The following is a 72,089-nucleotide window of genomic DNA, read 5'->3' on the forward strand; positions in this document are numbered from 1 at the left end:
AAGAGAGAAGAGCTTTGTCTACAAAGAAGTAATCGATACGAGAGTAGCATTGGTGGAAAAAAAAGATAATTCCTTTGCAGACGGATGAAGAAAGCGCCACGGGTCTATACAACCCAGCTGACTCATAATGGATAACAGTGTCTTTGACATGGCCGAGGGTATTAATGTTTTAAGGTGAGAGCGGTCTGCCTTAGGGTCAATCACAAGATTCAGATCTCCCCCCAAGATAAGATTATGATTGTCCAAATTAGGAATTTTAGAGAAGAGGGATGTCATGAAATTTGGATTGTCCCAGTTATGGGCGTAGACACTCTACTTGTCTCTAGACAACTACTGGAGTCTGATATAGGTTCCCACTCACTATAACATATCGGCCTTCTGGGTCGGAGATAGTCTTTGCCGGGGAGAACTGAATTCGCTTGTTGACCAAAATTGAGGTGACCCTGGATTTGCTGTTAAAGGCCGAATGGAAAATTTGTCCAATCCACGGTTTGCTCATTCTGTTAAGACTAATTTAGACACAAGTGGGTCTCCTGCAGGAAAGCAATGTCTGTGTTAAGGCTCTTAAGGTGTGACAGCACTCTGGCTCGTTTCACTAGCCCTCCGAGTCCACGCACATTCCAACTCACCATCCTAATAGGAGCCCCGACTGATCCTCTTTGAAATACATTAGGGTTACTCATAGATCACATCTAAAAAATTTAAATTGAGGTAGAGGTGAGGTGAGCGCATTGAATAAATACAAACTGTGTCCGCATTGTATACAAAGGAGATAAAACAAAAAACAAAGAGCAACAACAGAAAACAAAAAGGGGGTGGAGTGGAGAGATAAAGAGAGAGAGGGAGAGAGAAAGAGAGAAAGAGAGTGAGACAGACACATCCAATCAAAACAAAACACAACATTAGTTGACAACAATGCAAAACATAAACTAACCATCCCACCTGGTGTGGGATGTGTGCATGTTGTCACTAGGGTGACCAGGTCAGACAGTGCGGGACACGTAGTAAGGGGGGGGGGGGGGGGGGGGGGGGGCAAAAAAAAAAAAAAATGTTATTGCTAATTAAAATTAAATAAATGTATTTATTATTTAAATGCCTATATATCATATTCGACGCAGACGGTAGGCTATATATAGCTAATTTTGTTATTAATCTTATTAAACTCACCTCCGGTTTTGGGGATATTACTGCCTCCGGATTCTATTGCCCCCTTCCCTCTGGACAGTGTCCCGGCGATACTCCCCGTGTATTCTGTTATTATAACAAACAGACCCTCTGATTCAGTTCTCAATAATAGTCGGGCCAGACTTGCTGAAGAGGCGCTCCTCTGAACAACTATGTGACGTCTCCCTCTCCTCCATGGGTGATGGTGAAGCGGTGGGGATGGGGATCATCTGAAACGGTGTTCTGCGAAATGCGCATGACCCACAATCGTTCACACTACAATATCCTGCCACCTTGCTGACGAACGTCTTGTTGAGTCTTGTTGTTGATATATCTTAAACAATATCTTAAACATATGTTTTTCATTGCACCTTTTGAACTGTATATGCATGTCCTAATAAACTAACCTACACTGTAGCACTCAACACTTTGATGAACATTGTTGCTCAGCTGATAGAGTTGTGCCCTTCCTGATGGCTTGTCGTACAGAACTTGTAAGTCGCTTTGGATAAAAGCGTCAGCTAAATGACTAAATGTAAAATGTAAATGTAAATATTTGCATGTAATTGGCTTTGCAGCCGAATGTATTTGTAGATGATAAAATGTCGGTACACCTGTTGGAATTCGGAGTGAACTATAGGGTGACGTCAACCAGCTGTCCAAACATATTATATATACAGTATAGGCGATTCGCGCTACGGCAGCAGTTCTCAGCAGAGTAGTAGAATTTCGCAGAACACCGGCTCGGACAGGTGACAGGCAGCGCGACTCGAGTGAGCTGCTCAGCAGCCTCGGCTGGAGATGCATCCTGCTGCAGGACCACAGCACCGACACACTAAGGACCTTACACTTTGCGGACCCACACTCTCCAGACCCTCGCTCCCATTGGCTGATTTGGGTCACGTGACCCAAATCAGCCAATGGGAGCGAGGGTCTGGAGAGTGTGGGTCCGCAAAGTGTCGCGGTCCTGAATGTGTCGGTGCTGTGGTCCTGCACATGGATACTATTGCTCGGCTGCGCAATGCATTGGTTTGTGACGTCGCCCGATTTTTTTATTTTAAATATAAGAGGGTATTGGAACGAGGCATTAAATTAACAACATTTAAAAAAAAATTTAAATAATAATCTTTGAAAGATAAAAAATAAAAAAATTTAAATAAAAAATTTAAAATAATAATTTTTTTTTTTTATCTTTGAATTGCAGGACATTGTTTTGTTGTTGCGGGACGCGGGACAAACGGCCCAATATCAGGACTGTCCCGCGACTCGCGGGACAGGTGGTCACCCTAGTGTCTCCCGACTTTCGTGGTCTCTGTCGAGCAGAGAAATGTTTACAACTTTTTAAACTAAACCCAATTAAACTGAAGCTATGACATCAGACATGGCCACAAGTAAATGTATCATAATTAGCAGATGGGCTTTAAATGAAATACTAAATGAGTGCATACGTATTGCATGTGTATACCCAGTAAATGGGCTTTAAGAGAAATAATAATGAATGCCTGCATTAATGCTGCACATACACGCATGTAAATAGGCTTTGAAAAAGAACACATATTCGAGAAGAGCAGCACCCTCTCCGTCTCCATTCTTCCATGCCATACTTGAACTCAACATTCTTACCTGGATTCATAACACACACACACACACACACACACACACAAGCCTGTCCACGAATGCATGTGCACTCACACACATTCATGTAGCCATGTGCATGCATATGCAAGCCTACCAAATAATTTACATTTCCAAATTAAATGCTAAGTTTACTTTTATCTTAAAAGAGGACTATGGACCACTGAGCAACAGTCCAGTTATGTTTCTCCTTAGCCCAGGTGAGACGCTTCTGACGTAGTCTCTGGTTCAGGTGTGGCTTGACACGAGGAATGTGACAGTTGTAGCCCATGTCCTGGACACGTCTGTGCGCGGTGGCTCTTGATGCTCTGACTCCAGCCTCAGTCCACTCCTTGTGAAGCTCCCCCAAATTCTTCAATGGGTTTAGCTTGACAAGCCTCTCAAGGCTGCGGTTGTCCCTGTTGCTTGTGCACCTTTTCCTACCACACTTTTTCCTTCCACTCAACTTTCTATGGATATGCTTGGATGGACAGCACTCTGAACAGCCAGCTTCTGTAGCAATGACCTTGTGTGGCTTACCCTCTTTGTGGAGGGTGTCAACGTCTTCTGGACAACTGTCAAGTCAGCAGTCTTCCCCATGATTGTGTAGCCCACTAAACCAGACTGAGAGACAATTGAAAGGCTCAGGAAACCTTTGCAGGTGTTTTCAGTTCATTATCTGATTAGAATGTGACACCATGAGTTTTCAATATTGAACAAATTTTTCACAATATACAAATTTTCTGAGATACTGAATTTGGGGTTTTCATGAGCTGTAAGCCATACTCATCAAAATCCATACAAATAAAAGCTTGAAATAGTTCACTTTGTGTGTAATGAATCTATAATCTTTAGTTTAGCTTTTTGAATTGAATTACTGAAATAAAATAACTTGTCCTCCATGATATTCTAATTTATTTAGCTGGACCTGTATATTGTGGCAGACAGGCTGGAGCGGTGTTGGAAGGCCGTTATCTCCAAGTTACTGATGAACATGCCCATATTAGGAAATCCGGTGAGACACACTATTGAGCAGAGCGCATCAGCCCAACACAGCGGCACACCTGTGCCAGATTGGCAAGGAACAGGTAAGCCTAATCAAAGGGTAATTTCTCACTCTAGAAGATGGAAGGCTAGACAGGAATGCATTGGAGTAACTACTGTGAAACCTGAGAGAGGAGTAAGGAGAGAGAGAAAGTGGAGAAGAGAGAGAGAAAGGAAGCGATTGGTGTGTGTTTAACAAGTGCTGTGTATGACCATTTTTGGAAGGAGATCCCCGCTGTGTGCCCGACAGTGTTAATTTAGTCAACGAAAATGATGACGAAAAATATGGTCGTCAACAAAGATTTTTCCCCTGACGAAGATGAGACGTCACGTTAAAGGAGATCATGTGACACTAACGTGACGAAATTATTCATGCAATGTCGTTGACTAAAAACAACGACACAAAATGTAGTTTGCAAAATAAAATCTTGCTAAACATTTATTCAACATCAACTTCAAAGTCAACAATATTTACTTGCTACTTGCTAGCTAACAGGAACTCGGTAAAATTCTCTCAATAACGGTCAAACTAAATTAATGTGTGCAAAACTGTCAAGAGGTTTTGGATGTATGGGAGATTATGTGCAAAATAAATCGGCATGTTTTGGTGAAGTTCCCCTTAAAGTACTAAAAGAGTCCCATCTACCTTGTCAGAGTTTGTCAATGCTGAGATCTTAGCCACATGAGCAGCCAGTGTAGGCGGAGTCAAACCACCAAACTGGGAGGGCAGAGAGGAAGAGAAAACCAGACCTGCAGAGAGGAGAGATAGGAAAGAGAGAGAGGGAGAGAGATAAGAGGAGAGACACCGAGATAGAGAGAAATCGAGAGAGAGAGAGAGAGAGAGAGAGAGAGAGAGAGAGAGAGAGAGAGAGAGAGAGAGAGAGAGAAGACAGAGATTAGATAAGAAGCTACGGTTATGAAATCACACATTCCATCTAATGTGGGTGCAAAAACAACACTACAAATGAAACATTTAGCCTTTTCCCCAGGTACTTAGCTCTTAGATTAACCCTTGCAGGTGTTCCTTGATATTAATGATTTCACAGAATTCTATCTCAGAATTATAGAACTCCATTCAATGGCCAGTAGCCAGGATTGTGTTAAATCATCATTAGAACGCTTAGCTCCAATATGACATTGCACACCTGGAAGAGGTTAAACAGCTTGGATTAATTCATATAGACAGGCAAAATTATCCAGAACAACTTCCACCCTGGGGAAAATCCACCCTATAACAGAATTTACATGTAATGTGTTATTCTATGGTTGTATGATCTACAATGATTCAATCATTTTAATACTGAAAGCAAAACCAGTCAAACGTGACATTTCACAATACAGTATCACTGCCACATTTATGACCACATTTGTATTGTATTTTATGACCACCATTGAATGGGATGCAGAGTGATTAAAACATCATACATTAGCCTTTGTGTGGTGCATTTAAACAAAGACACACCCACACGTAAAAGGTTTCAGATTTTAGCCATATTTAAATATGATTATGGATAATGGTTGTGTCTAGTCTATCCTTCTACATCTGTTTTGAATTATCTTTCAGAGGAGTATACGTCTGTTGGATGGGGCTGACGGGAATGACACAGCAGATAGGCTGTTTCCACCAGATCTGTGTCTGTGTCTGTGACAGACAGAGACAGAGAGGATGGACTCTTGGCACCGACAGATACTGCTGTTTCTGCAAACAAATTATTACATTAGGTTCTCTTTTTAAAACAAAGCAACTGACAATAATACCTTACATCTTTTATCTCAGTTTTGTGATGGATCACAAAATAAAAAATTATACACTTTTAGCAAAGTGTAGGGAACAGCTTAGAGTATAAATGTAAGATGCTTTTTGCGAATTGACTGATGAAAGAGTGAGAATGAATTATGATTATACAATGGCATGCAAATTTCTCGATTCTGATTGGCTGAAACAGTCAAGTTAAACGTGGTTATTTCTTATAATCCCCGCTCGTGGTCCCAGAACCCGCCCACAACCGAATTACAATCACTCCGCCGTTCGTGGTTTTAGAAATGAAAGCAAGATGGCGGACAATAATCTTTACGAATAGATATGTTGAAAGCGTCATAATGACTAAATCAAAAACGATTCTGTCACGGCGAATGTGTTAGTTTCTTACACAATGTTGGATTATGTAATTGGTGAGTCATGAGTCATTGTGGAACAAAATAAATATCGCGCGAAGTCTGTCGTTAGATGGCATTCGTCAAAAGGACATGCATTTCAGTGTTAATAAAATGTTCAATCAAACCAATAACACAAGCTCACGCGGAGGTGCGCTGTTGTAAGTGAGCGTTGGTTATTGAATTAATTGATTGCAAATTTTATTAATGTCCGCCTTGTTTCGAACTGGTTAAGAACTTCATTCTTAGATGCTTCTATAGAAAGTAGGTTAAAAAAAAGAAAGACGTTTTCTTTTCCCTATAGGAGGCAACTTTTTTTTTAACCTACTTTCTATAGAAGCAGCTGGGAGGTGTGCTGTTTTAAGTGAGAGTGGGTTATTGAATTGATTGATTGATTGATTGCACATTTTATTAATGTCTGCCTTGTTTCAAACTGGTTAGGCTTAGGCCCTCTTTCGAAGTCGCCCTCTTTCGAAGTTGGTTATGCTTAGAGTTTGGAATCAGGGCTGGTGGTCTATCGCCCTGCTCTAAAAATAAACTCTAAACTCTAAGTTAGTGAGAGACAGTTGCATTTCCGAGCTGCTTCCACACGGAGGCAACTTCTCTTTTTTTTTTTTTTTGGAAGTACTTTTTCTGCGGATGGTTGTCAATAAATCTTCAATTAACACTTTGGGTGCCGGCCAAAAATCCGGAAAATGACTGTGGGTTGCCAGGATTCCTGGGCGATTCTAGCATATCTCATGATCTTAGCGGAGCTATTTCTATATTTTATATTATAACTATGGGGAAATGGTTGGGCTCATTTGAAGACGACAAGTTGATGTACACAATGCAAAAAACCGTTTGTTTCTGCATGTCTTCGTTCGTTCACAATTACAAGTTAAAAAACGTCAACAAAAGATAAAAATACAGGTAAATTCTTTAGAACAGGAGTTACAGGCACTTTTATGAACGGTGTGCCGGCGGGGTGATAATAGGTACTGAACGTGTTATAAAGCAATTTAGACTGGGATGGATGGATGGATGGTTTGATTGATTGATTGTTTGACAGATTGTTTTATTGGTTTGATTGATAGAATGTTTTATTGTTTTGTTGATCGTTTGATTCATAGATTGATTTGTTTGATTGATTGATTAATTTGTTGGTCGTTTGATTGATAGAATGTTTGATTGTTTTGTTGGTCGTTTGATTCATAGATTGATTTGTTTGATTGATTGATTGATTTGTTGGTTGTTTGATTGATAGAATGTTTGATTGTTTTGTTGGTCGTTTGCTTGATAGAATGTTTGATTGTTTTGTTGATCGTTTGATTCATAGATTGATTTGTTTGATTGATTGATTACTTTGTTGGTCGTTTGATTGATAGAATGTTTGATTGTTTTGTTGGTCGTTTGATTCATAGATTGATTTGTTTGATTGATTGATTAATTTGTTGGTCGTTTGATTGATAGAATGTTTGATTGTTTTGTTGGTCGTTTGATTCATAGATTGTTTGATTGATTGATTGATTGGTTTGATTGATTGATTGTTTTGTTGGTCGTTTGCTTGATAGAATGTTTGATTGTTTTGTTGATCGTTTGATTCATAGATTGATTTGTTTGATTGATTGATTAATTTGTTGGTCGTTTGATTGATAGAATGTTTGATTGTTTTGTTGGTCGTTTGATTCATAGATTGATTTGTTTGATTGATTGATTGATTTGTTGGTCGTTTGATTGATAGAATGTTTGATTGTTTTGTTGGTCGTTTGATTCATAGATTGTTTGATTGATTGATTGATTGGTTTGATTGATTGATTGTTTTGTTGGTCATTTGCTTGATAGAATGTTTGATTGTTTTGTTGATCGTTTGATTCATAGATTGATTTGTTTGATTGATTGATTGATTTGTTGGTCGTTTGATTGATAGAATGTTTGATTGTTTTGTTGGTCGTTTGATTCATAGATTGTTTGATTGATTGATTGATTGGTTTGATTGATTGATTGTTTTGTTGGTCGTTTGCTTGATAGAATGTTTGATTGTTTTGTTGATCGTTTGATTCATAGATTGATTTGTTTGATTGATTGATTAATTTGTTGGTCGTTTGATTGATAGAATGTTTGATTGTTTTGTTGGTCATTTGATTCATAGATTGATTTGTTTGATTGATTTGTTGGTCGTTTGATTGATAGAATGTTTGATTGTTTTATTGATTGTTTGATTCATAGATTGTTTGATTGATTGATTGATTGACAGTCCGACTGACTGACAAACTTGAAATGCAGTAATACTATTATATCGATCAGGTGGGAATATATTGTATTGATCAGGTTAGTAGATATTGTACCGATCAGGTATTATAGATCATGTGCATGCAATAAACTAAACAAAAAAACATTTTGACTGTTTCTCATTCATGTACTGTGCATAATCTGCTCCTGTGTTGTAGACACTGTGTTGCTCTGTACCTAAAAGTACTAAAAATCAAAAAGAAATACCAAACACTAACAAACATTCAGCACATATCCGGGGCTAGGAGAAAAACATCCGGGGCTCAAGCCCCGGAAGCCCAGGGCTAACAACGCCACTGAGGAACACACCAACATTATGGGAAATGTGCTTATCGTCTTCTCCAGAGTCAGACAAGAAGATGGATATCAATTTCCTCTCTGTGTTCCTAGCTTACTACAAATTAATGGAAGCAGATACGGACCAGCTCTGAAAACACCTCTCTCTGAGTTTTAAGCTAGTAGTCCAGATCCACTTCCATTCCTTTGTGCTAAGCAGCCAGATAGCTTTCTACTGAATGCACAGAATGGAAATTGGTGTCTGACTCTGGAGAAGACGTAAGCACATTTCCCATAATGTTGACATGCCGCTTTAAAGTAAATCCATCAAAGCTCTAATGGAGGGCTTTGTGGGTTCATCATTTATGGGTTCATATACGCCTCCATTCTTAAAGGAACAGTTCATTTGGTCACAAACTGGGAGTCACTTCAATCCATCTAAAAAGCACAAGTGTTTTTTGAGATATTGGAGGTAGAAATGGTTGGCTTTTATTTGTAATGCTAGTGGAAGGGCATGCTAGCATGTCTCCAAACATAGTTTCGTACAGTCAACAATGTTGTTAAAATGGTTTGGAAGGCGCTTGTGATTTTCCATAGACTTAATAATAATGAATGGGGGTGAAATAGTTCCCAATAGTTCCTTTCCCCAGGAAAGAGGGAAAATATGTTGCATGCTGTCGCTGGTTCAAATCCTCAGATCAGCAGGGAAATGTGACACTCTCCCCTCGTTCAACAACTACTGTTGAACTGCCCTTGAGCAAGGCACCTAACCTCCAACTGCTCCAGTGGAACTGCTCAGTCGCCTGTGGTTGTACTGAACAGCTCCTAGTGGTCAACAGTGTCAGACTGTGGTTGTACTGGACAGCTCCTAGTGGTCAACAGTGTCAGACTGTGGTTGTACTGGACAGCTCCTAGTGGTCAACAGTGTCAGACTGTGGTTATACTGGGCAGCTCCTAGTGGTCAACAATGTCAGACTGTGGTTGTACTGGGCAGCGCCTAGTGGTCAACAGTGTCAGACTGTGGTTGTACTGGGCAGCTCCTAGTGGTCAACAGTGTCAGACTGTGGTTATACTGGGCAGCTCCCAGGTGTGAATGTGTGTAACTGTGATGAATGTGTGTAAGTGTGAAGCAGGGTGATGAAAGAGCATCCCAGAGCTCAGCCAATCTACTCTGGGAAACAAAGAGTTAACAAACAGACATGTTCAGACGCAAACGGTTTCATTTGGGCCTCTCGACAGGTAATTCCCGGTGGAAATCACCATGACACATTTTGTTAAGTTTCACAGTTAAGTTGAGGGCTCGCAGAGTCAAGCCTCCGTTTAGATGGAGGGATGAGACAAAACAATGTTCATGCTGCTTACTGGCTCAGAGAGAGACAAGATGAGCCCATCTTCTTAGACCACACCTCCGGACAGTATAACACACACGCCGCCCCTCTGAGACACACCGGGGGTGAACTTCGGACAGAGAGAGCGTCTTTCTTCCTCTCTCGTATGTACCACATATTTCCTGTGTGTAGTAACAAGAGAAGTAGCAAAGTGTAGTGAGAGCGTGCGTGCGTGGAGTTACACAGCCGGCATCAGCGTCTCAGAGCAGGGCTGTTGAATTTGACGCGTCTCAGTGAGGAGGGTGGTCGGAGTCGGGAGGGAGCGAGGACTAGCCGGGTGAGTGGAGGATCACAACCGCCCCTCGGGGGAAATATTTTGGCTTTGTCGGTGCCTGTCTCTGGAGTAGCCTTTTCCACACACCGTCTGTGGTACCCCTGCTACTAATACCACAGCTGCAGGTAGAACTGTGTCACTGCTGTTGCTACTGCTACTAATACCACAGCTGCAGGTAGAACTTTGTCACTGCTGTTGCTACTGCTACTAATACCACAGCTGCAGGTAGAACTGTGTCACTGCTGTTACTACTGCTACTAATACCACAGCTGCAGGTAGAACTGTGTCACTGCTGTTACTACTGTTACTAATACCACAGCTGCAGGTAGAACTGTGTCACTGCTGTTACTACTGCTACTAATACCACAGCTGCAGGTAGAACTGTGTCGCTGCTGTTACTACTGTTACTAATACCACAGCTGCAGGTAGAACTGTGTCACTGCTGTTACTACTGCTACTAATACCACAGCTGCAGGTAGAACTGTGTCACTGCTGTTACTACTGCTACTAATACCACAGCTGCAGGTAGAACTGTGTCACTGCTGTTGCTACTGTTACTAATACCACAGCTGCAGGTAGAACTGTGTCACTGCTGTTGCTACTGTTACTAATACCACAGCTGCAGGTAGAACTGTGTCACTGCTGTTGCTACTGTTACTAATACCATGCTGCAGGTAGAACTGTGTCACTGCTGTTACTACTGCTACTAATACCACAGCTGCAGGTAGAACTGTGTCACTGCTGTTGCTACTGTTACTAATACCACAGCTGCAGGTAGAACTGTGTCACTGCTGTTGCTACTGTTACTAATACCACAGCAGGTTGTACCAATATTGAAAAAAAAATTGGAGTAATGTTAGACAGTAAATTCTGTTGGAAATCTCATATAAGATATGTTATGATATGTCCTGATTGTGATTATGTGGTATGTATGTGATTTATGATTATGTGTGCCTGCCATATGTGTGTCTGCCTAATGCTATACGGTGCTTATACATGTATGGGCTTTGATTTGTCCCTGTTTTTATAGATGCATGAATGCCTAGTGAGTGAATGTACAGAATATGTTTTAAACTGTTTTTATATTAGCTTTAATGTCCTTCTATTTTTCTGTTTCTTTTCTGGCTTAAACATCTAGCCCAGGGACTACAACTGAAAACTAGCAACCCTGCTAATGTTGGCATATTTAAAAATTTTTTTTTTTATTCATTTATAAATGTATAACTGTTTATTGATATGCACTGTCCCTGATCAAATAAACTGAGTAAACTAAACTAAACTCCTGGGTAACATAAAAAAAAGTATTTATAGAGAGGGAAAAGGGATATCATTTGAGAGGTAAATGCAACTTTGATAAGCGTTGTGCTCGCACCAATCTCAGGAGCAGGTGCATATCAACCTATGGAATAACTGTGTGGAATGGGCTAGAACAGGGGTAGGCAACCCTAGGTATGCGTGCCTGCATAGGCACGCAGGGGCATTTTCATAGGCACAGGGGGCAGCATTAAAAAAAAATAAAAAAATTATATATATATATTTCTTTGCTTTGAAATAATAGTGAAATATTTTGCACTGTTGTCGCATTTATCTTGTTGAAATCCTCCCACAGGTTCTTTTTACTACCACATATTTAATTGAGACCCTTTATTTGTTTATTATTTCAATCTAGCTGGAAATACATTGCTACATCATTCAGTAACATTTGCAGAGCCTTATAACAAAAACATTATTACGGTCACCATTGTGACCAGTGGGATTAATCAACAAATTGTATTATTTATTTTTCTATTTAATTGAACATTGCACATTTTTGAAGCAATTTTTTTTACTCAAAATGTGAGTATTACCAAGTCAACTTGTGTTGAATGAATGAAAAGTTTATTTCTTGGACATGTTATTCTTCTTATTTCTTCAAACAACTCAGTGTCTTGATCCGTAAGACCAAACAATCATAACAACAAATAAAAAAAACACTTAAGGTAAAAACATTTTAAAAAATAACAAAGAAAAAACAGGAATTATAAACAAAAGAGCATTGTGTTTGGTTAGCAGACATGTCCAAAAAAAGGAGTAGAGGGAAGCTTAGCTTATTGATCCCTACCCCCTTACATTTGTATTTGTTCTTCCATTAATATTACTAGAATTTACATAATTTAGTATATTACAATATAGTATATTATTTTTACTTATATTAAAAGTTTACAATAAAAACATGATTCACTTGACTGCAGTGAATATAGTACATCACTACATACACAATATAACATAATTTTGTTTATCCTCACTACTCATTTCTGTATTTTTCTAATGTGTATTTTTTTAGCTGCTTTTTAAATTGTGCCACATGTTTACTCAGTTTGATGTATTCGGGTAAATTATTCCACAACTTCACTCCACACACCGATATGCACATGCTTTTCAGCGTGGTGTGTACCATTGGTTGTTTGAGATTCCCTCTCCCTCTTAAATTATATTCACCTTCCCTGTCTCTGAACCATTTTTGAATGTTGCCTGGGATTGTTAAAACAATGACAATAAACATAGTTTTATTAGGTTGAAATAATGTGGTTGTGTACTTATTTTTCTGTTAACTTATTATGGATTGAAAACTGAAAACCTTAATGCATAGTAACTGAACTCAATATTTTTAAGTTCTGGTAACTTATTATTATTTATTTTTTTACAGTGTAGTCTTGCGATCAATCAAAACTTATTTACACGATATACCTCACATTCACCCTCCATTCATATCCTGGTGTTCTCCTGGTGTTCTCCATTAGGCCTGTAGGTGGAGCTATGACAGCACACGTACAGTACACACACCGATGGTGTGTGATGTGTCCAAAAATGAATGGGCAAATGTGAGTGAAATGGTCGCACTGTATGCAGCTGTTTGTCTGCATTGCATTCCCCCCCCCCCCCCCCCAACTCAGATTTAAGGTTGATACAACCATCATAATAATATTGTTAATAATAACAATAACAATAATGATGAAATAATGTACAAATTATCATTAAAAATACCTGATTATGAAAAAAAAAATTACAATGCATGGAATATTGTTGAGGCACACTAGTTACAACTATATTTCAAACAGGCACTCCATGTCTGGGCTAGAAGATCAAATGAAGGAAAGTAGAAATATTACTCTATTTAAAAAAAATTATAAAAAAAATGATATTTGCAAATTACCCAAAAGAGGAAAGGGGAGGTGACTATTGTCAATCTTCTGGATTCTAAGCCGTTTTCTTTTCTTTTTCTTTCTTCTATTTCATGTTGTTTTCAATGTTAAGAATGAAGAATTATTGGCAATGTGGATATCCTCCATTATATAATTTAAGTATTAATTAATGTTCCCACTTGGAAGTGGCGGATAGGGGTAGGGCATGATAAGCATAGGCTTCTTCCTACTCCTTTTCTAACAGTGATATTTGGATGTCCGATATTATATATATCAAATGTAATATCGGAAACGGAAATGATCGGTATCGTCTTTTTTTTTTTTTTTTTTTAATTACATTTATTTAACCTTTATTTACCCATTTATTTTCCACGACAAGAGATATGTAATGTTAATTACCTGAAATTATTCCGCTTTTTTGGGGGGGAAACCCTGCATCGGTTGATATCGGAAATTAAGAGTTGGACAATATCGGTATATCGGATATCAGTCAAAAAGCCAATATCGAACATCCCTATATATTTTTTCATTGTTTGTCTTTTTTATTCTTTTTATAAAAAATGTCAATCATGTTCGGAATAAAGATTCATTAATTCATTCATTCAGGTTGTACCAACAACTAGTCCATCGCCATGGCCTCAACCATGGCATCAACCAACATAACCAACATAACCGACGACTGCGAGACAGGCAACCCCGCCATCTACAAGTGGCTGTCATGGGTGTTGATGGGACAGTTCACCCTGGCCCTTCCTCTCAACCTCTCCGTCCTCTACATCTTCCTCTTCAGGTTTGGGGACATGACACTGTGTGTCCATATGTGCACACACACACATTATGGCAAAAATCATAATCACAATTATTTTAGTCAGTATTGAGATCACAATTATTTAACACGATTGCTGAAACATCATGAATTGAACTTTAAAACCTTGTGTCAAACAGTGGATTTCCTTCAACTTTAAATATAATTAAACCGAAAAAACTGTGCATCCAACCAAACTAACACATCCAACTGTGTATTATTGGAATGATTGAGAGAAGTTGCCTCATGTGGAAGCAGCTTGAAGTGCATCCAACCAACTAACACATCCAACTGTGTATTATTGGAATGATTGATTGAAAATTTTATTACCAGATGCAGAATGGGTACAATACAGTACGGCTCAATACACACAATTGTTAAGGGAATGCAGACCTACTTTCCATAGAACTTCATTCTTAGATGCTTCTATATAAAGTAGGTCAAACAAATTAAAACGTTTTCTTTGCCCTATAGGAAAAAAACGCTTTCTTCGCCCTATTTTCTTATTTATTTCTTTTAGCCTAAAATTAACCAGTTGGAAACCAGGGGTACAGTAATAAAATTAGCAATCAACCAATCAATCAATTCAATAGACCATGCTCACTTAAAACAGCGCTGCTTCTCTCTCAGTCTGACTCCCCCGCTGTTGCAGACAGGAGTGTGTGTGTGTGTGTGTGTGTGTGTGTGTGTGCGTGTGTGTGTGTGTGTGTGTCACAGTGTGTGTGCGTGCGTGTGTGTGTGTATGTGTGTGTGTGTGTGTGTGTGTGTGTGTGTGTATGTGTGTGTGTGTGTTTGTGGGTACGCCAGCGTCGGACAGTGTGAGAGAGAACGCTGCAGTCAGTAGAAAGTAGGAAGGAAGAAATTTAAATCAATCAATTAATCAATCAATCAATCCGCGATTTTTCTTTTGTTCTAGATTGACTCAAGACCCATCAATTACATCATCCAACATTGTTTAAAGGACTAACACATTCCCCTTGACAGAATCGCTTCATATTTAGTCGTTATGGTGCTTTCAACATAACCATTTGTTGTCCGCAATCTTGTTTTCTCCCGGAGTGAGCCGGGGAGTGATATGTGATTCGGTTGTGGGCGGGTCCTGAGCCCAGGACCGTGGATTGTTGCCAATAAAGACGTGTAAATGGCCAATCAGAATCGAGAAATTTGCATGCCGTTGTATAACATGGGATATTAACTTAACTCATTCATCACACACTCATCTCCTTCACAATATGACGCTGAATGTTGTTCCTGCACTGTACTGGATTTATGTAGGTAAAAAACACAAGTAATCTGTATATTTTCATTGCAGACTAAACATGAACGATAAATTTTTTGTGTAGACACCAATGAAATTATGAAAAGATGCAACTTATTATTAAGAATCCAAATGTTTGTTAAAACCCAGTCTGAATCTCCCTCTCTCCACAGTGAAATAAATAAACTGATCGCAAAAAAACACTCTTTTCAGATTCAAATTCTGGAAAACCAACAGCGTGTTCCTCTTTAACATCGTGGTGGCTGACTTCCTGCTGGTGATCTGCCTTCCGGCCAGGGCTTACTACTTCTACCATGGCCTGCGACGCAGCAGCAACGATATAATTTGCAAAGCCATGCTCTTCATGCTCTTCCTCAACCGGGGGGCCAGCATCGCCTTCCTCACCACCCTCTGTGTCGACCGCTACTTCAACGTGGTCCACCTCGGTAAGAAGAACTTCGTCAAGGCCCTGAAGAAGTCTCCTCTAATCTCCATCCTGATCTGGCTGCTGCTGCTGCCGCTCACCATCCCCACCATGGTCACCACCTTCGAGTGCTGCAACAGCTTTGGCCGCGAGGACGGCAACGTGACAGACATCTTCAGAGAGGTACTGCTGGGTTTGGTTTTTGGTAACATGGCTCAGTTTGGTGTAGTTGGACAAACAATACCTCGGATCAAGGGCGAAATTTTTTTTTCAATGGTGGAGGGGACACATTTGGGGGCGTGGTCACGGTGGCGTCGTTTCAGTAAAAGCCAAGGTATGGCAAGGAGGGAGGGTGGCTGTTGCGGCCGGTGCTATGCATTGTTGTAAGGTCGCGGGGGTGGTGGGTGAAGGGGGGCCCTCTCCCCCCCCCCCCCCCCTTCATAGATTTATTTTTTATCAGTTGTGCAATAGTCCATTTTGGTGAGTTGTTTCTACACAATTCACTTATGACAAGTCATAACACCGCGCGAGTCTCGGAACGTGCATACTACGTTGTGTGTGTGAGAGAGAGAGAGAGAGAGAGAGAGAGAGAGAGATCGCGCTATTTATCATCTACAAAGCAGGCATGGCCAGCACCCTCATTTCACTGTCTGTATGCGCCCCCAGACATCATATTTGAAGACCCTGATCAGATTGACCATTTACATTGGCTGCGACGATACATTGGCCTGAGCTATTGTTATGCAAAGACAGGTAGCCAGGTGCGTACTTGGCGGCTTGGTTGTTTATGCTGAGACAAAGAGCAGCCACCTCTGTCTGGCAGCGCGCGTCACAAATGACACGCAAATTACATGATTTTGTCACAAGCCAATGCTCATCCCTCGCCAAGTACTCACCTGGCTACTCCAAGTACTCACCTGGTCTTTGCATAACAATATAGCTCAGAGTCGTCAGAGACCTGAGCTCAGAGAGGGAACAAGCAGCCGTTTTCCGTATGGTCCTAGTGCCGCGTCGCGTCTCCGTTTATTATCGTGTAACATTGTTTTGGACGGTAAAAAAGTGCGGGGGACAATAACTGCCTTCTGAAAACATGCAGGGGACATGTCCCCCGTGTCCCCCCCCATAATTACGCCCCTGCCTCGGATGAAGAACCGGTTTTCAGAGGAACAATGGTCCTCATTCTGCTGTGGTAAATGTCTTGGTAGAAATGTCGTACCAACAGATTTACAAAAATCCTCCTCCGGATTCCTGAACGCATGAAACGGTCTACGTATTCCCACGAATATACGTTGTTCATTCTTAAACTCAAATGCGCATTCTCGTTGATTGCATTTGCATACAAACACGTCCCGCAAGGTTCGGCATTGCCATTCACCATGTTCACCATGCTGATCCATTCAACAGGTAGTGCGGAACCGATTTGTGACTGATCACAATTCGATTAGATTAAAATTAGTGCCGTCAGGCAATTAAAAAAAGTTATCTAATTAATTACAGGATTTGTAATTAATTAATGTAATTAATCGCATTTTAATCGCATAACCATTTTATGCCTGATATTCTATATTCTATAATCATATTTCAAATTGCATGTGTCCGGATGGCAGAATTCACTACTGTATCTACAAAACCTTCTGTTTAATCATCTTCCATCTATTAATTTGCTTAGATTTTTTCAGGTCTGGTCAATTTGAGCAGTGGTATTCACAGTCAAAGATAAAAAAAAATGTAATTGATATTCTCATTTGGTTCATTACAATTTACTCAGGCCTAGTAACAGACACAGTATTTCTGACACTGAATACATTCCCTGAGATCCATAGATGTCCCTAGAATCAGATACCAAGAACATGCAAATGGACCATATAAAAAAAAGTCTGTAAATGTGTATTCTACGTTCTTATTGAATGAATGAGATAATCTAATTCATTAATCTAATTAACGCGATAAACTGACAGCCCTAGAGTCATTCCACCAATCCAGTCCGATTTGGACTTTGGGATTTTTTTTCTTTTTACCAAGAGGTATTACTTTTCTGAACACCCCTCAAGATGAATGACATATTTAACTTCCAGACAAATATATTTTCCCATCTCAGGCATTTGGTCATTATTGTATGATATGGACACCATTATTCTTCAACCCCGTTATGGACACTCTGGAAGCTCTCTGAATAAGATTAAAACATGTATTTGTGCTAAAGTCAACATTTCTATAATAATTAGATGTCCTTCACACCATTTCTATAATTGCTCGTCTAAAAATTACGTAAAATCCTACACTTTTGCTATTCTGAACCCTGAAATTTGCCTTTTTTTGACAGCGGCTGCAAGCTTTTTCATCAGAAATGTGATTTGACCTTGATATTCTTATGTTTGCTCTAAACGTTTCAGACAAAATTATTCAAAAGTTGAATTTGTTTTTCATAAAATAATTAATAAACATGTAGCTGTAACAGGGTTGAGTCTAGGGTAACATGTGAGCACACACACACAGCAACATGCACATTACAATTAATATGTATGTGGCATAAGTATGTTGAAAAAGCTCAATAATTAATTTAACTATTATTGTACAGTATAACTTCAAAATCAGTGTTAAAATCACAACCCCGTTACAATATCACAACCCTGTTACATTCAACCACGTAACGGGGTTGAGTGTAACAGGGTTGTGGTTTTTTGCACAAAATGGTTGCTACTCCACATGTGGTGAATACCAGGAGAGCACATGGCATGCATGATATTAAGAAAGCATCTACATTTTTTTAATAACAAAGATCATATTCACAAGTAATAGTTTGCTATATTTTTTTCAAGTAACGGTGTTGAGTAATTATGCTTGACTACCATAATATTACATGATAAATGACTGAAAACATAGTACAATGAGGTAGCTACTTGCCTGTTCCTGATGTTGTGTTTTCCAAAAGACTTCAAAGTTGTCACTTCCTGTTTCACATGCTTCTATGGATTGAACCATTATTTTTGTGGGGGGGAGAATGCTCAGTGTAACGGGGTTGAGGGTTACTGAGGGACAGACTGAATAATGTTATTTTAATGAATAATTATTCATTTATTTTGAAATAATTCATTACCAGCATTAACAGCACAGATGGATGTGTATGTTCATGGAAAAAAGTATGGACTTTTTACAAATTTTCTTGGTCATATCCCAAATACATTTTCATGAAATGCCACGAGGGACATGTCAAAATACATGGTGTCAACTGAAATAACAACATAATGCATAATAAAAAAATTACATTCATGCAATGTTTTTACACTTTATTAAAGAGGACATTGCAACTGAAATAAATAACATTTCAAAGCACATTTTGGTAACTGATTAGATAAAAGACAAGATTAAAAACATCAGAGGGACTCAAATCAGGGGAGTCATTCCACCAATCCGGTCTGATTTGAGTCCCTCTGATGTTTTTAAGTGTCTCTATGGCATATTAATACAGTATAGTCCACTACTATACAGTAGCTATATCCACGGGCGATCGGTTTAGTTCTTATTAATTTAGTTTGTAGTGTGTGTGTGTGTGTGTAATAATAATAATAATAGCTTCATTTTATATAGCGCCTTTCAAAAGACCCAAGGTCGCTTTACATAGGGGGGGAAATAACAAAAGTAACAAACATAGTGGACAGACACAACATAAAGTAATGCTCACAATGCTTCATTGAGTCAGGACTATAAATGCAAAAACATAATTATTAATAATACAAATATTGTATTAATTATCATTCTAATTATTTAATTCCATGGATGTCTGTAGTATCGGCAATCCCCAATGACTTGTCCCAGAGAAAGCTGTTGAAACCACGGGTGCACACCGGTCTGTCCGACTTACGACTGCCTTTTCGAGTACTTAAATCCTACTAAGAATGTACAATACGAAGCCGTTCGAGAATGCCGAATAAGTACGTAGATCGGGTTACGAAGGAATCCCTTTTACGTACTGTATGTCCGTTCGAGAATGAGGACCAATGTTTTCAAACTATATTATCTAAAGATGGTAAGTTAGTGTTGTGTTCATTCATAGTTAGACAGTAGAGGGTGTGTACTTTATTGTCGAAAGATGGTAGTTAGAGTGTTGTGTTCACTCATAGTTAAAGATAGTAGAGGTTGTGTACTTTATTATCCAAATATGGTAAATTAAGTGTTTTTTCTATATATAGATTTTCTATATATAGATTTTCCCACAATTCCTAGAGAACAATCCCTTAGCTCCTCATAGAGTCTAGCAGACTAGCCACCTCTCTGGGACAGCGCGATGTAGGGGTGGGCAAAACTCACAAAATTGCTATTCGATAGTCACTGGGAACTATTCGACTACTATTCAAAGATCCTTTCACACAAATCTAAGTGATGAACTGCACTACTTGTGGTTGTTTTTAAGAGACGTTTTATACTCGTGCTACAAGTGTTTGGCCTGTGCTACAAAGCTATCAACCTCTGTGCTACAGTATGTGCAAAAACAGTTAACGTACAGCCCTGGTGGTGGTGGAGGTAGTAGTAGCCAGTGGTGCAGTGGCAAATTGACAGTAGGTCAAACGCTCCACGCGCGTGCGCGTGCGTGCGCGAGCATGCACAGTTTTTTTTGGCTGCTCTCGTCCTGCAGCTGGATACTATTGCCTCACAGCGCGGCCGTCAGCGTGCGGCCCAGAGAGCGCCGCTGGCTCTGCGGCTCTGCAGCTGCATGCTTCTCCGGGAGTCCGGTTGGATAATGCCATGTAAAAAGCGATTGCGCGTACTTCAGCCTCAGTGACCGAGGTATAACGCCGTTATACCGAGTTATACCAGCACTGCACCACTGGTAGTAGCAGTAGCAGTAGCAGTAGCAGTATCAGTAGTAGTAGCATCATCAATAGCAGTAGTAGTAGTATCAGTAGCAGTAGTAGTAGCATCAGTAGCAGTAGCAGTATCAATAGCAGTAGTAGCAGTAGCAGTATCAGTAGCAATAGTAGTATCAGTAGCAGTCAGGGTTAGAAATTAACAGGGGCTTGGGACAAAATGGACCAAATGCCCTCGAAAATCAGTTAAGGGGGGCAAAAAAAGCCCCCGACAGTTAACTAATTATATATATATGGAGACATTAACATTACGTTATCAAACATAGTCAGTGGTGCAGTCGTAATATGGGAACTGGTAACACGCCACGCCACGTGCACGCGCGCGGGTACGTGCATGCGCTCAGAACTGATTTATACACACACACACGCACACACACACACACACGCGCGCATATACGCAAGTGCAATCTTTCTATCATACAAGCTCTTCTTGCTCTCTATTTGTGTGAATGTGCGCGTGGAAAGCTGGCGCACAGCACAGACGCTTGATTCAATATCATAAGCAGGTAGACCCCATCACGAATTCCGAGCCACATTAGTATTCACCTCCACTGCCTGTGTCACACAGAATGAAGGGGGAGATGCATTCAGATAGCCAACACCCAGACACTTAGTCTACCTGCGCTTTTTGTTATGTAAAACAGTGGCCGGGTACTTAGTCACAACGAATGGATACAGCGCATTTTTGTGTGCGCGTACACGCGAGTACACATCCGTGCGCGATCGCGCGTACTTCTGCCTCAGTGATCTGGTAACACGGCGTGTAACCGGGTGTGACCACGACTGCACCACTGAACATAGTATACAAACTAACTGCGCTCCAATATATGCCAATAATGTTCAGTTTTGTGGTATATAATCCTGAGAAATAAGAAAAAATTCATACACAAGTCATTTGCTTGCAGGAAGCTAGAATCCGTTGGGTAGTGTAGTTTTTTGAAATTCCAACGCTCATTGAGAGCTCTGGATGTCCTCTTCTCATAATGACTACAATCGTCATCATTCAGCAACGGCCGCTAATAAAAAATGGCGGATCTCCGCGAAAAAAACAACACATTTCAAAAACTAAAATCTCACTAATAACACTTTAACCTATTGGTAAACACGGGTTCCGCACGGGTGTTAGAGGTTAACCGTTTGAGGTCATTAACTCAATCAGTGCCAAACCCGAGGATAGTCGGGTTATCTCGCCATGCGCTGAGATACCCCAACTGGGGATGTACGAATCAGGTGAAAAACTCACAAGCGAAAACAGGAAGAGAAAAACCGCAGAATGAATTGAAGTCTATGAGAAAACTGAGCTTTTCTTTTGTACACAGTTTACCAAAATCACTCCTAATCACTCATTTCTGAACGGATCATTATGAAGTTTGGACATAAGGCTTCAGGCTATGGATTTTAACAAGTTTTTCTACTACTCAAGTTCAGACCTATGTTACTCTATTTCATTAGCACTAGAAGTGATCTTTCTTTATTGTATCATACACTTCAAAATGTTATCTTTCAAAGGAGACCAGGCATATGCATGTGCTATAAGGATAAAGTATAGTATTTTGGTTTGCAAAAAAGGTATGCAGTCCTCAAAAACAAAAACGGCCAGTTTTCTGCCCGCATGTTAGGAGGTTAACTCATTCAGCGCCAGCCATTAGACGGGTCCCGTTGTAGCAATGCCACGCTTTAAAAGATAGGAGTGCGGCACCTTGTTTGTAGAGCTATAACTATATTCTATATTATAGCTATGGATACAATACTATGGCCCATTTGACATCAACTATCTATCATTCAATATGTGAAAAAATCGGGAATCGAACCCGGGTCGGCCGTGTCGCGGCTGAGCGCGCTATGTGGTTCGCCACTGGGGCGCCCCTGAATGGTCAAGTTTGATGTAATGCGAGGTACGGATGCAGAAGTGCCCGTTCACTTCAATGTTAATTTAAACTGTAGCTATAAAAACACCACTTCAAGAACCAAAATTGTCAAAACAACAGGCAGAATAACACTGTTGGAATTACAAGCTCACGATCACCTGACCTTTGAAATACATGGAAGTGAATTAGTCATCATGCTTATTGAAGTGTGTTCATACTAGCAATCGGAAACAAAGATGGCAGCAAGGTGAATAAGACAGATCAATGTTCCCTGAAAAAACATTCTCTTAAAAAAGGACAGGCATAAATTCAGTGATTCAATTGTTGCAGACAGACAACGTGTGTGTGTGTGTGTGTGTGTCTTGTCTCAGAGCAGTTGTCTGTCTGCAACAATTGATTTTTTTTTTTTTTAATATGGCGAATGTGCCCTGAAATACGTCATGGAACATTAACAGGAGACATGAAAAGAGAGCACAGCAAGCGAGAGGATTAAAAGAGGGGTGACTGAAATTAGGCAAATAGTTTGTTGTTTGCCTGTCTACATCTGAAAGCCAGCGCAGCAGTGGAAAGCATGTTCTCCGTTTGAATTGACAACCTGTTGAGTTCAACAGAGTCTAGTAGGCTGCTAACGTTAGTCATCAGTCACACTGTGGAGCCCTGAGAGTGATGAGTTCTGACCAGAGCAGCCGTCTTGTTTCACAGTGTTGTTGCAACTGAGAGATTCGCTGAATAAATAATGATTTTTGTGCATAGAACACTTTTATACTAGGTTTCACGCGTGCATTTCCTGGTTGATAAGATGATGACAGTGGCCTAGTACAGGAATGTGCAATAGACCACACAATGCAACGGCAACTCACACCGGTGCTGGAGAGCGGTGTAGTATTGCCCTCCGGTGTGCAAGATGTGTAACTTTATAGTGAATGTAATATGTCAATGGACAATGATGGAAATTAATTCAAATAAAATACTACTCATTGCCCGGTTAGAAAAATATTCGAGAATGCAGGTCCTTCGCCTGCTGTCAGCCTATGTGTGACGTTTCATCCAAATCGGCCCTGTAGTTTGCAAGATTACCTGCGGACAGATACTCACAGACAGACAGACTCACGTGACCAAACACATAATCTCTCCCCAGGGATACCGCCTACATTTCAACTAGTAAATCCATGCTGGAAACAAACTAAAACTAAATTGAATTGAAAACAAAAATTTATTTTTTTATCTTTTTTTTTATATACAAAACCCTGTTGCAGGCCTGTACTCTGTCTGTATGTCTGTCTGTCTGTCTGTCTGTCTGTCTGGATGTGTATCCATCTGTGCAGCCTCTAAACCAAACATGTCATCTCTTGTACATTACTTCATCTACATTAACATGTCATCTTGTGTACATTACTTCCTCATACATTAACATATTGTCTCTTGTACATTACTTCATCCACATTAACACATTCGGGGACATTCAATTTCAGCATCTAGCTATAGCACGGCCAGGTTTTCATTACATAGTTTCACTGTGCGTCACGTTGTTTGTAGAGCTAAATCTATATTTTATATTATAGCTATGGATACAATACCATGGTCATTTGACAGTAACTATCTTCCGTTCAAGATGCAAAAAAGAAATTTTTTTTTCATTAATACGTTCACGTGTTATTCCGTGGTGAATATGAGTATAATTTCGGAATGATCCGGGCTAATTCCTGGCTATAGGGAGAAACGTGAATTATACTAAATCCATTGGCGTTTCGTCCCTGTACACGCTACTATTTCCATAGCAAATGCATATGATAGATATTATGTTTCATCATGAATGCATGAAAGGGGGGGGGGGGGGGCGTTTCTGATTAATTGATTGCCAATAACGGCATTCGTTATTACCACAACACATGCCGATCAGGGGGATGGGTATGAAAAACATGCACGATCAAGCTGAAATTGACGTCAGATTGTCCTTAACTGTGGTCGGTGGTATTCCAAAAATATTATTCCATTTATTTGATCGCCATCTGGTACATCCTATGCCCTATCTGGTCCACGACATAACCCACCACAACATATGGATCGGGGGTCCCGAAGACGATTCAATGCGATCGAGTGAAGCCCTAGGTTTCCCATTACTAGAAAAGTCCGTCCGGAGACCTTTGAGTGTAGCACCCGGTCTGGAACAGGGTTTACTGCACTCTCGATACTGCCTACTAGCAGGATCTGGCCGGTACTGCACCTTCGGAGTCCCAGTATGCCTTTTAACGGCAACATACAGGTCCCTGACATTGAATAGGATATTAAAATCGGAAAAAAGGGAAAACGATCAAATAACGTATATGTTTTTGGCCGTTAACCGGTGGCGCCCAATAACGTATATATACGTGAATGGCCCCGAAAGTGTTAACATATTGTCTCTTGTATGGTACTTCATCTTACATTTCTGGCATTTGGCAAGATGCTCTCATCGCTCAAGTGATGGTTAAATCAATTAATAGATCAACAGTGCAAGCAGCCAAAGAACAAGGTGTGCAAGTGGCAAAACAACGATACTGATCAGAATGTGTCAAACATCCTTTACATAACATGAGGTTACTAACACACCACCACAAGGTACAACACAGCACTTCCTCGTAATGTGAAATTTAACCACATTCAAGCAGAAGTTATAAAACTTTGACCACATTAGCACGCATTCTGCAAACAGAAGGAATAGAGACCACACACACACACAGTCTCTCATTTATAGCGGTAAACTGGTAATAATTAACCCTTTCACTGCCGCACTACAGAAGGTTAACCCTTTACTATCACACTACCGACGGTTAACTGTAAAGTGTTAACCTTCTGTAGTGTGGTAGTGAAAGGGTTAACCTGCTGTTGTGTGGCAGTGAAAGGGTTTAACCTTCTGTGTATTGTCGCAGTGAAAGGGTTAACTGCTTGGTAGTGCGGCAGTGAAAGGGTTAACAGATGAACGCAGCTCTGATAAACCACATTCCCATTAGAGTACTGCTTTTAAAAGGAGAAGTCAGTAACTGGTCAATGACGGGTCAGGCTTTCCCTTCTAACAGACTTTTCCTTTAAGAACTTGTCAAAAATCGTACCTCTATCTAAAGCCATACAAGTAAACTAGCGATCACTACTGTCCCTGTCGTCTGCTGTCATCACCACCATTCCGGGTAGGAACAGATTTCACCCCGGAACAAAATTGGCACCGGCAGCAGGTAGGTTAGAGGTCAGGGGTCAGATGTCAAACATTTTGAGTGACCCTGGTTCATCCAACAACAGGGACATATTTGACGGGGATCAAACCTGTGACCTTCTGAACAGATCGGTCTTTCCTGGTTGAGCTTCATCTGTAATGATTTGCTTTATTTATTTATTTGTTTGTTTGTTTTCTGGCAGGTGGTCTTCTTCGGTCAGATCCTCATCCCCTTCACCATCCTGGTCTACTGCACCGTGCGCATCGTCAACCGGCTCCAGAAGAAGACCGTCGGGGACAAGACCAAGCTGCGGCGAGCCGTGTTCCTGGTGACATCGGTGGTCCTGGTGTTCTCCGTCTGCTTCCTCCCCTGCACCTTGGCCCGGGCCGTGCTGCTGATCGTGCGGCTGACCGGTCGACAGGAGGTGGAGACCATCGTGGTCCAGTTCTACGACAGCCTGATGGTCTTCTCCTTCCTGGACTCTGTCCTGGACCCTCTGCTGTATTGCTTCTGCTACTCAGGGTTCAAGGACGCCTACATGTCCACCTTCTGCCCCACTCAGCTCAGGAAGAGGCTGCTCAGTATTGACTTTGGCACCGAGGCCGGAACCACCAACAACTCCAGCTCGCTTGGTGAAACGAAAAAACGTCCAAATGAATACGTTAAAGCTGCAACTAAAGCTACCATGTAGTTTTGATAAGAAAAATATACCTCTATAATAACTACTTATAAATGCGTGAATATTGTATATAATCTTGACACAGATCCCTAGAAATAAATCACCCTTTGAAACAAAGTGAACCAACATTGCTCTTAGAGGATGCTTCTTTGTATAGTAAAAGTGGTGGGAGGGTGATAGTAGCAGCACAGCCAGACAGATAATTTCTAGTTTCAAACAGTGCTGTAGGGATCCAGCTTTTCTCTTGTGACACTTTATGATTTAAATACTTAAGATACAGTATAACATACTTTATTTAATGGTTAGTTTCCCCCCAAAAAACTATCCATTGCAGCTTTAATTACTCTTAAAAAAAAAGCTGTGTTGATTGTGTCCAACACATGGAAGTGTTCAGACAGCATGTGTTAAAACCAGGTTCATTCACGTTTTAAATGACATATTATGTGTCTTTTAAGACTATGATGCATCTTTTAAAGGAGACATATTATGTATCTTTTAAACAGGACATATTATGTATATTTCAAAGGGGACACATGTATATTTTAAAGAGGACATATTATGTATCTTTTAAAGGGAATATATTATGTATATTTCAAAGGGGACACATGTATATTTTAAAGAGGACATATTATGTATCTTTTAAAGGGAATATATTATGTATATTTTAAAGAGGACATATGTATATTTTAAAGAGGGCATAATTTATGTATCTTTTAAAGGGAATATATTATGTATATTTTAAAGGGGACATATTATGTATATTTTAAATCTTTTAAAGAGGACATATTATGTATCTTTTAAAGGGGACATATGTATCTTTTAAAGGGAATATATTATGTATATTTTAAAGAGGACATATTATGTATCTTAAATGGGACATATTATGTATATTTTAAAGGGGACATATTATGTATATTTTAAAGAGGACATATTATGTATATTTTAAAGGGGACATATTATGTATATTTTAAAGGGGACATATTATGTATATTTTAAAGGGGACATATGTATCTTTTAAAGGGAATATATGATGTATATTTGAAAGAGGACATATGTATATTTTAAAGAGGACATATGTATATTTGAAAGGGGACATATTATGTATATTTTAAAGAGGAAAAATTATGAATCTTTTAAAGAGGACATATGGTGTATCTTTTAAAGGAGACATATTATGTACAGTATCTTTTAAATGGGACATATGTATATTTTAAAGGGGACACGTGTATATCTTAGAGGACATATTATGTATATTTTAAAGAAGACATTATGTATGTTGTATAGAGGACATGTTATGTATCTTTTAAATGGGACTATGTATCTTTTAAATGGGACTATGTTATCTTTTAAATGGGACATATTATGTATCTTTTAAAGAGGACACCTGGTCAACATGTGGGTATTCATGCCTACAGACCGTGCCACACATTCTTATCCTAAATCATTCATGAAGATTACTAACTATGTTGTGTTGTCCAGTTATCAGTTAACCTGTGAAGCCTGGACATGAAAAAACTAAAAAAGTGATACAAAAAGTTAAATTTAGCAAAAGATTGTTAGTTAAAATATGACTGATATTTTAAAAACATATAATTCGAAGGAGTAATAGCAGTATAGTGTATTAGTTGAATATCAATGTTACATCAAGATATCTTGTACTGTATGTATTGCTTTTTTATGTGTGAATTTATGTTCTACGTAGGAAGACCTTCGAGGGGAGGTGTACAATGCATCTGCACTGATTCCACGCTACACACAGTCAGGGGCGTAGCTGGGGGGGGGGGGGGTAGCTTAGGATGATTCCAAGGGCCCAGCACTGAGGGGGGACCCCAATTTTTTTTTTTTTTTTTTTTTTTTTTTACTAGACATCACTCAGGTGTATTATTGATGCTCTCATTGATACTATGTTTGTTTCTGAAGTGTGTGTGTGTGTGTGTGTGTGTGTGTGTGTGTGTGTGTGTGTGTGAGAGATATATAGAGAGAGAGGGGGGGCTTTGGTAGACTATTGCATTGGTCCATTCATTGAAGATGAACGCAATGCGACATCCTTTACTAGGCTCACCCACCAACAGTGCAGGTGCTGAACTGCTGATCTGAATGTATAGGTAAAAACCATATTATGCGTTTTCATCAATAAAAAAATGGCCAAAAAGTTTACGCGCGCTCGCATTCACTGGGGGCCTACAAATACATTCTTTCATGGGGCCCAGAATCTGGAGCTACACCCCTGCACACAGTAGTGTTTGCAGGCAGACTAATGTTTTTTGTGACCTGCTCCATGTAATCCTCACATTGTTTGCACAAGTCTCCTTTATTACTCAGGTACTCAGAATAAAGCTAGAGATAATCCTACAGCAATGCTGAAATACATAGCTGAAGTGTGTGTGTGTGTGTGTGTGTAGGTGTCTGGTCTGTGTGCTTGTGTGTGATTTTGTGCTTGTGTAATTGCGCAATGTGCTTGTGTGTGGCTGGGCACTTCTGTGCTTGTGTGCATGCGTGTGTGTGTGTGTGTGTACACACACTTCTGTGTCTGTGTGATTGTGTGTTTGTTAGGGCTGGCTATTGCCACTGATCTCCCAAATCGATTCGATTCAGATTCACAAGGTCCCAATTCAATGTCGACTTCGGTTAGGGATATTTCAGCTACAATACCAATTTTGCTTGGATATGAAAGAGATTCCCAGATAACTAATGCTGTAAATTGTACAAGGAACCCTCTAACCTGGTGCATTATTAAAATTATAATGTTTAAGAATAGACAACAAAGCAGTTACATTACTGTATTTTTTGTTTAACATGACCCACACGCTACAGCAGTCAACACAATGTAGCATATATGCAAATCTTTGAAGAGGAGGGTAACCTCAATTGACTGGAGCATAAATAAAGGTTTGAATGAATTAGATTAGCTTAGATTAAATTCAAATGTATTATCATCATACAGCACAATTACAGTAGTACAATGCAAATACATTTGGCATCCAACCACAGTACAAATGTAACAGTAAAGTGCAGTAGTAAATATACAATGTACAGGTGATTAAACTGGATATAACATATATAGATGAGCACTACTAAGTAATAGTGCTAATCAGATGTATGTACAGTGTTATAGTATTGTTATGTACAGTGATACCGGTATAAAGACACTAAGGTCATACTGGCCAGCGGTATAACTAGTAGGAAGGGATATGTATAGATATAGTATTTACAGAATATATCTGTAAATACTATATCTATACATATCCCTTCCTATGTAAAAAGGATATACATATATAGGTATAGGGACAGGTGTGTAATGTATATAGTATAAATATATACATGCAGTGCACGAAATTCGAGCCCGCCACTGGCGGGCAGATTTTCGGTTTGGCGAGTGACACTGAGAGGTCTGGCCGCCACCTGGCGTGTAGTTCATATCGATACTCTTATTTTGAAAATCCTGTGCGGGTCTCATTTCCGCCCCAAGCGCAGCTCCAGTCATAATATCGATGGCTCCGGCAGTTAGCAACGTTCGGTTCATATGATACACTTATTTTGAAAAAACTCGTGGCAACGAGTCATATCCGCCCCAGTCCGTGCTTCTGCTCGTATCAACACAGAGGCAGTCTGCTCTAGTCTAGTGCGGACCTCCGTGAGCTAACGTTACTGTTTAAACAAGTTACAGGTTGAAAAAGCCCTCAGCTCGGAACTAGGCAAAATCTGCATATGGCTCGCCGACAACAAACTATCATTACACATGGGCAAAACAGAGTCCATTCTCTTCGGTTCAAATAACAAACTCAGCAAGACCGACGGCTTCTCGGTTACAGTGGGTGACAATATTATCACAAGGAAAGATGAAATTACCTACCTGGGTTCCATCCTAGAGGCTAATCTTTCCTGTGACAAAATGGCATCCAATGTAATAAAAAAAAGTCAACCAACGAACGCGATTCTTGTACCGGATCTCCTCTCTGGTAAACAAGAATACCCTGAAGACTCTAGCAGGAGCACTCATTCAAGGGTACTACGACTATGCTTGCACCTCATGGTACCAAAGCACCTCAAAGGCACTAAAAAACAAATTACAAACATCTCAAAACAAGCTAGTCAGACTACTACTTGACCTGACTCCGAGAACCCACCTCACCCCTGCCCACTTTGACAACCTAGGATGGCTTAGAGTAGACGACAGAGTACAGCAACTTGCAATGGGCCTGGTCTACAAGATACACTACGCGACCAAGGTACCCATGTACATGTCAAAATACTTCCCAAAGGTCAGTGAATACCATGATCACAACACCAGAGGGAGCTCCACAAATCATGTAAAACCCAGATTCGGCTCAAACAAGGGACTAAACACGTTTCGCAATTATGCCACATCAATGTGGAACGCCCTACCTAAAGCTGTAAAGGAATGTGAATCACTACCCACTTTCAAAAACACTCTCAAAAAACACCTACGTGAGACTGCAATTCGAAACTGGCCCCTACAAATGTCCTAACCTAGTTGTACAGTAAATGACCAAGTAAGGCTTTGTCAGTATTCCAATGTACAGTGTAAAATGTGTGTGTCCCCTACCCAACCCCACCCCACCCATCCAACCTCCTCCAATGTACAGTTTCTACGCCAAATGTATATACACTCCTTTTCTGGACACTTTTGTATCACAAACAGTACTGTATTTGCAAATCTGATATGTCATAAATGTATAGATGTAGCAGTACTGTCTATCTGTATGTCATGTATGTCATATATGTTATGATGAATTGAAAATGGGGGACCCTGATGTAAACAAGACGAAAGTCTTTCTCTGGTCTGCATCCCCTTAACAATTGTATGTATTGAGCTGTACTGTACCCATTCTGCAATCTGTTAATAAACTTTTCAATCAATCAATCAAACCCAGTCAACTATTCACTTTTAGTTTAATACATGAGGCATTGTCTAACGGTATCTAGCTGGCTAGCTACTGATAGCTGCTGATATCAACAAATGCTCCAGCCATAGGTGGCGCGTGAACCGGACATTAGGGTAGGCTATATCGAGCGGAGCGCGCAAAATGATTCCTTTTTTGTCAATACACACACCCACTAGGCTATGCGAGGCGAGCCCCACTCATTTAATATATAGTGCAAATTAAGTGTTCAAATGAAGGCATCCAATAATAGATTAACCATTGTCTTACCTTAATGCAGCAAAATGCGACGTTTCGTCTTGGCATCAATGATCTTTTCTGCTTTAACTTTGTCTGTGAGATCACTTTCAATGTGAAGCAGACTGGCGCATTGTTGTTCTTTAGTCAGTTTTGGATGTGATGTCATTGCTGAGAAAGACCGTTCACAACTTGAATCACAAGTTGCAGTGCTGACAGCAATGAAGGGAACGTTTTTCGTAATTTAGATCTCATCATGCTTTGAAAACAATGTACATACAGTAGCTCTAAAAGGTTTCCACGATTTGATAAACTCGGACTCTCATCATGTCCTCTTAGAGCAAGCCCTTGTTTGCCAAGATAACGCATCATATAGCCTCAGCCTCAGGTGATCCGTGTAGTTTTGCTTTTTGAAATTTGACTCAAAATAGTGCGCTGGTGTTCGCTACAAAGCGATCAGCGGGCGGAGATTCAGAACGCAGATGCTTGCTTTACTCAGCCTGCGGGAGCAGGATGATCATGTGAATGATGTGATTGGCTACATTATTTAACCTGAGCCTATGCGTGATTGGTTACTGCCTGTACCTGGAATGTTAAACGCTGCTACCTAGCCGACTGACACCTTCGTTGTTGACACCTCGGCCAGCGGGCTGCAGCACAAGACACAATAACCAGCAGCCTGCGCACATATATTATATATACATTTCAAAATTCCCAGCATAATATTTTGGGTAGGCATAGCCTAGCCTGGCCTTATATACCCGCCGCCTATGGCTCCAGCAATAGTCGAGTGCATAATACCTCCGTTCGCTCGGTAGGCAGCGTTAGCTCACGTTAGCTCTATATGTCCCAGTAAACAAAATTGTTCACTGAGGCATTGTCTTAACGTTATCTAGCCGGCTAGCAGTAGCTACAGATAGCTCCTGATATCAATGTCTTATAACATTGATTCGATGCGTATTCGAGCTGAGAGCGTGATTTGACCAAAGCACAGTATACCAATAGGGTCCAGCTGCAGCGCCGGATAATCCTGGCTGCATCTGGAGGCTACTAAGTATACACACAGACAGTGGAGCTGTTTGCAGATAGCGAGAAGTCACTTCAGAGAGAGAGAGAGAGTACAAATTTAACTCTGGCCTCTTTAAGTGTCTATTCTTCAACGTAATACCTTATCTACTTGAAATGTACTGATTTTATATATGTGACACAAAAATGCGTTTCTTTTGGCCGGTAAGAAATATGTTTGGCGGGTAGAATTTTCCCATCTACTGGCCGGTGCGTCAAAAAGTACATTTCGTGCCCTGTGTGTGTATACAGCATTACTGTACATGCTATCATACAGAGTTATATGGGTTATATGCAGGTGTATAAATAGGTATATAGAAAGGTGTATATGCAGGTATATTATACAGATATATATATATGCAGTGAATATAAATATATATATATACGTATATATATACACACGGTATATACAGCATTGTTGTACATGCTATCATACAGAGTTATAAGGGTAGACTATAGTTTGAGGTAGTAAATAAATCTTCGCAATAATATCTCCAGAATCCGAGCCTAAACCCTTGTACTGCCTAGACTATTGTAACGTCCTGTTATATATCGTATAGCTTACGCTCTGCTCGTAGTGGAACTGTCCCTTTATCCAGTCTAATAATGAATAATTTTCTCCACATGCACACACCCATCCGCCTGGCCACACCCACAGCCGCTCCTCTACATAAGCGGGGTCGTGGCCACACCATCAGCTCCTTCCCTATTTTCACCACCGAAAAGTGTCTGTAACACACCACTTTAAGTTTAGTGCCAAAATAGTTGTTGGAAAGGAGCTACGTTGACATTGTACTTTGTTTTTTCTCTCTCGCAAATTTCCAAAAAAACTAAGAGATAATGTCTTCACCATCGGAGGGTCTAGACCAGGGGTGGCCAACCAGTCAGAGACTAAGAGCCACAAAAATTACTGTGGTACCACAAAGAGCCACACCATATACCAGCGTTTCTCAACCTTTTTTTTCAGTCACGGCACCCTTCATGTGTTTATAGGTCTCACCCTCTGGCCTCTGAAGTTGCTAATGTCTTTTTTATTTGGGCCTCACAGGGTTAAAAGTACCCTGTGAGACCCACGGTTGCAAAATTACAAAATCACTTTTAGCCATTTAAAAAAATAATGTTTATTTAAAAAATGTTAAGCACATGTATAGTCAATTGGTCCTGTTGTTCAGCCTCACAATGCTATTTGATAGTAAATGTGTTTATATGTCCCACCCTCTGGCCGCTGAAGTTGCTAATGTCTTTTTAATTTGGGCCTCACAGGGTTAACCAATTATTTTAACTGTTATTAGTGAAATATAAGATTATAGAAATCTCAGGGTATTGAGTCGGAAACCGGCGCATATTGACAGGAGGAAGTGGCACAGCCAAAAGTGAGTGTAGTCTTTTGAAGGAAGAGACTCGGGGCTTTCGAATTTCGAAAATCTACCTAGATTCAGATACCAATAACATGCAAATGAACCATTTAAAAAAATTGTAAATGTTTATTCTACGTCCTTATGGAATGAGTGACGTAAAAAAAAAAAAAAAAGTAAAAAATTATTATAATATTTTTTTTATTACATTTTTTTTATGGATGGAAGAGCCGCACATTGACGGGCAAAGAGCCGCATGCGGCTCGCGAGCCACGGGTTGGCCACCCCTGGTCTAGACGGTCACAACGTTACCCTCCACCAGCGCTTCACTATCGCGCCGTCCTCCGTGCGTCGTGGGGCGTCTCTGGCTCCACGGTCGTGGCAGCCAGGTGCGCCTGGGCGGCACCCGGTGGTGAGTATGCCTCGCAGAGGGGCCGTTGAGCCCCCATCTCCTGTGAGGTGGCCGGGTTCCTCTGGTGGCCGAGGATTTGCGTCACAGACTCTTCGCTTTGGCTCGCTCTCGTCGTAAGACGGCGAGCAGCGGGGGTGAACGGCCTGGTGGTAGTGTTGTGCTGGAGCCGAGCGAGAGTTCTCTCGCCTCTTCTCCATTTCCGATGGAAACTGAGGATTACATGGAGGGGGCGGGAGCTCTCTTGTTCGAAGTCCCAGCGGAGACGTGTCACTCTCCCTCTCGGGGAGTGGCAGGGGGTGCTGCGTCTCCTTGGGGTTCCTTGTACTCTGGGACTGGGTTAGAACCTCCACCCCCGAGACGAGATGCCCAGCTATCTGCCGCGTTTGACGATGGCACCCGGTGCAGCCTCCCATACGCGAGGGACGCGAGTAACGTGGAGGAAGGTATGCAAGGGGAGTTGCTTGCCTTGTTCCCAGAGCTCATGGCAGCTAATGGCGTGGCGTTGCCGCAGCCACTGCCGGCACCTGTTCCTGATAACATGATAGGTCATCTCTGGCAACGTCGTCCTGTGAGAGAGACGGGCGTTGTCTGCCCATTCTTCCCAGCAATGGAGGCTTACGTGGCACAGGGACAGGTAATCTCCCGCATCGTTGGCCTTAAGGCCTCTGCATGCTACAGCAAATTCAAAGCAACTTCAACACAACATCGGCGCGATTTCAGCGCGCTTGTTGCAGACAGTCTTGTAGACTGTGTTGCTTGGGCGTTGCGTACCTGTGTCCAAAATCTAATCTAAAGACCCGTTGCGTTGGTATTGCGTAGCAGTGATTGGTTGGTAGTGAATGGGGGCGGGGCTGTCTGTCACTTCTAGTGTTCCTGGCTCGAGACCAAAAGAAAACTTTCTGACAGGAGCTCGAGACCAAAAGAAAACTTTCTGACAGGAGCTCGATAGCTAGTGTATTGTTTCATTACACTTGTTTAATTGTTTGTTTAAAATGAATCAAATGCAGGAACGTATTGCAGAGGAGGTCCGAAAGTACCAACATTTATATAATAGCGGGTCTAAAGACTACAAGGATAGCATTATGACGATGAATTCGTGGAAGGAGATTGGGGAAACAATGGGGATGGACTGGGTTGATATTACACTATATACAAGAACACAAGCGAAAACAAACATAAACAGGGCTATTATTATACTAACGATGTATGGTTGAGAAGGGAAATCCGTTTGTAATGGCTAGAGTGCGCACCTTCGGCTGCCCAAAGTATTCAGGCGGGCTGGGCGCGCTCGAGCCGCACATCCGGGGTACATTTTGTTGCATCATAGGCTGCGCGTTGATTTTGCAGAAGCATAAAGGTAATGTGTCTGCAACACCGTTGCTTTGTCGATGTTGTGTTGAAGTTGCTTTGAATTTGCTGTAGCATGCAGAGGCCTTTACTCCCGCCTACGTGCCAGTCACGCGGGTGGTGTGTTTGGTCCAGGGGCTAAAGGACGGGGTGCCTCGGCTTGATAGCCCGATGGCAGCCATACTTTGCACCGAAATGGTGTGGGAGCCGTTAAGAAAGCCGGTTCCCCAGGGGAAGTCGGCCAGGCAGTTGGCGTCGTGGAGTGACCAGGTGTACATCGCCTCGACACAGAGCCTGGCTGCAACCTCCAACATCGCGCAGCTGGCGCGCTACATGTCGGGGCTGATGGCGGGCGGGTCGGTACTAGATGACCATCAACTGTACCTTCACGCCCAGGCGGCTGGAGCCATCCTGCACCTAACCCAGCTGCAGGCGATAGCCGCCGGGAAGGAGCGCGCCCTGGCCACTCTCATCCAGCGCCACCTTTGGCTGGAGCAGGCGCGGGTGCCGGACCAGAGGAGGATTCCGCTGCTCACAGCCCCCCTCTCCGATGCTGGACTATTCGGGTCGGCCATGCAGCAGATGACGGCAGCCTGCAGGGAGATGGAGGAGGAGCGCTCCGTGCTCCAGCCCCATTTCCCCCGACCCGATGCCACCGGTGATGTCCGGGGGAAGCAACGCCGGCAGAGGCCTGCGGCCGTTGCCACCATCACCGCCGCCGCTGCTGGGCCTTCCGCCAAGAAGGCCAGGAGTAGAGGGAGTGCCGCGACCACTGCAGCCAGTCGTCCCACGCCCGGAGGGTACGGTAGGGATTGACGTGACCAGGAGACTGCCCAGCACCGTCCCTCCGGGCCGGCTCCCCATGGGGGCAAACGCGGCAGGCGACGCAAGTGACTCCCCTGTTTACCCCTGCCCCCCCCCAACATATAATTTTGTTATTAAATAAAAAGTCCCTCCTGGTGAGGGACTATTTTTTTTTACAAAACATGTGTTTATTCACTATATATTGGGGATACGATGTATAACCCTCACCTAGCTGTGGGGTTGTGTGTTTGCTTAGGGAGTGGGGCAGTTTTCTTTGAAAATTGTTTTTTGGTCGCTATATATGTGTGCTTAGCAAGGCCTGTGGCTAGCACTCGGTCGAAAGACTTGTCTTCTCTCATCATAAAAGACGGTGTTCTTCTTGCAGTAGTAAGAGTAAGTAACTTTAAATTTTTTTATTATCTGAGGGGGTTGTGTGTGTTCGTGTTACGTTTGGGAAACGTGGCATCGAGTCCACAACTAGGTTGAGTGTTAGCCTACAGAAGTGATCACATATGGGGCGGCTAAGTGGCGCAGTGGGCAAGGCGCTCGCCACTAATGCAGGAGATGCTGGGTTCGAGCCCAGCTCTCGGCGTTGCTACCAGCTTGGCTGGTCGTTCATACTAATACAATTGGCAGTATTAGGGGGTGGGAAGCTGGTGGGTGGGGAAGCTGGTGGGTTAGGCCACCTAACACAGCGCAAGGTACAACACAGTATGGACCAAGCACGTCACTGTTATGGGCAAGTCGTAGTGGCATACATATGACACACACATCCACGACATCAATCCCCGCGAAGCCCGGACCGACCCGGCATTTTCCGCCGGAAAAGCACAAAGTCCTTCGGGGTACCAGAACAGCAGATCTGCGCCCCGGACCAGAACCAGTCCCGCGTCCTAGTCACGCCGCCATCCCCAGTCCTAAGAGGGGGGTAGGTACGCGTGTCGATCTAAAACATCACAGAGGGCGCCACCAAGATGGACAGAACGTGAATGCGCTGCTCCTGGCGGCCCACCTCATGGGCTTGAGACCCCTCCGCCAATGTAATGATCTACTCCGTCATCTCCCCCCGGAGATGCAACTGAGTCATCGAGTCTAACCTAGTGCACTGGCGCTCTGTAGAGATAGAAAATCTCCTTCCTAGTCGCCTGCATAAAAAACACTGTTTCTATGAATTGGGCAACCAAGGCGCGCCGGCCCATAACGTGGTTCCACATTGGAAGCACCCAGGGCCAGCGCTATATGCACGTCAAGAACCCGAAACACATCAATGGTGAATACTAATAAGAAACACCAGACAACATTCCCTCCATGCTGTCTGGGACGAGCAGCAGGAAGCCGGTCAATAAGACACAGACACAGGCCTTATATGACGCGACTGAGGGCAACCCCGTCAATTCTGCTCCTCACATAAGAGGGGAAGACAGAAGTTCCCCCAGAGAGACCTCCACGTGAGTACAATTGAAAAAGATACATGCAATAATAATTGGGCCAAGTGACCAACGGCCCAATACACACTGTAATAGAGAGCAGAGCAGAAAACTAACAGTTTTCGAATGCATCGCATCATCCAACTTTGACAAAGACAGCGGTCTGCAGCACAGAGCCTGTAACCTCACGGATGTCTCCTGGCCAATAGGAAACGCACCCAGTGACGTATCCCATGGCCGGGGGGAAATCCCGTGACCCACCCATCCTAACATGGAGTGGAACCGTGGAACCAGGGAATTTGATCAGCCCACCCCTCATGACCCCTCACCCCTGATACGATGCAACGACAAAGCAGAGCCATGACACCAGTCATAACGTGCTACATGAAAGCGCATTATACCTGTTAGGGTAACAGCTTCACATTCTGCACGCCAGCCACAGACGACAACCTCGTCTGTGCAAAAACTGGTTTTATACATGGCTTCAGGCTCATGCGTGAACTTGCCACCTGAATTTTTACACCTTTACCCTAAAGTAAGAAAAACACAGACCAAGAGAGGGGCCAAGGGCCCTGGTACAAGAGCTACACATGTAACGTCTGTAGGCCAACACCTAACCCAGTTGTGGATTCAAAGCCACGTTTACTTAAACGTGAATACGATACACACAACCCTCTATCACAATAAAAAGGGGCAAAAGTTCAAGTTCAAGTTTCTTTTATTGCCACACGGCCAGGCCGGTGGAATTCGAGCATGGTGCAGGTGGTAGCTGCGACAATACACCACAGTCCACAAAGACATAAGAAGACACATGGAACATAACATAACATAACATACATCACATAACAGCAGGGGTGAAATTAGGAGGAGTTGGAGTTAAGTAATTGTATGGCCTTGGGGAAGAAACTGTTGTTGAACCTCACTGTGCGGCTGCCCAGTGACCTGAACCTCCTACCAGAGGGGAGGAGTTGGAAGAGGTGATGAGCTGGGTGCAGGGGGTCACTAATGATTTTGTGTGCGCGTGTGATGGTGTGATGTTTGTGTATGGAGTCCAGGGTGGGGAGTGTGCAGTTAATGATTTTGGATGCCCTTATGATGATCCTGTCTAGTCTGTGTAGTGTGTGTTTGGGTGTGTTGCCGTACCATACAGTGATGGAGAGTGAAATGATGTTTTGTATAATGGCTGTGTAAAATTGTATCATTAACGTCTTCCTAACCTTGTACTTCTTGAGTTGTCTCAAGTGGAATAATCTTTGATTGGCTGTTTTAAGTAGATGAGTGGTGTGATGATCCCAGTTGAGTTTATTGCTGATGTGTGTTCCTAAGTATTTAAATGTGTCTGTGGCTGCAATGGGTTGGTTATTGATGAGCATGGGTGTTTTAGTGGGTGTGATTTTTCGAAAGTCAATAATGAGTTCAACGGTCTTGCTTTCGTTGAGTATCAGGTTATGTTCTCTGCACCATGTTGGTGTCCGCTCCACCTCCAGCCGGTAGTCATCCTCCTTGTTGTTGGAGATCAGCCCTAGGATGGTGGTGTCGTCTGCGTATTTTAGCGTTTTGACTGAGGGGGATGCTGATCGGAGGTTGTTTGTGTAGAGGGAAAAAAGCCACGGGAGAGAACACACCCCTGTGGTACCCCAATGTTGGTGGTCAGAGGGAGAGAGGTGAGGTTGTTGTAGCGGACTACCTGTTTGCGGCCCTTCAGTGTGTCCAGCAGCCAGAAACAGAGGGAGGGGGCAATGTTCATGTTGGTCAGGGTTGGTCAGCTGTCTTTAAGAGGCTTCTCAAACCTGGCAAAGAAGGTGTTCAGCTTGTCTGGGAGGTGGGGGTCTGCGTCGGGGGGGGGGGGGGGGGGGATTTCTTTTTGTAATTGGTTAGTTCATTGAGAGTTTTCCAGACTGCCCTAGTGTTGTTTGAATCAAATTTATCCTCCAGTATAGTGGCATAGGATGTTTTTGCCTTCCTGATGGCAGCTCTAAGTTCATATTTAGCTGCTTTGTAAGACTCAGTGTCCCCCTCCCTGAACGCAGTGTTTTTCTTTCTCCGCAACTCAATGAGATCGCGTGAGAACCACGGTTTATTGTTACCATAGGTTTTAACAGATTTAGTGGGGATATGGAGATTAACACAAAAATCTATATAGGATGACACTGTGTCTGTGTAGGAGTCTAGATTGTTACAGGCCTCACTAAAAATAGACCAGTCAGTATATTCAAAGCAGGCTCCAAGACTTCCGGTTTAGCTGCAATATGTAGCGCACGCAATTGGTTACAGCTCCGCTCCAGTTATCGTTAATTTCGTTTAAAAACCTTATTTGGACAGTACCAAAAGAGATTAGACCACATCGTATGTATTGATAGGACCTTCTACTAACTATATCAAAAGACAACATGGTTAGGGAAGGAAAGGACGGGAAAGAAACAAGAAACGGCAAATCTAACGGCGCCGATTGAAACTCGATCAAAGAAAATGACAGGCGACGCTGTGGCAGATCCGTTGGTGAGCCCCGGCGCGGGGAATATAGAGGAGAATACACAGGGACCAAAGACAACTGTCCCCGAGAGGGAGACAATAGATGACAACATAACAGGAACATCAGAAAAAAATACCGTGAAGGAAAAAGCAGGCGATTTTGAGAAGATAATAGCAAAAACATCCATCGGATCCCTCACTGCTCCAACAACATCAACTGACACAAGCAGTTCAATTACACAACCCGACTTCAACTCTCTGACTATCCTGATAAAAGAACAGATGGTCGCTTTCAAAGCACACGTAAAAGATCAGATGGTCGCTTTCAAAGCACACGTTGAACACATCGATACTAAATTCGAAGAGGTTATGAGAGCGGGCGCTTTACAGTCCATGCGAATCACGACAGTGGAGAATACGGTGACAGAAATCACAAAGGCAGTCAAGGCGAACGAAGGTGGCATGACAGAGATGGGAAAAGAGATGGAAAGAGTGAAAGAAGAATATCGGAGGGAAATACAAGGGCTTAAAAACGAAGCGGCGGAGAGGCTACTAGAAACCCAACGCTACCACAGGCGGAATAACATCCGCATTGTAGGGCTTGAAGAAGCAGTAAACTGCGAAGATTCCAACTTTCCAACAGTGTTATCAACGATTTTGAGTAACATCGATCCAAACAAAGTGCCAGAAGTGGACCAAGTTTACAGAATCGGTTCTCGGGGGCAAAGAATCAACGGGCCAAGAGTCATCATTGTCACCCTGCGGAAGACTACAACAAGGGATGACATCATCAAATTTGCTCGCAACCAACGTGGGAATCTGAATTATGGTGGTAAACCAATATTTATCTACGAAGATTTGAGCAAAGATGCCATCACCCGACGTCTACCATACAAAGATGTGATGCAAAAGCTGTTCAAAGCCGGTTACAAGCCAAGGCTATCATACCCAGCGCTGTTATCATTCTTGGGCAGTGACGGTCGCAGGTCAGATATACACACACCTATTGAAGCTGAGGATTTTCTAAATCGAAATGGAGCAAATAACCCAAGGCAGGGCGAAAATGTCGGAAACATATAAGCCTCTTTCTCATTGTATATCAGTGTTAGAATGACTTTATTGTGTTCATCAAGGTAGCAGACGATATGCAAGCCGTCTATAACAATGTGTATTGTGTATAATACGATTCATAATACATTATAATTTCAGACTCTGGTCTCTGAGGAGACAAATACATATCATTGCAAAAAGATCTATCTGGAATATTCTGGGTTTATCGCTCAAATGCCCTGGGTCTCTTAGATCATTCTGGAACATAAAATAGTCTAGGCACTAGTATACTCTACAACCTTCTAGAATATAAGGCACCATGACAACGAAGCCTACAACTCTAACAATAAACATCCGGTGTGTATACACATAGCAGATAATAAATTAAATGAAGTTCTATCAGTCTTTAATAATATTTTAAAAATTAACCACACTTAAACGTATGAACACTACAAGGTTATTCTAACAATTTAAGTAATCACTCCATTGAAGGCACATTGAAGCTCTAAAAGGCGCTGCTTTTCTATCATATCTAATCTGTTAATTCGAGACTAGTGGCTTCTCCACGTTGATAATTATTCTATCTCTCATTCCTTATCTATATCTTTCCATTGATTTTTATTTTATTTAATTTTTTCTTCTCATTACTCTATATTTTTTAAAATATATTTTAACTTACATTGTTCTTTTCCAATGTTCTTCACATTAAGGTGTCAATATTGCTCTACAATCTTTTCCTTTTTTCCTTTTTTCCACACGTTAGTAGAGGGTTCAAATGAATATGTCGATAAAAGTTTATTCTCTTTTTTTATTGTTTATTTTATTTTTTCTGTCATTTATCACAACACTTCATTACAGTAAGGGAAGGGGCAAGACCAAAAGCGACATTCTATTGCAATAGAATGGAAATGTTAGATCCTATGGCAATTAGCATAGGTAGATTAAGATTACAATGCTCAGTTTGGGCAATCCGGTGGACTATGGGAGAAAGTCAATCGCGGAGGATGTGTTCTTGGAACACAGGCCTGTACGACTTTCTGGGTGAGGGGAAATTAGGGGATTTTTATTTGTATATATATATGTTTTTAAGCTCAGCTCTCAACGGGACCTCATTAATTGGATGTACATCTATTGTAGCTTCACACTCCAGAAACATTACCAAAAACTACATAAAAACATGCATAGATTATGGCTAGTTTGAATATAATGGTATGGAACACCGGTGGGATAAACAAACAACACAAACGCAAAAGCGTGCTCACACTGATGAAAAAAGAACATGTGGACGTGGCTCTATTAAGCGAAACGCACATTTTAGAGGAAGACATAAATACGTTAGCGGATAACATATACCATAATATTAGTCACTCTTCTTTTGTTACGAGAACTAGAGGGGTAGCCATAGTCGTCAGACGCAAATTAAATATCGAATTGAAAGGGGTATGGTCGGATGCTGAGGTGCGCATAACTATAGCTAGGATTATACACAATAACAGGAAAATTGCATTAGCAGCGGTATATGCCCCAAATTTGTACGAAGTGGGTTTCTTCACTTCACTAACCGGAGAAATGTTAAACCATCCCGAATACTCATATATAATAGGTGCGGATTTTAATGCCATTTGGAACCCAAGGATGGACAAAACTTACCTTACCTTTTCCAGCGAACAAAAAAATTCATCTAAAGCATTAAAAGATTGGTCGAAATCAACAGGGGTAACTGATTTATGGCGTTCACTTAACCCAATGACCCGCAAGTACTCCTGTCGTTCGTCGAGACACAACACACTATCCAGAATTGATTACGTCTTTGCATCCCCGAGAATATTTGATAAATATGAAGTGGAAATGACACCCAATGCGCTATCAGATCACTGCTACTTAATCCTGAAAGCAACATTTGGTACACTATCTTCCCGGGCCCCAAGATGGCGTTTTAATTCTATGCTGCTTAACAACAATGAATTCATTACACAAATTAAAGAAGCTCTCACAATATTCCTACGGGATAATGCTAACTCGGTGCAAGATCCCAGAATATTATGGATGTCGGTAAAGACTATGATTAAGGATTTCTCGGATAGATTTTCCTCCATATTGCGCAAAAATCAAAACACAAAACTATCTGAAATGGAAACGCTTTACTCAACGCTTTTTAATTCTTTAAAATACAACAACTCTACTAGACTAGAAAACCAAGTAAACATTCTAAAGACAGAGATCAAAGCAATATACAGACAAATCGGAATTGCAAATACGCAGCACAAGACAACAGCAGTACTTCCAAGGCTCTAAACCTAGTCACCTATTAGCCATGCGACTAAGAATTAATGCAAAATTTGCAGATATAACTGCCATTAGGAAACAACAAGCTCTAGTAACAGAACCCAAAATAATAAACGATACATTCAAAGAATTCTACTCCGATTTATATAATACAGAAACGACCTTTGATCAAGACAAATTAGACACATATCTTAATCAAATTACTCTCCCTAAAATTACGGAGGAAGACGCTAAACAGTTAGAAGTACCGATCACATTAGAAGAACTCAAGGAGGCCATATCCGGAATGAAAAACGGCAAGGCTCCGGGAATTGACGGTATCCCATCAGAAATGTACATTTCTTGCTGGGACATATTTGGACCCTTATTACTAAATATGATCTTATACTCAGTCAAAGAGGGAAGCTTCCATAAACACCAAAATACCGCACTCATTTCAGTTCTTCACAAAAAAGACAAAGACCCCACTGAGTGCGGTAGTTACCGTCCTGTAAGCCTCCTCGGAACCGATGTCAAACTGTACTCTAAGATATTAGCCATCAGATTGCAAAAGCATATGACGTCTTTAGTTCATCCGGACCAAACAGGCTTCATAAAAGGTCGCCTGATCAATGATAACATAAGGCGAATACTGCACGTACTAGATGCTGACAAAGAGGACACCACACCTAAGGCGATACTATCCCTGGATGCTATGAAAGCATTTGACAGGTTAGAATGGTCGTTTCTATGGGCAGTATTAGAAAGGATGGGGTTAGGAAAAGGATTCATTGATATGATTAAAGTACTATACAAGGACCCATCGGCCAGGATTACAACAGGCACATTCATCTCCGATATCTTTCCGGTATCACGCTCAGCCAGACAGGGTTGCCCTCTTAGTCCCGGACTATTCGATCTATCATTAGAACCTTTAGCACAATTTATAAGACAATCCCAACACATAGAACCAATAGTAATCAAGGGCACACATCTTAAAATTAGTTTATATGCGGACGACGTAATATTGTTCATGCAAAACCCCAACAACACATTGCCGCATATACTCAAGTTGATAGAAAACTTTGGTGATTTATCGGGATTTAAAATAAATTGGCCTAAGTCGGCGTTTCTTCCTCTTAACACCAGTGCAAAAAAAGACACAACCCTCCCAGGTGCGATACCCATGGTCAAACATTTCAGATGCTTGGGTGTGGAAATATTTCCCACCATAAGACAAACGGTGAAGCACAATTACACAAAAATACAGAACAAAATCAAAGACGACCTGGACAGGTGGGCAAAACTTAAAAACTCAGTACAGGCAAGGGTATCAATAGTTAAGATGGATGTATTACCAAGAATCAATTTCTTCAGCTCAATGCTTCCGTTACCTCCTCCAGAGGGCTACTGGAAAAGATTACAAACCTCCACATACAAATTTATTTGGAATAACAAACCACCTCGCATAAAAAGATCCACCGCACAGAGAAATAAAGCAGACGGTGGCATGGCAGTCCCAGATTTTTTACAATATTTTAAGGCCTTCACTTTAAGACCAGTGAAGATATGGTTTGACCCCCAGGCTTTGGTATCTTGGAGAGAATTAGAAGAAAACATGGTAGCCCCACAGAGACTGAAAGACATAGCACACACTAAACTTTCAATCAAGCATTGTGAGCGAGAATTTGGCCCAATAATTACCCATGCAATCAGAACATGGCGGGAAACACAAAAGAAATATCCTAACCCTCAAGAATGGCATAATCACACTCCCATATTCAATAACAATGCACTCTTAATGGGAAAACGACCTATAAGATTCCCTATATGGGAAGAGAAAGGCATACACTCATTAGGGGATATTTTTAATAACAAGGGCCTCTGTAGTTATGTCGAAATATGCATAAAGTTTAACCTCACCGAGTCCACATGGCTTTTTTACATACAGTTACGACTTTGTATGAGATCTCACGGTGTTCCATTACTCGTACCAATTGAACACCACAGATACCACAAATTTTTCTATGAAAGAGATACATTGGGAGGTTTTGTATCAAGTTTTTATTATCAATTACTAACGTCCTCGTATGAAACCCTTCAAATAGACACTGTCTGGAGGAGGGATATACCAGACCTGGAATATGACTTTGATTGGCAAGGAGCCTGGGCAAATGTCCGACTTACATCAAGGAACCCGGATCATCAACAAATCAATCTGAACTATATTCACAGGACATACTTGACTCCTATAAGGCTGTGCAAAATGGGGCTTATACAAGACTCCAAATGCTCCCAATGTACAAATGGGGACGAAGGAACATTTATGCACATGTATTGGGACTGCCCACCAGTTAAGGCATTCTGGAAAGATGTGTCCCAACAATTATCAACACTCGTATTTTGGAATATACCTGTACACCCCGCGGTATTACTATTGAATGATGTTTTTGAGTTTGCAGTGAATCCACAACTAAAAAGATTGGTTTTATCGGGTATCACAGTAGCTAAAAAACTGATCGCATCACGTTGGTTTCAACCGGAAAAAATTTGCCGAAAAGTGTGGTTTCTTACATATCTTGATGTGATATATCAAGAAATATCTACAGCAAGAATTCTGGGGCTCAATGAATCCAAAATGTCAATGTGGTTAGAAGTGGTGGAGAGAATAAAAGCTAGCTTATAATGGTGGTGTCTGGTTAGGAGTGAGGGATAATGGAGGTACTATCCAAGAGGGGGTCTGGGAGGGGGGGGGGTTTGAGCTGGAGCATATGTGTGTAGGGTTTTAGAAAATAGGTATTAGGGGTATATTATATACTAACATTTATATAATTGTAATTTCGCTGGATATACACTGTATACGGCTAAAATGTTATTATAGACTATTTTTGTTTTATCCTGTTTCTGTACTTGCATATATTATAACCACCTTTACTGAAAGTTTCATTATGCATTGTGTGTTGAGTACTGACTTTTAATAATTTTTTGTTTTGCAATAATAAAAAAAATATAAAAAAAAAAAGCAGGCTCCAAGTGTTTCAATAGCATCATCTGACCAGATTTAAACTTTCCTAGAATGAGGTTTGACAGATCACTACTGCAAGAGGAACGCAGTTTTTTATGATGAGAGAAGACATAAGTCCTCGATCAAGTGCTGGTCACAGGCCTTACTAAATCTACATGACAGCGACCAAACATTTTTCAGAGAAATTGCCTCTCTCTAAGCAAGAGCACAACCCCAGCAGAAGCGGAGGGATTTACATCGTATCCCCAAAAATATAGTGAATCAACACACATTTTGTAAACAAAATCATATTGGAGGGGAGGGGGGGGGGGGGCAGGGGCAAACCGGGGAATAATTTCACCCACCCCTCACCACCTTACCCCTGATATGTGTAGAGTAAAAGCTTTACATCATGCACGCCAGCACAGCCAAAAACCTTGTTTGAAACAGGTTTCCCACAGCTCTGCTTATGTGTGAAAAAAACTTTCCACTTGTTATTTTCATCATTACCCTCAAGTAAAGAATAACAAGCTAAGAGAGGGATTCAGCCCTCGATCATATGCCACTATGCACAGCATTGTAGGGTAACCGAGCCAGTTGTGGGCTCAGCCACGTTGTCTAAACGTTACATGAAGACACACAACTTCTCATCATACAACAAAAACCCAGTTCATTTTTACTCACGTAAAAAACAACGCTGTTCCTAGGTAGAGAGAAAGGCTTATCCTTGGCCAACGCTAACCCAAGCTATACAAAGCGACCAAGACAATTTTCACACAGCACACGTCGTATCTCCAAATGTAGTGAAGTAACATAGACAAAGACATCGTTATTAACAAAAACATTCGGGAGGGGAAGGAAGGAAGAGTGGGGTAATGTCCAATGGACACCTTACCTGCACCAACGAATGCAGGACGAAAGGCCGCAACACAGGTTGGTCCACCACGTTGACGAAGGCCTCTCGCTGGCCAGGCCAGAAGAAGCAATGGCCGGAGCCTCGCTCCGGCGTGATATCCCCCTCCTGCAGCCGGTCATGGCGCAGGCCCGACGACATCTTCTGCCAAAGATGACGTTGTAGTCAGAGTGCCAGGGCCTGCTATTCTCACGGCTACGCCAATGGTTGTAGCACAAGCTAAACAGCTAACTCTAGGCTAACTGATAGCATCAAGCTAACGTTCCCAGCCGAGCGCAGCCGGCAGCTAACGTCGTAGCTAAAAAGCGAACTGGCAGAAGCAAGCTAACGCCACTAGCTAACGCAGAAGCAAGCTAAGCGGCTACTACTGAAAACTGTACAACATGAGAAAAGCAATACAGGCCAACACTTTAGACAGCCGCTGTCTTTTCCTCTTCTTATCCGAAGAAAAAAGGGAAAAAGGCAACACACGGCCCTCTTCAGAACGGCGTTTACCAGACACAGCGGTGTCGGCAGCAAGCCCCTCGTTATACACAGGCTGTAGCCGACCTGAGCTTGGAGATATTCTCATAACGAACACCAAGCTCACCTCCCTCGCACCGAGTGTTTTTCATCTTGAAAAGCAGGTATCAGTTTGTCCAGAGACCCGGGGAATTGAACCGCAGATTCGGAATCACGGTCCCAGGAAAACAAAGCTACGACTTCACTTGAGGAGGAGCTAATGTTATCGTGGAGCATCAGACTAGAACCCCCTCCACGCCGCTAAGGGGCAGCGAAAAAGATCCTAGCCTGGAGCCGACCTTCGTAAGCTGTGCAGTTGTCCCCCCACAACTAACACACCTGGCGCCCGCGTCGCAAAAAACATCACCCGCCCAGAGAGGCCGTCAGCGACGCGAACCCCTAATGCGAAGCGCCGGTGGAGGTCAGAATGATCATCATCTTCTAGACACTCCGGTGGCGAAGACATTATCGCTGTATTTCCTCAAAAAATTGTGAGAGAGAGAAAACAAAGATATAATGTCAACGCAGCTCCTTTTCTCCAATAACGTAACTCCTTTCCAATAACTATTTCGGCACTAAACTAAAGTGGTGTATACAGGCACTTTACGGTGGTGAAAATAGGGAAGGAGCTGATGGTGCGGCCACGACCCCGCTTATGTAGAGCGGATGTGGGTGTGGCCAGGCGGATGAGTGTGTGCATGTGGAGAAAAATTATTCATTATTAGATTGGATAAAGGGATAGTTCCACTAGAGAGCAGAGCGTAAGCTATACAATAATATAACTATGGTTATAGAATAACCATACGTTATCAGGCCTTCCAAATTCTGGTTTTAAAAGGCTTGTACAAATGCCGCTGCTAGAATCCTGACCAAAGCCAGAACATTTGACCATATAACGCCTAGTGTTGTCACAATAACCACATAATCACAAAAACCTAAAACATCAGGAACAGTAATAAAATAATACAATTATTCTGTTACAGCTGAAAGCTAATCTTCCTTCACAAAAACATGGTGGCATAAACATCTAAAAGTATAGTGTATTGTTTCTTTTGTTCAAGTCTTTGGTGCTGATGTTTGGCCACAGGGAGTTTGGCCACAGGGAGTTTACTATTGTAACACAAGAAAATGTTAATCTGTCAGATGATGTTGAGTAATGTAAGAAACCACTGGTCTAGAAAATAGATAGTCTGATATGATGTTGAGTAATGAAAGAAACCACTGCAGTTGAGTTGCGTCATGTTGTTCAGGGTAAGTTCCATTCTATTCAGGTCCAACAGGTTTCAGTGCAGCAGTTAATTAAGTCCAGGGGCGGAGCTTCCTACAGGCGATATAGGCGGTTGCCTAGAGGGGCGCCAACATTTTTAAAAAAATTAAAAAAATTGCTCTGCGCAGTTTTGGCGCCCCCCTCTATATCTGCAACCATTATTTTTACATTAAAAAAAATTCTAACATAAGGGTAAATTTGCCAAAAATCTAAAACGGTCGGTCGGTCGGTCTGAGCCTCAGCTTTAGGTGTTCACAGTCAGAACATGCTAGATCGCTGTGCATTGATGGGTATCGGTCAAGTTTCAAGTTTCAAGTTTCTTTAATAGTTGTCATACAGAAGTACAGAATACTTTCATACAAAATGCTTCTTACTGTTACGCTCCAGAGACTGTGCTAGACAAGATAGTATCAAATAACATAGTATAGCATGTAATTTAGAAGAAGAAAATGAGGTCACAGTGTTCGGTATAGACATATGTACAATGTTCTGAGTTACCATATAATATACAATACTATGCAGTGTACTAATGTACAGTACTATCTAGTGCAAAGCAGAAATGGGATGAGGTACAATTTAGGTACAATTTACAGTAAGGTGTACGAGTTGTAGTGCAATCCTTCATCAATAAATATAAAGTGTGGGGAGTGGGTGCTACAGTGTGTTTGTTTAAAGTGGGTGTGTGCTATAAAGTGTGTGGAGTGGGTGCTACAGTGTGTTTGTTTAAAGTGAGTGTGTGCGTGTGGATGTGTGTGCTATGTGCGTTTGGTGGTTGTTGTGTAGTGTTCATTCATTGTTCGTTTAGCAGCCTGATGGCCTGGGGATAGAAGCTTCTTCTGAGTCTTTCTGTGCTCGCCTTGAGACTCCGGTATCGCTTGCCTGACCGCAGCAGTTCAAAGAGGCAGTTGTTCGGGTGACTGGAGTCTTTAATGATTCTCTTAGCCTTGCCCTTGCAACGCTTGTTGTAAATGTTCTGGAGGGTGGGGAGCCCCCCTCCAATTGTGCGTTCGGCTGAACGTGTCACTCTTTGTAGTCTGCTTCGGTCTTGTGCAGTGCTATTCCCAAACCAGGAGGTGATGTTGCCGGTCAAGATGCTCTCTATTGTACATGAGTAGAAGTTCTTAAGGATCTTCTGACTGACTTGGAACTTCCTTAGGCGCCTGAGGAAGTAGAGGCGTTGTCGTGCCTTCTTCACAACACTGTCAATGTGTGTGGTCCATGTCAAGTCCTCGGATATGTAGGCTCCGAGGTACTTAAAGCTGTTGACTCTCTCAACCGGTGCCCCGTCGATGCTGAGGGGGCTGTAGTCCTTGACCCCCGACCTCCTGAAGTCCACAATCATCTCCTTTGTTTTGCTGACGTTCAGGGAGAGGCTGTTTTCCTGGCACCATCCCGCCAGGACCTTGACCTCTTCCAGGTAGGCCCTCTCGTCGTTGGCAGAGATCAGGCCCACCACCACTGTGTCGTCAGCAAATTTGATGATTGTATTGCTACTCCGCTGAGCCACACAGTCGTGTGTGTACAGGGAGTAGAGGAGGGGACTCAGAACACAGCCCTGGGGGGCCCCTATGTTGAGGGTGATGGATGAGGAGGTGCAGTTGCCTGCTCTCACCACCTGGGGTCTGCCAGTCAGGAAGTCCAAGACCCACTGGCAGAGGTCATAGTTCAAGCCCAGGTCCCTGAGCTTGGCTATGAGTATGGAGGGGACTATGGTATTGAATGCCGAGCTGTAGTCGATGAATAGCATTCTCACATAGTTCCCCTGCCTCTTGTCCAGGTGTGATGCTGCTGTGTGCAGCACATGGGCTATGGCGTCCTCCGTGGACCTGTTGGGGCGGTATGCAAATTGCAGGGGGTCCATGTTGATGGGGAGGGAGGAGCAGATGTAGCCCTTTACTAGCTTCTCAAAGCACTTCATGGCTATGGAGGTGAGAGCTACAGGGCGGTAGTCGTTGAGGCAAGCAGGCTTGGCTTTCTTGGGTACAGGGATAATAGTGGACTTCTTCAGGCAGGTGGGGATGACAGCCTGTTCTAAGGACAGGTTAAATATGTCAGTGAATACTGGGGCCAGTTGGTCGGCACAGACTTTTAGGACGCGGCCGGGGATGCCGTCCGGACCTGCTGCCTTCCTGATATTCACTTTTTTAAAGGTCCGCCTCACCTCATGCTCTGCTACCCTGAACACTGCGCCTCCATCAGCAGCCGACCCCCACCCCCCCATTGCCGTGGCTTGTGAGCTGGTGTTGTTATTACCAGCATCAAACCGCGCATAGAAGGTATTGAGGTAATTTGCTAAGGAGATGTCACTGTTCAGTTTGAGGGGGGCGCCTTTGTAGTCTGTCATCATTTTGAGCCCCTGCCACATAGCTCTAGAGTCAGCTTGTTCAAACTGGAGTTCAATTTTATCTCTGTAGCGCCGTTTGGCCTCTGACACTGTCCTCCTTACGTTGTATCGCGCCACCTTGTGGTCATTCATGTTGCCTGCCACTAGGCCGTCGTTGTATGTTTTGGTGCGCTCTCTCAGAGCTTCACGGACGGATTTGTCTACCCAGGGTTTTTGATTTGGGTAAACTCTCATTTTGGTAGTGGGGATTGTTTCTTCCACCATAGTACAAACATAGTCTACCACTGTCTCCGTGTAGACATTAATGTTATCTGTGTCGCGGAACACATTCCAGTCTTTGCAGTGAAACGCAGACCGGAGCGTCTCCTCTGACGTCAAATCCCATTTCTGCACCTCTCGCGAGACTACAGGAGTACTTTTGATTCTCTGTTTGTACATTGGTGAAAGAAAGATTGACGCGTGATCTGATTTACCAAAGCCACTATCAGAATGAGCCTTGTAGCCACCTTTAAATTGCGTGTAACAGTGATCTAGGATGTTACCGCCTCTGGTGTTGCAAGTCACATGCTGATAGAAGTCAGGTAATACCTTTCTCAGATTGGCGCTATTGAAATCGCCCAGCACCAAAATGGCGGCGTTAACGTTCGCCACTTGTATTCTATTTACCTCGTCGTGGAGTCTGGAGAGCGCAACGCTGTTACTGGCTTGCGGTGGAATATACACTCCGATCAGGACGATCGCCGTTAACTCCCTCGGGAGGAAGAAAGGACGACACTTGATGGTTATATATTCCAGTTCTGGGGAGCAGTGGTTGGATAATTCCTTCACGTTAGTTGGATCGCTCCAATTTTTGTTAAACATGAAGGCAATACCTCCTCCACGTTGTTTACCGGACTCTGCTGTCCGATTCTTGCGATGGATAAAGAAGTGATCGGCTGGTTGGATTGCGTGGTCTGGAACCTCCGGTGTGAGCCACGTTTCGGTGAAGCAGAGAACGTTGCAGTCCCTAACGTCTCTTTGGTATTGAATCCTTGCTCGGATGTCATCCAGTTTATTGTCAATTGATTGTACATTGGCTAGCAATATACTGGGCAATGGTGTTCGGTGGCGTCTGGATCTCAGCCTGTTACGGATCCCAGCTCTCTTCCCTCGCCGTCTGATTCCTTTGTCTCTGGGGGCGAGCTCCGGTCCTGATGTCCTCAAGATCTCAACAGGCCATTGTTTTGGTTCAGAGAGCTGATCCAGAGAGTAATCCAGTCGGTAAGTTTCCCGTAATCCAATGTCTATAAGTGACTGACGGTCATACATATTAAATGCACCTACTGTTGGTACAGACAAAACTCTTAAAACTATAAATATTAACAAAAGTAAGCACAGTCTCGACGGAGCGCACAGACAGGCAGCCGGTCGTAGCGGCGCCATCTTCATTTAGGTGTTTATAGAATTGAGCGTTGAGGAAAGAAAGACTAACGTTAGAGAACTATGAAGAGGCAAAAGCCATCCGGCCATCCAGTATAAAAAGAGAAGGAAAGAAGAAGACGAGAAACGTGCCAAGGTGAAAGGTATGCAATTTTGTACAACTTCCAAGACCTGCCACACCAAGAGCTGATGAAGCAAGCAGAGGCACTCTGATTTGGATGGGAAGGAGCTGGCTCAGGAGTTGGAAAATTTGATGTGATTGATGACTTTGCAGCGAGGAAGGCCAGACGGATTGCACTGTAAATGGAAACCAGTAGGAGCTACAGGCTAACCTTGAAGTGTGATGATAGGGAGTGGAATGTAAATAGTTCTTTAGACAAAGTGAATTTGTAATTTTTTTTTATTTGTTTGTTTATTTAGCATATTATATTTTGATTATATATGTGTAACATATTTTACAATACATAATTTTCTTTTAAAACAAATTTGCACGTTATTTAATTGTTTGTTATTGTTATTATTATTATTGATTGTTAGCTAAGTTGTTTGTTTTAATTCTTTAGTGTGCACTTTACATTTCTTCTTAATTTTCTTTGAAAGCAAATTTGCACACTTTTATTGTTTGTTATTGTTGTTATTATTATTATTGTGTGTTAGCTAAGTTGTTTATTTGTTTTAATTCTTTAGTGTGCACTTTACATTTATTCTTAGCTCTTGTTCTTGCTTGTAAAAAATAAAGGTGCACTACTTTACTGTATAACTGTTAACCCTTTCACTGCCACACGACGGAGGGTTAACCCTTTACTATCACACAACCAACGGTCGTGAAAGGGTTAACCTTCTGTGTATTGTCGCAGTGAAAAGGGTTAACCGGTTGGTAGCGCGGCGATGTTTTGATTTTGGGGGGGGGGGGGCGCAGTGGTGAACCTCGCCTAGGGCGCCAAATGTGCTAGGTCCGCCCCTGATTAAGTCTGCACGCACGTGCACACACACACACACACACACACACACACTAGCACTCAGGGTTGAGTACTAGGTAGTAACAAGTAATCGGGATTACATCATCAGATTACAAAAAATAAGTAACTATAATCAACCCAGATTACATTGGGAAAAATGTGTAATCAGATTATAGTTACATTGTCAAGGAAGCTTAATTAAAAATTGTATTACATCTTTAGAATATGGCAATTTTCAACTCCCACCACCTCTCAACAGATCTCAATTGAGACCCCCAAATTCCAAACTGAATTTTCAACTCCACCGAAATTGAAATAATACTCACAAGTTGAAAGCAATGAGAGATCAATAAAATTTCAGACCATTATATTCAATCTCTGGACTGCCTTAATGACTTAACAAGGGTGAAGAGGCTCTTCCTTAACCACTTAAGCATCGGACGGCGTGCATGTCGCAGCACTTTGCCCTCGTCTGCCGGCTCCGGACTCCGTTTTTGCCGATCAACCAATACATTGTTGGAAAGTTGAATTAGCCGCCTTTCGATCGTCACTCTACTACTAGACCCATTGCGTGATTCCAATCTCGAGTTACAAGTCTAAACATCCGACGAGCGTCATTTGACAAGCCATTCGGACAAGTGACCACGTCGGTTTGGCCGGGTCCTGAACGGACCAGTCAACGCTGATGGCGAAAATGATTGACCGCCTCGGAATCAATGGAAGCGGACGGCCATTTTGGATAATCATGCCGAATTAACGCCGGTACACACATTACAAAAACCTTTGTAAAATACACATTTTCCGTGGGATTGTTATGAACTTTGGACCTGTACTGTAGATAATACTTCAACCGTTGTTTTCCAGCTCCTACCTCTCAGCTGGAACTTAAAAGGCATCTGGCAACAAGTAAACGGAAATGTGAGTACACAAAACTTTTACTTCAGTGTGTTCACACCTCTGTAATTCTATTTCATTAGCACTCAGAGTGATTCCTTTCAAAAGAGACCAGACTCGTGCATGTGCTATAAGTTATAAAGTATAATAAATCGCAAATTACTTTGGGTATTCAATCGTCAGGCATGTCTAGCCCCATTTTGCCCGATGCATATGTGGTTAAACGTGCTATAGATAACATGTAGCACCAGCATGTAATTTATCCTATCAGGTGCATTCCAAGTGATTTATCCTACATGTGATTGATTGATTGATTGGACATTTTATTAACAGATTGCAGAACGGGTACAATACAGTACAGCTCAATACACACAATTGTTAAGGGGATGCAGACCAGAGAAAGACTTTCGTCTTGTTTACATCAGGGTCCACCACTTTCAATTCATCATAACATATATGACATACATGACATACAGATAGACAGTACTGCTACTGTACATCTATACATTTATGACATACCAGATTTACAAATACAGTACTGTTTTTGATACAAGAAGAGTCTAAAAAAGAGAGTATATACATTTGACGAAGAAACTGTACATTGGAGGAGGTTGGTAGGTGGGGTGGGGGGGAAACTGTACTTAGGAGGTGGTGGGGTGGGTAACTGTACATTGGATTATCGACTAAACCTTACTTGGTCCCAAGAAGAGGGTCTTGTGTATTATTGGGTTTAATAGGACATTTATTGTACATTGGAGGGGGTTGCGTTAGGACATTTACAGGGGCCAGTTTCGAATTGCAGTCTCTCGTAGGTGCTCTTTGAGAGTGGTTTTGAAAGTGGGTAGTGATTCACATTCCTTTACAGCTGTGGGTAGGGTGTTCCACATTGATGTGGCATAATTGCGGTCGTGGTATTCACTGACCTTTGGGAAGTATTTTGACATGTACATGGGTACCTTAGTCGTGTGGTGTATCTTGTAGACCAGGCCCATTGCAAGTTGCTGTACTCTGTCGTCTAAGCCATCCTAGGTTGTCAAAGTGGGCAGGGGTGAGGTGGGTTCTAGGAGTAAGGTCAAGCAGTAGTCTGACCAGTTTGTTTTGAGATTTTTGTAATTTTGTTTTTAGCGCCTTTGAGGTGCTTTGGTACCATGAGGTGCAAGCATAGTCGTAGTACCCTTGAATGAGTGCTCCTGCCAGAGTCTTCAGGGTACTATTCTTGTTTACCAGAGAGGAGATCCGGTACAAGAATCGAGTTCGTTGGTTGACTTTTTTTTATTACATTGGATGCCATTTTGTCACAGGAAAAATTTGCCTCTAGGTATGTAATTTCATCTTTCCTTGTGACAATATTGTCACCCACTGTAACTGAGAAGCTGTCAGTCTTGCTGAGTTTGTTATTTGAACTGTGGTCAGTGTATAGAACTATCCTACATGTCTGTGGTCAGTGTATATAACTATCCTACATGTCTGTGGTCAGTGTATAGAACTATCCCAAATGTCTGTGGTCAGTGTATAGAACTATCCTACATGTCTGTGGTCAGTGTAGTCAAGTCAAGTCAAGTCAAGAGTTTTATTTGTCACGGCATACAAGCATACAGTGAAATGCGGGGGGTCATGCCTGCAGCGATTGTGCAATAATACTAAGTAAGTAAGTAATAAGAATAGGATGAGAATAAGACATTTGTGCAATAATACAAGTAATAAGAATAAGACATAACAGGTATAATGTACATAGAGTTTACAAAAAGCATGGTAAGACATGCTAAGGTCCTGTGATAGTGCAATACACTGTTAGCTACGGATGAGGCACTGGGTCTTTTTTTTTTTTTTTTTAACTTTGGCCATTTCCCTGGCTCTTTTATACGTTTATCGCATTTATACTTGGTCAAGTTCGACCGACAGAAGCAGGCTGAAAGGGTTCAGATGGGGGGGAAGACACTCTGGGAAAGGCACGGCTGCAGTCCGGGATTCGAACTCGCTCAGCCCCAGATCCGTGACGAGCACGGTTGTCCACGGCACTGAAATAGCACTCGCGGTACGTGGTGAGCTACTGGAGCTCCCCCGAGGCACTGGGTCTTATGTACACTACTAATACTATACAATGCTATACTATACAATCTACAGTTGTACCATGTGTCCTTATGCTAGCTTGCTATATCCATCTGTTTACTATACAAGAACCACTCCCGTTCTTGTTTTTAAAGTGACCTTTTTATTGTGTAAAGTGACCGTTGAGTGTGAGCATGTGCAGCATGTGTGTGTGTGTGTGTGTTCATGCTAAAGTGACTGCTAGTGTGTGAGCGTATACAGTGTGTGTGTTGTGTGTGTGCTCATGTGTGCTTGTGTGTGGAGAGTTCAGTGTTCAAGACTCTGATGGCCTGGGGGAAGAAGCTGAGCCGAAGTCTCTCTGTCCTAGTTGCTGGTGTTCGCAGGCGTTTGCAGCAGCTTGAACAGGCTGTTGTTAGGGTGGTGAGGATCTTTCATTATTCTGCAGGCTCTGGATTTGCACCTCTTGTTATATAAGACCTGCAGGGGTGGTAGTGCAATACCTGTAGTACGCTCAGCTGAGCGCACCACTCTCTGTAGGGCCTTCTTGTCCTGTGCCGTGCTGTTTCCATACCAGGCAGTGATGTTTCCAGTCAAGATGCTCTCTACATCTCCGGAGTAGAAGGACTGGAGTATCTTCCCCTCTGAACTTCCTTAACTGTCTCAGGTGGTAGAGGCGCTGCTTCGCCTTCTTTACGACTGAGTCTATGTGTGTTGTCCATGTCAGGTCCTCTGAGATGTGGACCCCCAGGTACTTGAAGCTGCTCACCCTGTCCATGGTAGCCCTGTTTATCCTCAGTGGTGTGTGTGTTCCCTGCTGTGTTCTCCTAAAATCCACGATTAGCTCCTTGGTTTTACTAATGTTCAGGAGCAGGCTGTTGTCCTGACACCAGCGTTCCAGTACCTCAACCTCCTCCCGGTAGGCCTTCTCGTCGTTGTCAGAGATCAGCCCCACCACCACTGTCGTCCGCAAACTTCACTATGGAGTTGGAGCTGAACTTGGCCACACAATCATGTGTGTATAGTGAATACAGCAGGGGGCTCAGAACACAGCCCTGGGGGGACCCGATACTCAGGGTGATGGTGTTGGAGGTCTGACCCCCCACCCTGACCGCCTGGGGCCTTTCACTCAGAAAGTCCAGTATCCCGGCGGCCTGTATCAGTTCCGCGGCGTTGAAGGCGGAAAGCGGCGGTGAAACACAGCAGCCTCGTTGCCGCGTCCTGGGGCTGCCGCAGGGCGTGGCCGCGGCGGGTCACGTGCCTGTCGCGGCCAATCAGGCCTACCCCGGAAATGGAAACGGTTGCGGAACTGATACAGGCATCCCGGCGCTCAGAGCAGAGCTCAGACCCAGCTCGATCAGCTTGTCCACCAGTCTGGTGGGGACTATGGTGTTGAACGCTGAGCTATAGTCAATGAACAACAGTCTCACATAGCCCCCCTTCTGGCAGTCTAGGTGAGAGAGGGTGCTGTGTAGTACTTGGGACACCGCATCGTCAGTGGACCTGTTTGGCCTGTATGCAAATTGCATAGGGTTCATATCACTGGGGAGGGAGGCACAAATGTAATCCTTAACCAGCCTCTCAAAACATTTCATGACCACAGAGGTGAGTGCCACTGGTCTGTAGTCATTAAGACCTGTTGGGGAGGATTTCTTTGGTACCGGTATTATAGTGGACACCTTGAAACAGGCAGGGACCACGGACTCAGCCAGGGATAGATTAAATATGGTGGTGAACACTGGGGCTAGCTGGTTAGCACAGGACTTAAGTATACGTCCTGTTATCCCATCTGGGCCAGCTTCCTTTCTGGTGTTCACCCGCATAAATGCTCTTCTCACACTGTGTTCCGTCAATGAGAGAGTGCCCCCCCCCCCCCCCCCCCCCCCCCCCACTGACACCCGATGCTTAATGCTCAATCGTCAATCAAAACAGTCAGTTACCAATTATAATAATTAACCCTTTCACTACCACACTACAGAAGGTTAACCCCTTCACTACCACACTACAGATGGTTAATCTTTTGAATAACACTAAGGTAGCTGTATTCCAATGCAACAAACGTTTCTTGGTAACATTACTTTAGTCCTTAGAATCCTTGTTTGTTTTCCTGGCTCACACACACATTTCTTGAATCCATCTGTGTTGCAAGGTAAACACACACACACACACCTCACAGGATTTCAGAGCAAAACTTCTGTTTGAGCTAGATTTCGGTTTCAGTGGCAAAAACAAGCACTTTTAGTGGACTCCTCCAGTGTACCTGTTCCCAGCAGAGACCAGACCCAGCTCGTACCTGTTCCCAGCAGAGACCAGACCCAGCTCGTACCTGTTCCCAGCAGAGACCAGACCCAGCTCGTACCTGTTCCCAGCAGAGACCAGACCCAGCTCGTACCTGTTCCCAGCAGAGACAGTAGTTTGCTCTGCTCCTGCAGGACTTTCTGGATCTGCTCAAACTGCTGCTGAAACAACTGCTCCTAGAACAGAATAGAATAGACTTGATTGATTGATTGATTGATTGATTGATTGATTGATTGATTGATTGATTGATTGATTGAAAACTATATTAACAGATTGCAGAATGGGTACAATACAGTACGGCTCAATACACACAATTGTAAGGGGATGCAGACCAGAGAAAGACTTTCGTCTTGTTTACATCAGGGTCCCCCACAGACAGGGCTGACTAACCTGCTCAAACTGCTGCTGAAACAACTGCTCCTAGAACAGAATAGAATAGACAGGGCTGACTAACCGTGGTGAAAATATTCTGGTGATTGTAGACATAGAATTAACAGAACAGAAACGCCTCCTAGTCAGGCAGAAAACTATTAATGACAGCAGACACTGCTGTAATCTGGTGTTCTACTACCATCTAGTGGCAAAGATAGAGAACCTTGAGCTGAAAATGGAAATACTTGATTACTTGGCATAAATTGAACCTTACTATCATTGTGTAATTTAAAAAGGGAATAATTCTTGAATAAAGGGCTGACTGATATAGCCAAAATATCATAATCAGTAAAACCACAATATGTTTTCTTTGTTTTGACGGTATAACAGTATTTGGGTTTTCCGGTACAAATTTAAATGTGAGATGACATTCTTTGGATGTCTTCATCTTGTAATACAGTTACAAAGATTACAGAGAATTAAGGGCGGCTACGTGGCGTAGTGGGCAAGGCGCTCGCCACGAATGCGGAGCCCAGTGCTCCACATTGTTTTCAGTTTAGCTGGTCGTCCGTACTAATACACATTGGCCGTATTAGGGGGTGGGAAACTGATGGGTGGGGATCGGGCGTTGTGGACAGCGACTCCTACAGGTCGGTTGGTGCGCCTGCGCAGTAGAATCAGGAAGTGTCGGGGGCAGCGTAAGCCTCCCACGCGTTACTCCTCGCCACTGAGGGATCGAGCTGCGCAGGTGAAAAGATGCGACTGCTGTTACCTCAAGTACCGGAGGGGACTTGTGCTATGTATGACTTAGTCCACATTGCAGCCGGCTTGTGGGAGGCAAGAAACAGCGTGCGTGACAGGGGAGGGTTGAATTGGATGATATGAAATTGGGATGAGAGAAAATATAGAAAAATGGGAGAAAAAGTGGATCAAAAAAAAAAAGATTACAGAGAATTAAAGATTCTCCACTTTCTTTTCTTTTCGTATTAACGTTACAAGGATTTTTTTAAATTAAGTTAAGAACATACAGCAGGGCTTTCCCTAAACCAGTGGTTCTCAAACTGTGGTACTTGGTGGTACTGCTGGTGGTACTTGAAAACATTTCCAAAAAAGCTAAAAAAAAAAAAAAAAAAAAAAAAATTGTGCAGTCAGGCCACTGAACTGAAGCAGGCCAGGCCAGTGTTTCTGGTTGCGGCGGCGCGATAGTTAGATAATCTAAGTGGGGAACAACCAGGAGATCACTGTGACAGAGAGTAATGCAGTCTAAACAGTCATAAATCTTTAATTAAACTTCAGCCCTGATCATAACCATTTATTTTTAGATTTCTTGTAATGTCAGATAAAAAATGAAATACTCCCACTTTTCTGAAAAGAGTTGGTGTTAAATCTGACATTACAAAAAATCCATCAAAATATGTGTTGCTGCTAATCATTGACACATGCCTAGCCTGTAATAATCTCCCCCAGAAAAATGTACTTTGCATTTGATATTGAAAATATTTTACTTTTTGTGTGTTTTTTTTAACAATAATTTGTGATGCCATCACACAAATTGGCATTTAAAGGGTAAACATTCAAAAATGTATTGAATATGTGTTTTCTTCTTTTTTACAATAATTTGTGATGCCCATCACAAACACTGGCATTTAAAGGGTAAAAATGCCTGCACCAGAATGCAGGAAATTAAGTTTTTGTAACAAAATAAGTGTGTGTGTGTGTGTGTGTGTGTGTGTGTGTGTGTGTGTGTGTGTGTGTGTGTGTGTGTGTGTGTGTGTGTGTGTGTGTGTGTGTGTGTGAGAGAGAGAGAAAGAGAGAGAGAATTAAGTACATTTGCTGAAATACAGTTGTTCTTAATTTTCTCACTTGCTATGTGAGAATGTTAGTTATTATGTTCTCAATGCCCCTTGCATTGGATGAGTTGTGTGGAAGCGTAGTTCTAGTGCTATCTCTTTGTACATTGTGGCTGTGTCTGACAAAAGTTAACAATAAATAATGGTATCAGGAATACATTTGCCTCCTGCATGAACTGTGCATAGCTGAATAGACTGTATTTTAACGCCGGTCATATGGTGGTACTTGGAGAGCCAGCTACGTTCTCAGGTGGTACTTGGTGTAAAAAGTTTGAGAACCACTGCCCTAAACAATGGTATGGTTTTTTTTATTTATTTTTTTCAGATACCGATCATTTTCAATATTACATTTGAACTCGATCAGCGCCCTCTGGCGCTGTGTAATGTGTGGTTAAAAGGCCAGCATTCTAAAGTATAGGAATTACTGCTGTCAGGCGATAAAAAAAATGTATCTAATTAATTACAGGATTTGTAATTGATTAATCTAATTAATCGCATTTTAATCGCATAACCATTTTAGGCCTGATATTCTATATTCTATAATCATATTTCAAATTGCATGTGTCCGGATGGCAGAATTCAGTACTGTATCTACAAAACCTTCTGTTATATTATCGTATAGCTTACGCTCTGCACTCTAGTGGAACCCTATCCCTTATCAATCTAATACTGAATCATTTTCTCCACATGTACACACCCATCCGCCTGGCCACACCCACATCCGCACCTCTACATAAGCGGGGTCGTGGCCATACTAACAGCTCCTTCCCTATTTTCACCACCGAAAAGTGACTGTATACACCACTTTAGTTTAATGCCGAAATAGTTATTGGAAAGGAGTTATGTTATTGGAGAAAAGGAGCTGCGTTGACATATCTTTGTTTTCTCTCTCACTATTTTTCGAGGAAATACAGCGATAATGTCATCGCCACCGGAGTGTCTAGAACAGGGGTCTCGAACTCAATTTACCTGGGGGCCGCTGGAGGTAGAGTCTGGGTGAGGCTGGGCCGCATCAAATATTCCACACAAAAAGGGTTTCAAATTCTTTTTAGAATTTTTATGGAAATGTATGGTTGAAACATGGAAACGTTCAAACGCACACACACTAATAAGCATTGGAGGCTTTTAACCAGGGCCAGACTGGGGAAATCATTCAGGCCAGGAAATATAGTGCGAAATATAGCCCCAGTCAGGCCACTTTTTAAGCGGGGGGTCCCCCACCAGGAGATTTTGTGTTACAAAGACTTCATTTCCTGCATTCTGGTGCAGGAATTGTTTTATTTGTACCCTTTAAATGCCAGTGTTTGTGATGACATATTAAATTTTTTTTTTTATAATTTTTTTTGGAAATCATCTGGGAGGCCGCAAAATATCATCCAGCGGGCCGCAATTGGCCCGCGAGTTTGAGACCCCTGGTCTAGAAGATGATGATCATGCTGACTTCCACCGGCGCTTCGCATTAGGGGCTCGCGTCGCTGAGCAATCCCCGTCGGCATTGCCTCCGGCTCTGCAGCTGGACACTTTGCTTGGGAGGCGATCGGCCGTGTGGGGGCTGACGGCCTCTCTGGGCGGGTGATGTTTTTGCGACAACTACACAGCTTACGAAGGTCGGCTCCAGGCTAGGATCTTTTTCACTGCCCCTTAGCGGCGTGGAGGGGGTTCTAGTTTGATGCCCCAGGATAACATTAGCTCCTCCTCAAGTAAGAGCTTAGTTTTCCTGGGACCGTGATTCCAAATATGCGGTTCAATTCCCCGGGTCTCTGGACAAACGGATACCCACTGTCGCCGTGCTGGCCCCGCTTTTCAAGATGAAAAACACCCGGTGCGAGGGAGGTGAGCTTGGTGTTCGTTATGAGAATATCTCCATGCTCAGGTCGGCTATAGCCAGCGAGGGGCTTGTTGCAGACACCGCTGTGTCTGGTAAACACCGTTCTGAAGAGGGACGTGTGTTGCCTTTTTCCCTTTTTTCTTCGGATAAGAAGAGGAAAAGACAGCGGCTGTCTGAAGTGTTGGCCTGTATTGCTTTTCTCACGTTGTACAGTTTTCAGTAGTAGCCGCTTAGCTTGCTTCTGCGTGAGCTAGTGGCTAGCGATAGCCGGTTTGAGCTAACTGTTAGCCAGTTAGCTGTTAGCTACGACGTTAGCTGCCGGCTGCGCTCGGCTGGGAACGTTAGCTTGATGCTATCAGTTAGCCTAGAGTTAGCTGTTTAGCTTGTGCTACAACCTTTGGCGTAGCTGTGAGAATAGCAGGCCCTGGCACTCTGACTACGACGTCATCTTTGGCAGAAGATGTCGCCGGGCCTGCGCCATGACCGGCTGCAGGAGGGGGGCATCACGCCGGAGTGAGGCTCCGGTCTAGTCATTGCTTCTTCTGGCCCTGCCAGCGAGAGGCCTCGTCAACGTGGTAGACCAACATGTTTGTTAATACGTGACGCGGTGAAGAAGATGGCCGCTTGAGAGAGAGCTGCTCGCAGCGGCATCTTGATTTATATCCTAAAACAGTATCCTTAGTCGGCAAATAGACACAACAAAGTCATCATAGAGGAGCGATCATCTTGGGAGTCTGAAAATGGCGAGCAAACAGAAAAACCCATCTCAGAGTACCACTAAAAAGGAAGGTTTACGCTCGGGGGGTCCCAACGTGGACCAAGATGGCGATGATGAATCTCCTACTACAGAAGAAAGTGCAAATTCGACGGGGGAGGACATAGCGAATATTTTTATAATCCTGAAGAAAATATCTAAAGAGATGCAAAGTTTGGGTGAAATTCGCAAAGCCACCATGTCGATGGAAGGGAAACTGACATCACTTGTGTCAAGGATCAGTGACGTGGAGGGGAGACTGGGCTTTCTGGAGGACGCCGACAAACAGCTACAGTCTGAACCACCCGCTACCAGAGCTGAGATGGAGGCTATTCGTGATAAAATGGACGACATGGAGGATAGAAGCAGACGCAATAACCTACGCTTCGTCGGGATACTGGAGGGCAGCGAGACAGGGGACGCAAATACGTTCCTCGAGAATCTCATACCGGAGCTGCTGGGCATCACTACCCCCGCTAAGGGGTGGTACATCGAGCGTGCTCACAGACTGACTCCCCGCTCCGCCCCGGAGGACCGAAGCAGAAGCCGCACGTTGATCGCAAGATTCTTTCGCTCGGGAGATAGAGACAAGATCCTAAGCGCCTCGCAGGAGAAGGGAGAGCTGAGATGGAATGGAAAACGAGTCATGATTTTCCCTGACTATTCCAGGGGCACACAGGCTAAGAGGGATGCCTTCAAAGACTGCAAGAAAGCCCTACATGAACGGCAGGTTAAATTTGCACTGCAGCGCCCGGCCACACTCAGAATTGACACCGGCGAGGGATCCAGGCGCTTTGACAACCCGAAGAAAGCCATGGATTTCATCCGAAGCTCGCTGAGCAAGCTGGCTGGCTAGCTCGCTAGCTTATCTGAGGGCTGCTAACCTGTTCAAGGTCCAGCTGAGTGCAGCGGTATGAAAGGGAATCATCCTAGCCGGTAAGGTGCAGTATATTGACTGTGAGCCAACTGGGGACTAGCCTACAAGACTATTGAACAATGCAGTGACTTGGTTACTTGCTACTTATCCCCCACGTATGACATTTGCGGTATGACTTGTTCTATATTCGCTTGTTATGGATGAGCGGGGTTGATATTTTTATTTTTTATTTTGATTTCTTCTCATTTCCTTTTACTAGCCTACCGGCTGTCCTTCAATATCCCGTTAGCGTTCCTTTAGCGTTAAACGAGCTGGACTCTCGCTAATTCATTGAGAATGAATGATGTCACTTTATGACAAACGTGCGCAAACTTTTGCCAAAACAATGCCACGGGTGGGCGGCGCTCAGAGCGAACCACTCTACCGACGGATCATGGACCAGAATCGTATCTGTCTGTGTTTTTGTTTTAGTTTTTTTTTTGTGTTTTTTTCATCACGCTATGTTTTGTTTACAGCGTGTCATGTTTTTTTTTATTGTTTTTTGTCAAGAGCCCTGCGTTTGTCGACATGGTTAAAAATACTTCACTTAGTTGTCAGTATATCATCGGTCATTATTACTATTCTACACGCCCATGTCTGCTCAGAATAATAATAAACTGTGCCTCGCCACATGGAATGTAAATGGATTGGGTAATGTAATCAAGAGGAACAAGGTACTTTATAAATTGAAATCCTCCAGGTATGATATAATGTTTTTGCAGGAATGTCATTTGTCATTGGATGAATCAAAGCGCTTATGTAAGGGATGGGTGGGTAACGTGTTCTGCAGTGCCGGTACCAGTCAAAGTAGGGGAGTCATTATACTAGTGAACAAACAGCTGCAATTTAAACGTCTGAGAGAACTCAAAGATGAAGAAGGGAGGATTGTCATTATTTTGGCTGAGATTCAGGGGAAAGTATTTATCCTAGCCAATACATATGCTCCTAATGGGGATGTCCCAATGTTTTTTACTGACCTGGAATGTAAATTAAATGACATGGGTGACTATCCAATCATATGGGCAGGGGACTTGAATATTACTATGGATGCTGTTCTGGATAGAAGTACACCAACCACTGCTAGACCCCCCAGTTCAACCTCCACAGTGGGAGGAATGTGTTCTGCCCTGGGGCTGGTAGATGCTTGGCGTACTCTAAATCCTAAGGGGAGGGACTATACTTTTTTTTCTTCGGTTCACGGTGTATTTCTCAAGGCTTGATTATTTTTTTATCTCTAAAGATCTGCTCCCATCTACATTGGCCTGTTCAATTGGCAACATTATAGTGTCAGATCATGCAAGGGTGACCCTTGAGCTGCTCCCCATTGACAGTGGTCCTCTAGATCAGTGGTTCTCAACTGGTCTAGCCTCGGGACCCAACATTTTCCTTAGTCATTAAGTCGCGACCCAAAATTTTGAACCACTATGATTTATGTAAAAAAAAAAAATTGCAATAATACGCAATCTTTCAAAACATGAAATAAACACAAAAAAGTGCAACAAGTGCAACTATTGCTAAAAACCCAATGAAATAAAAGAATAATAAATAATATATGCTTCTTAGCAGATTTCTTAGCTTAACATAACAGACCTAAATTTGGGGGAACTAATGGGATAACTGAGTTTGCAACAAAAGTGCAACTAGGGCTAAAACCCAATGAAATAAAATAATAATAAATAATATGCTTCTTAGCAGATTTCTTAGCTTATCATAACAGACCTAAGTTTGGGGGAACTAATGGTAAATGGCTGCTTTTTTATATAGCGCTTTTATCCAAAGCGCTTTACAATTTGTTACTCACATTTTACCCATTCACACACCGATGGCGGAGGCAACCATGCAAGGTGCCAACCTGCTCATCGGGAGCAATTAGCGGTTAAGTGTCTTGCTCAAGGACACATCGACACGCTGCCTGGGAGGAGCAGGAATCGAACCGGGAACCTCCGGATTGCCAGACGACTGCTCTACCTCCTGAGCCACTGTCGCCCCTAATGGGATAACTGGGGTTGCAACAAAAGTGCAACTAGGGCTAAAAACCCAATGAAATTAAATAATAATAATAAATAATTATGCTTCTTAGCAGACTTCTTAGCTTAACATAACAGACCTAAGTTTGGGGGAACTAATGGGATAACTGGGATTGCAATAAAAGTGCAACTAGGGCTAAAAACCCAATGAAATAAAATAATAATAAATAATATGCTTCTTAGCAGATTTCTTAGCTTAACATAACATACCTACGTTTGGGGGAACTAATGGGATAACTGGGGTTGCAACAAAAGTGCAACTAAGGGCTAAAAACACAATGAAATAAAATAATAATAATAATAATAAATAATATATCCTTCTTAGCAGACTTCTTAGCTTAACATGCAGGGAACTAATGGGATAACTGGGGATGATGTTTGCTCCTGACAAGAGTCTCAAAGTCTGGGGTGATGGTAGACAAAGCAACTCTGAGGTCATGCTCAATGTCCAATCTGTTCCCCCTCTTTGTCTTCAGCTGGACCAGAGCTGAGAAGCCACTTTCACAAAGATAGGTAGTGAAAAAAAAAAAAATTACTTTTTTTTTTTTTTACACACACATCCGCGACCCACTCAAAATGGCCCCGCGACCCACTTTTGGGTCGCGACCCACCAGTTGAGAAACACTGCTCTAGATGGAGATTTAACTCATCTCTATTGCAGGATACAGACTTTAAAGCCATGCTGAAAATCAGATTGATATGTATATAGAGACAAATGTTCCTTCTGCGCCATCAGCAGGGGTTGCTTGGGAAGCTCTGAAGGCTTTTGTGAGGGGTCACGTAATTCAATATGCATTATATAAGAAAAAGCAGAACGCCAAAAAAATGGGCGATTTAGAAAAAAATTTGCGGTTGCGGAGGGTCAGCTCAAACAAAAAATATCACCAAATAACTTAAGGCTTGTAACTCAATTAAAATATGAGTATAACTGTATCCTTTCACAGAAGGTCGAGTTTGGATTGTTTAGGGCCAGGCAGAATTACTTTGAATCGGGGGACAAAGCCGGGAAGTTGCTGGCCAGGTATATTAAACACAAGGAGTCATCATCCACTATTTCGGCTATTCAGGTACAGGGGGGAGCCGTCGTGACTAAGGCTAGCGATATTAACAATACTTTCAAAGAATACTACATGGGTCTTTACACTTCCTCTTCCAAGGCGACACAGCAGGAAATTCCTTTATTTTTTAGCGGGCTGGATCTCCCTACATTAGACGCGGCTCAACGTGAGTATTTAGACGCCCCAATAACAGAAGATGAAATAGCAGAGGTTATTAGGAAATTGCCGTCCGGTAAAGCGCCGGGGCCTGATGGTCTTACAGCTGAGTTCTTTAAATGCTTCTCAACAGAGTTGACACCTCTACTGCAGAGTATGTATATTGAAGCTTTGGATAGAGGCTATTTACCCCCCACCCTATCACAGGCCTTGATATCTTTAATATTGAAAAAAGATAAGGAACCCTCCGAGTGCAAGAATTATCGTCCAATTTCCCTGATTTCCCAGGATGTAAAAGTGCTTTCCAAAATATTGGCAAACCGTTTGGATGGAGTAATATCCTCCCTGGTGCATCCTGACCAAGTTGGGTTTATTCGCAAAAGAAATTCGTCTGATAACGTCAGACGCCTTATCAATGTAATGTGGGCAGTCAGTAGCGATAATGAACCAATGGCCGCCATCTCACTGGACGCGGAAAAGGCGTTTGACAGCGTAGAATGGGAGTACTTATTTTCAACCCTGGAGGCGTTTGGTTTCGGTCAGACCTTTATAAAATGGGTGAAGTTGTTGTATAACCAACCGGAGGCAGCGGTGCAAACAAATGGGATAATCTCCTCATATTTCAAACTAGGACACGGGACACGCCAAGGGTCACCCCTTTCTCCTTTGCTCTTCTGTTTAGCGCTTGAGCCCCTGGCAGCAGCTATACGTAAGGACCCAAGTTTCCCTGGAGTTACAGTGGGGGGCACGGCCCAAAAACTTATGCTTTATGCAGATGACATTTTGCTTTTTGTTACAGACCCAGGCAATGCTGTACCCGCACTACTCAAGACAATAGATACGTTCTCAAGATTTTCAGGGTATAAGGTTAATTGGTCGAAGTCGGAGGCTCTTCCCCTAACGTCCTACTGCCCCAAATCACTATTTAAAGATGGCTCCTTTCAGTGGCCTGAAAAGGGTATTCGGTATCTAGGGATTCTTTTCCCCAAGCAAGTAAACGACATTGTTAGTGTCAACTTTGACCCACTACTAGGCAAAATCTCAGCGGATGTGGAGAGATGGGCTCCCCTTTTCTTGTCACTATGGGGCAAGGTTAATGTTCTTAAGATGAACTGCATTCCCAGAGTAAACTACCTCCTCCAGTCACTGCCGATAGCAATACCTAGCAAGTATTTTAAACAATTTGATAGAATATGCAACACATTCCTGTGGAACGGTAAAAGACCCAGGATGCGTATTGGTAAACTACAACAGCCTGTGGACAGAGGTGGCCTGGGTCTCCCCAAATTATTACTATATCATTATGCTTACAGTTTCAGACATATGACACAGTGGGCACTGGGCCCTGCCCCCTGAGAGAGCGCCTCCATGGTACATAATGGAGCAGTCGGTATACACACGGCTGCCCCCACTGTCGTATATTACAGCTAAATTACCACCAACTGCCCGAACTCACCCTATTATCTCTCACATACAGGCCGTATGGAAGAAGGTGTCTCGCATCTTTCATATCAACCCCCATTTAAGCCTGTCAGCAGGTATATGGGCCAACCCAAAATTGTGTATATGCTGATCCCCCTTTATGTGGAAGGAATGGATAGACAAAGGCATCCTCACCCTGGGGGACCTCTATGAAGACGATGCATTAAAATCTTTTGAAAAACTGATTCAACAATATCAGCTGGCCAACAATCAATTTTGGAGATATTTACAATTGAGGCATCTTCTCATAGGCACATTTGGCTCGCCACAGACCCTCCCCCCAGGGTACAGACCTGCTGAAAAAGATTTTGGCTATTTCTGGGTTGGGACATGAGGCCTCGGTCTACTATTCCATGTTTATCGACAGGGAGGGCAGTGGGATATCCTCTGCTCTCAAAATAGTCTGGGAAAAGGATCTAGGGGTCACATTTGAGCAAGAGGACTGGGATATAATCTCGGGGATCCCCAAACAGGTGTCCAGGGATATTAGAACAAGGCTAATACAATTCAAGATCTTCCACCGCATTTATTGGACCCCCTCTAAAATGTATAGACTGGGCCTGAAAGAGAACCCAGATTGCTGGAAATGTCACACAGGGGAGGGGGACCTAGTCCATGCACTCTGGTCATGTCCGAAAATCAGAGACTTCTGGAGTAACATACATGACTACATCACAGAGGTCACAGGGACGGAGTATGATTTCTGTTCTGGTTTATATATCCTGGGGGATCCCTGCAGTCTTAGCCATATCGCAAAGCCCCTAGCTGATTGGATACAGACTAGTATAATGATAGGCAAACAGATCATAATGAGAGGCTGGAAGGCACCAGAAGGCCCGTCATTCCGAGAGTGGAGTGGAGAACTGGGTAGGGTAGCTGCCTATGAGAAAATATCTTTTAGTTTAGGAGAGAAAGGAGACAAATATATTAGCAAATGGGGGAAATATTTGCAATTTCACTTACTATAAAAGGAGGAGGGGCACACTTGTCCAAGACAGCGACGATGTACATGAGTATAGAATACCTGACAAATGCACCATGTTTATGTAGACAAGATAATGGCTCTATGTTTTAATGTAGATTTATTTTTTCGTTTGGTGTTTCCTTTCTGTTTTGGTACTACTTCCCATTATATTCTCGGCTTAGTCTAATTTATCTTTCTATTTTTTATTTTTTATTTATTTTTTGTTATGGTAGAATTTGTCGTTTGTTTAGGTTTACTTATTCTAATGTCTTTATTTTTTATTTTTATTTTTTTTCTGTCTTCCCCCCCATATGGGGGGTATCAGTGTAACCTAGACGTTAGGGGTCCAGGTGTCTATGTTGTCCTTCAGGACTGACCCATGCTGATGTAAAATATGTCATTCATTGTATTGTCCTGAAGTACTGTGTGCAAAAAGAAAAAATATGCAATAAAGTATAAGTCATAAAAAATATTAACAATGTCTTTGTCTACAAAACATATGTTACTTCGCTACATTTGGAGATACGACGTGTGCTCGTCCCTCTCTTAGCTTGTTATTCTTTACTCGAGGGTAATGATGAAAATAACAAGTGGCAAGTTTTTTCCACACATAAGCAGAGCTGTGGGAAACCTGTTCAAACAAGGTCTTCGGCTGTGCTGGCGTGCATGATGTAAAGCTTTTACTCTACACATTTGGCGTCGTATCAGGGGTAAGGTGGTGAGGGGTGGGTGAAATTATTCCCCGGTTTACCCCTGCCCCCCCCCCCCCCCCCCCCCCCCCCCTCCCCCCCCCTCAAATATGATTTTGTTTACAAAATGTGTGTTGATTCACTATATTTTTGGGGATACGGTGTAAATCCCTCAGCTTCTGCTGGGGTTGTGCTCTTTCTTAGAGGGAGGCAATTTCTCTGAAAATTGTTTGGTCGCTGTCATGTAGACTTAGCAAGGCCTGTGACCAGCACTTGATCGAGGACTTATGTCTTCTCTCATCATAAAAAACGGCGTTCCTCTTACAGTAGTGAGAGTGAACTTTTTGCCCTTTTTTATTGTGATGGAGGGTTGTGTGTATCGTATTCACGTTTGGGTAAACGTGGCTTTGAATCCACAACTGGGTTAGGTGTTGGCCTACAGAAGTTACATGTGTAGCTCTTGTACCAGGGCCCTTGGCCCCTCTCTTGGTCTGTGTTTTTTTTTCCTACTTTAGGGTAAAGGTGTAAAAATTCAGGTGGCAAGTTCGCGCATGAG

At 42.6% G+C, this 72,089-nt stretch overlaps 1 protein-coding gene across 1 annotated transcript; it reads left to right on the forward strand.

Moving 5' to 3' along the window:
• Nucleotides 1–10,151: 10,151 nt before the first annotated feature.
• On the forward strand, nucleotides 10,152–26,466 carry LOC311228276 (12-(S)-hydroxy-5,8,10,14-eicosatetraenoic acid receptor-like; the record flags this gene model as incomplete). The annotated part of the gene is made up of 4 exons (XM_084314184.1): nucleotides 10,152–10,188; nucleotides 13,974–14,157; nucleotides 15,644–16,037; nucleotides 25,978–26,466. The coding sequence occupies exons 2-4, from the start codon at nucleotides 14,000–14,002 to the stop codon at nucleotides 26,464–26,466; spliced, it is 1,041 nt and encodes a 346-aa protein (XP_084170310.1). The 5' UTR covers nucleotides 10,152–10,188; nucleotides 13,974–13,999.
• Nucleotides 26,467–72,089: the final 45,623 nt, after the last annotated feature.

Source organism: Notolepis coatsorum (genome assembly GCF_963971535.1).
Source record: "Notolepis coatsorum genome assembly, chromosome: 5".
Lineage (NCBI taxonomy): Eukaryota > Metazoa > Chordata > Actinopteri > Aulopiformes > Paralepididae > Notolepis > Notolepis coatsorum.